Here is a 72,089-nt window from a genome sequence, read left to right on the forward strand (position 1 = left end):
TTTTCCTCAAATGTTTTTTAAATTTGCTATCTCTTACTCTAAGCTTAAGAACTCACGTTTTAGAATGCCGCAAAAGAGGAAGCATTAGCTCCACATAAACATAAACAGCTCGGCGTCATAGATCGCAGTTATGTAAATGTGGTCACACCCAAGGTGCAGGCAGAGAAATGGGTGACCACCAGAAAGGGCAGGCAGTCAGTGCAGGAATCCCTTATGGTTGTCCCCCTCTCGAACAGGTGTACCCCTTTGGATACTGTCGGGGGGATAGCCTATCAGCGGAAAACAGCAGCAGCCAGAGCAGTGGCACCACGGCTGGCTCTGATGTTCAGAAGGGAGGGTCAAAGCGCAGAAGCGTAATAGTAATAGGGGACTCTATAGTCAGGGGCACAGATAGGCGCTTCTGTGGACGTGAAAGAGACTCCAGGATGGTATGTTGCCTCCCTGGTGCCAGGGTCCAGGATGTCTCCGAAAGGGTAGATGGCATCCTGAAGGGGGAGGGCAAACAGGCAGAGGTCGTTGTACATATTGGTACTAACGACATAGGCAGGAAGTGGCATGAGGTCCTGCAGCAGGAGTTCAGGGAGCTAGGCAGAAAGTTAAAAGACAGGACCTCTAGGGTTGTAATCTCGGGATTACTCCCTGTGCCTCGTGCCAGTGAGGCTAGAAATGGGAAGATAGAGCAGCTAAACACGTGGCTAAACAGCTGGTGTAGGAGGGAGGGTTTCCGTTATCTGGACCACTGGGAGCTCTTCCGGGGCAGGTGTGACCTATATAGGAAGGACGCGTTGCATCTAAACTGGAGAGGCATAAATATCCTGGCCGCGAGGTTTGCTAGTGTCACACGGGAGGGTTTAAACTAGTATGGCAGGGGGGTGGGCACGGGAGCAATAGGTCAGATGTTGAGAGCATTGAGGAAAAGCTAGGGAATAGGGACAGTGGGGCTCTGAGGCAGAGCAGACAGGAAGAATTTGCTGAACACAGCGGGTCTGGTGGCCTGAAGTGCATATGTTTTAGTGCAAGAAGTATTACGGGTAAGGCAGATGAACTTAGAGCTTGGATTAGTACTTGGAACTATGATGCTGTTGCCATTACAGAGACCTGGTTGAGGGAAGGGCAGGATTTTCAGCTAAATGTTCCAGGATTTAGATGTTTCAGGCGGGATAGAGGGGGATGTAAAAGGGAAGGCGGAGTTGCGCTACTGGTTCGGGAGAATATCACAGCTGTTCTGCGGGAGGATACCTCAGAGGGCAGTGAGGCTATATGGGTAGAGATCAGGAATAAGAAGGGTGCAGTCACAATGTTGGGGGTTTAGTATAGGCCTCCAAACAGCCAGCGGGAGATAGAGGAGCAGATAGGTAGACAGATTTTGGAAAAGAGTAAAAACAACAGGGTGTGGTGATGGGAGACTTCAACTTCCCCAATGTTGACTGGGACTCACTTAGTGCCAGGGGCTTAGACGGGGCGGAGTTTGTAAGGAACATCCAGGAGGTCTTCTTAAAACAATATGTAGACAGCCCAACTAGGGAAGGGGCGGTACTGAACCTGGTATTGGGGAATGAGCCCGGCCAGGTGCTAGATGTTTCAGTAGGGGAGCATTTCGGGAACACTGCCCACAATTCAGTAAGTTTTAAAGTACTGGTGGACAAGGATAAGAGTGGTCCGAGGATGAATGCGCTAAATTGGGGGAAGGCTAATTATAACAATATTAGGCGGGAACTGAAGAACATGAATTGGGGGCGGATGTTTGAGGGCAAATAAACATCTGACATGTGGGAGACTTTCAAGTGGCAGTTGAAAGGAATTAAGGACCGGCATGTTCCTGTGAGGAAGAAGGATAAATACGGCAATTTTCTGGAACCTTGGATAACGAGAGATATTGTAGGCCTCGTCAAAAGAAAAAGGAGGCATTTGTCAGGGCTAAAAGGCTGGGAACAGACAAAGCCTGCGTGGAATATAAGGAAAGTAGGAAGGAACTTAAGCAAGGAGTCAGGAGGGCTAGAAGGGGTCACGGAAAGTCATTGGCAAATAGGGTTAAGGAAAATCCCAAGGCTTTTTACACGTACATAAAAAGCAAGAGGGTAGCCAGGGAAAGGGTTGACCCACTGAAGGATAGGCAAGGGAATCTATGTGTGGAGCCAGAGGAAATGGGCGAGGTACTAAATGAATACTTTGCATCAGTATTCACCAAAGAGAAGAAATTGGTAGATGTTGAGTCTGGAGAAGGGTGTGTAGATAGCCTGGGTCACATTCAGATCCAAGAAGACGAGGTGTTGGGTGTCTTAAAAAATATTAAGGTAGATAAGTCCCCAGGGCCTGATGGGATCTACCCCAGAATACTGAAGGAGGCTGGAGAGGAAATTGCTGAGGCCTTGACAGAAATCTTTGAATCCTCACTGTCTTCAGGGGATGTCCCGGAGGACTGGAGAATAGCCAATGCTGTTCCTCTGTTTAAGAAGGGTATCAAGGATAATCCCGGGAACTACAGGCCGGTGAGCCTTACTTCAGTGGTAGGGAAATTACTGGAGAGAATTCTTCGAGACAGGATCTACTCCCATTTGGAAGCAAATGGACGTATTAGTGAGAGGCAGCATGGTTTTGTGAAGGGGAGGTCGTGTCTCACTAACTTGATAGAGTTTTTCGAGGAGTTCACTAAGATGATTGATGCAGGTAGGGCAGTGGATGTTGTCAATATGGACTTCAGTAAGGCCTTTGACAAGGTCCCTCATGGTAGACTAGTACAAAAGGTGAAGTCACACGGGATCAGGGGTGATGTTTCCTCCACACAAGTTACAGGGAAGAGTGTCGCCAGCTCTTTCCCACACACAATCCGTACATTGTCACTGACAGAGCAAAGAGACACAGACAGGTCATCAGTTCCACAGTCTCAGGCAGCAGAAACAGTTCCAGAGACACATTTTCAACCCATCAATCAAACAGCAGGAGAGACAGACGCTGTGTCCATGTCACCCTAACACAGTACCACTGACAGGAGGCCCCATAAATCCCAGTGCAAATTCTCACCCATTCTCATCATCACTGTATCAGTTCCACAATGGAGCAGCTTAGTGAAATAATCAATATCAGAGAAAACTGACACATGGATTCCGGTCTAGAATTACACAATTAACCGTAATAATGTACTCTGAGAATAGAGTGAAATACCAGACACATCACTCACATCAGGGGTGGCTGTACTAATCCTCAGAGTGCGTCCTCACAAATACATTAGAAGCAAACACAAATATCAGGTGCCTTCTCAGATTGAGATATGCTGAAAGCGACAAAGATACAAACACTGATTCTCGTTTAAAACTCACCTAATTTATGAAAATAAAAGATGCAATATAATTTCGCTGACTATGAACTGAGCTGTAACTTGCAAACTATTGCAAAATCCTCACTCACTCTGTTCCGGATGGAAGATACTGCAGCAATTCCAGACTGTGGTCCATTTTACATTCATGTCAAAATTCTGACTCAGAATCAGACTGAGTGTGACAGATCAAATCAATCTGTACAACCTGAGTTAAACTTCCAGAGCAATCCAGTATCAGGTTGAAGGTTACATTATCTTTCACAATTGTGTTCTGATATTAAATGCTGGTCCAAAACTATCACACATTGTTTGCTTCAAGCCTCCCACAGCAATGGTTTCTTTCTGTGCTGGAAAATTACGTGGAATGAAGGCAAACTTATAAACTGTCCCAGAGATTGAAAGGTCACATCCTGAACCGCATCTTCACACTGAGTCACAGAGCCTGACAGGTACAGGATAATCCTCAAACACATGTTCAGACTAAGATCCATCATGCCACTGAGTCCTGGAGCTTGACAGATTCAGGATTATTCTCAAACGGTTGTTCAGAGTAAAATGCTGAAAGACACTGTACTCATTCATAAATAGCAACCACAAAAAGCAATCAGACTCAACAATTGTACCTCTGAGAGATTTAGAAATGGTTAAAAGACTCTCAGAGAGGAAACAATAGTGACATACAATCACACGTATACACACAGTGTACAGGCCCACACACATTATACACAGAGTTACACAGATACACAAACATACACACACAGGTATATACACGTGTACACACACAGTACACAGAGTTGTACACACCCGCAAACACAGGTATACAGACACAGGCACATAAACATTCACACATATTCTCAGATACACACATATATATAGAAACACGCATGTACACACAGACAGAGATATACACAGAGACAGGTACATTACAACAGAGAAATTAAAGTAATCCAGCTATAGTGAAGTAACAGTGATATAGTTCTAATACAGGATGGTGAGTGGCTGGAGGAGAGCCTCCAGGTCGCGGTGTCGCTATGTGTCGGCCGCCCTTGTAGTATATATAAATGATTTGGAGGAAAATGTAACTGGTCTGATTAGTAAGTTTGCAGACGACACAAAGTTTGGTGGAATTGCGGATAGCGATGAGGACTGTCAGAGGATACAGCAGGATTTAGATTGTTTGGAGACTTGGGCGGAGAGATGGCAGGTGGAGTTTAATCCGGACAAATGTGAGATAATGCATTTTGGAAGGTCTAATGCAGGTAGGGAATATACAGTGAATGGTAGAACCCTCAAGAGTATTGAAAGTCAAAGAGACCTAGGAGTACAGATCCACAGGTCATTGAAAGGGGCAACACAGGTGGAGAAGGTAGTCAAGAAGGCATACGGCATACTTGCCTTCATTGGCCGGGTATTGAGTATAAGAATTGGCAAGTCATGTTGCAGCTGTCTCGAACCTTAGTTAGGCCACACTTGGAGTATAGTGTTCAATTCTGGTCGCCACACTACCAGAAGGATGTGGAGGCTTTAGAGAGGGTGCAGAAGAGATTTACCAGAATGTTGCCTGGTATGGAGGGCATTAGCTACGAGGAGCGGTTGAATAAACTCGGTTTGTTCTCACTGGAACGAAGGAGGTTGAGGGGAGACCTGATAGAGGTATACAAAATTATGAGTGGCACAGACAGAGTGGATAGTCAGAGGCTTTTCCCCAGGGTAGAGGGACCAATTACTAGGGCGCATAGGTTTAAGGTGAGAGGGGCAAGGTTTAGAGTAGATGGACGAGGCAAGTTTTTTACGCAGAGGGTAGTGGGTGCCTGAAACTCGCTACCGGAGGAGGTGGTGGAAGCAGGGACGATAGTGACATTTAAGGGGCATCTTGACAAATACATGAATAGGATGGGAATAGAGGGATACGAACCCAGGAAGTGTAGAAGATTGTAGTTTAGTCGGGCAGCATGGTCGGCACGGGCTTGGAGGGCCGAAGGGCCTGTTCCTGTGCTGTACATTTCTTTGTTTTTTGTTCTTTGTTCAGACATGGGGAGAACGTGCAAACTCCGCACACAGTCACTCAATGCTGGAATTGAACCCGGATCCCTGGCTCTGTGATGCAGCAGTGCTAACCACTGTGCCTTGGTCCCACCCAAAAGCCGACTCCGCTGGGCAGCACGCTGGCGCAGTGGTTAGCACTGTGGTATCTTGCGCCGCGGTCCCAGGTTCGATCGCGGCTCTATGTGACTGTCCGTGTGAAGTTTGCACATTCTCCCCGTGACTGCGTGTGTTTCGCCCCCACAACCCAAAATAAATGTGTAAAGCTAGGTGGATTGTCGACGCTAATTTGCCCCTTAATTGGAAAAAATGAATTGAGTACTCTAAATTTATTTTAAAAAGGCGACTCTGGCTGATTTCGAACCAATAACGTCAGAACGTCTCAGCAGAACACGAAATACAAGTCCTACACTGTATCACTTGCTCCATCGAGCCACCAATCATATATTTTTTATTATTGTTTATTATGTAAATAATTTAGTTGCTAATTCATCTGGCCCCAGGAGTATCCATAACACAGTTTGTAAATTGAACTTTGATTGTGTCGTTTTTTTGACCCGATTAACCCACCTTTTTACCAATGTTTCTATTTACTATTTACTATTGTTGCCTAAACCTTCCACGGAAAACAAATTGAAACGGGAGAGATGAAGTTAGATGATGAGAATATTTTGTGAATTTTATTTGAGGACTGTCCCCTCATTTTCTGTCCTGACCTGCGATATCTAATTAAATAATTCACCACTGTGATGGCCAGGAGCTGAATCTGTGTCAATTGTTCAGACAGATGTAACTCTACGACCATCTCTTACCGGGCTCGGTCACACAGATTCATAGAATTTACAGAGCAGAAGGAGGCCATTCGGCCCATCGAGTCCGCACCGGCTCTTGGAAAGAGCAACCTACCCAAGGTCCACACCTCCACCCTATCCCCATAACCCAGCAACCCCACCCAACACTATGGGCAATTTTGGACACTAAGGGCAATTTAGCATGGTCAATCCACCTAACCTGCACATCTTTGGACTGTGGGAGGAAACCGGAGCACTCCGAGGAAACCCACGCACCCACGGGGAGAATGTGCAGACGCCGCACAGACAGTGACCCAAGCCGGAATCGAAACAGGGACCCTGGAGCTGTGAAGCAATTGTGCTAACCACTGTGCTACCGTGCTGCCCCCTCTGTATTTATCGAACGAATACACAAGCAATGAACCGGGATAATGGATTAAATCAGAGATTAGATTGTTTTGCAACAATATGGCTGGAATGGGAGTCTTACATTTTCCGATAGATCGGGATGAGCAGGTTCGCTCAGTCAGAAAGCAGATGTCTGGGGCTTTAATAGTGACTAATTGGTGTTTTACAATAATGTTAACCGCTAAAAGCCATGTTGGGCGGCACTGTACCACATTGATTTGCATTGTCCCTGCACAGTGCCAGGGACCTGGGCTCGATTCCTGGCTTGGGCCCCTGACTGTGCCGGGTCTGCACGTTCTCCCCGTGTCTGCGTGGGGTTCCTCTGGCTGCTTCGGTTTCCTCCCAAAAGATGTACTTGTTAGGCGAATTGGACATTCTGAATTCCTCTCAGTTATCCCGAACAGGCGCCGGAGTGTGACGACTAGGGGATTTTCACAGCATCATCACGTAATCGGGATTACGACACTGATAAAGATGATTATTATATTGATGTTTTTTCGCTGCAATTCAAACGGGTAATGAATACATCGTTGCCTTTTCGCACAACTCGCTTTCAGCCACTTTTCCTTTTTTTAAATTTAGAGTACCCAATTTTTAAAAAAATATATATTAAGGGGCAATTCAGCGTGTCCAATCCACCTACCCTGCAGCACTTTAGGTTGTGGGGACTAAACCCACGCAAAGACTGGGAGACTGTGCAAATTCCACGCAGACGGGATCCCAGAGCCGGGACCGAACTTGGCATCTCAAACGCCGTGAGGCAATAGAGCTAGCCCACTGCGACTGGGCTGCCGTCTTCTTTAGTACGAAGTCTTACAACACCAGGTTAAAGTCCAACAGGTTTGTTTCGATGTCACTAGCTTTCGGGGCGCTGCTCCTTCCTCAGGCTCCTTCCTCTTCTTTAGTGTCACAAGCATGCTTACATTAATACTGTTATAATGTTAGTGCGAATAACCACTAGTCGCCACACTCCGGCGCCTGTTCGGGTTCACTAAAGGACGATTCTGAATGTCCAATTCACCTAAAAGCACATATTTCTGGGCTTGTGGGTGGGAACCTGAGCACCCGGAGGAAACCCACGCAAACACGGAGAGAACGTGCAGACTCCGCACAGACAGTGACCCAGCGGCGAATCAAATCCGGGACCCTGGCGCTGTGAAGCAACAGGGCTAACCACTGTGCTCCTGCCGCGCATTGTTGTTTCTTACAAGCCCTTGGTCGCCAGTCTTTGTGAAATTAGCTGATCTACATGGTGTCAGGAGTGGGATGTACGGCACAAGGACTTCCCCACATGACTCACTTGTGTCTGACCACCACATTGGGTATAGTTGGGTGCAGTTCGTGCAGGAGTGGCGTATTTACTGTGGTGTCTCTGACAAGTCAATAAAGATACAAGTTGTCACATTACTAAACTTAGCGGGTTCTGATGGCAGCCAGAAGTTTGGGTGGTTTATTTTTCAAATGGAGGCGGAGGAAGTGGACCCCAGAAGTAATTGAAATAAAGCAAGAAAATATTTGCCTTCCGGTGAAGAATATAAAACTCAACAGACACGTGTTTCACTTGACAAACCAAAGAACAGATGAAAAAATACAATCATGTTTGGCAATCTCGAAAATTTTAGGGAGAAATGTGCATGTGAAACCTTTACCAATGAGTTGGGGATTGAATATTCTGCTGGGGCCACAGCCACCTGCTCCACAGGCCGCTGCCACGAGAGCAGGATTTAAAACTATTAAAAAAATAACAGCTGCATGTGAAATAACAATCAAAAAGCAACAACGATGATAAGCGGTGACATAAGCTTTCACCCCCGTGAACAAATAAACAGGTAATTCAGCTCATTCCTGAGGAGAAAGGAATTCCCTCCTCAGGATTTTATTAAATCGATTGAGACAAAGCATTTTGTTCTAGTTGGCAGCATCAATACTTTATCCGGGTGAAACATATATTGTGGATTAGTTCGGAGCCAAACAAAGTACAACGAGTAAAGAGAATTGAATGCACAAAATAACAAGGAAATACATTCTGAGAAAACCCCTGCAATGTTTGGAAGGAAAGGCGGAACTTTGAGCTGACGAGGAAAAACTTCAGCAAGGTGGACTGGATTTCGGTACAAAGCAACCGCGGCAAGACTTGAATTTGCAACCTTCTGACATCATCGAAGTCAGACGCCTTATCCATTCGGCCGCGCGGCCAACGGCTGCAACGCTTTTTCAGTTTTCATGATCCGCTGTCACCCAGATCGCAGAAAATACAAGGGAGAGCTCCAGCTGCCAAACTTGGTCATTTTCCATGTCGATAATATTCTTCACTCCGTGAGCCGTGAAGGGTTTTGAGGCATCATCCATAAATGTGGATGCTCACTGACATGTGTTACGATCCTCTGCCCGAGAACAAGTCAAAATTAAAACTGGATTAACTGTTATAAAGACCAATGAGTAAACGCTGGGAACTCCGAGCATCATCAGTGCATCAACCAGAAACACTCACAGAATGATTTAATACAATATGTTTCTCATGTAAACCTCAAGATACGAAAATTCACCTGAACAGCTCATGGTGAACTTGGAGATTTATTTCCAAATTTAAATCAGTGATTGAGAGGAACGATCAGATCTGTCAAATACTTATTAACTGTGTATTTAAAGTGATGCTGTTTCCGCTGTGCTGACCCTCTTCTCCTTCTCTATGTCACTGAATCACAGAATTATACATGCAGAAGAGGCTCTTTGGCACATCGAATCTACACCGACGCATGAAAAACACGTGACCTGGCGACCGAATCCAATTTCCCAGCACTTGGCCAATACCTTGAAGGTTATGACGTGCCAAGTGCTTATCCGGATACATTTACAACCTGCCTCTGTCACACTCCGAAGCAATGCATTCCAGTGCATGACAAAGGGAGGGCGCTGCTGTCCAAATAAGCATGGAGAATTACTGCAGTGTGTCCTGTAGATCAGACAGACTGTAGTAATATGTATGCACTTCTCTGTCTTGTTTTTATGGAGGGTGATTGGATTTTTTTCTCTTTGCTGTTCTGATGATCAAGGTGTATGAGGGAACAAGGGAAGGTAATTCGCAGCATGGCCTGAAATGGGCTGAGGAAAAAGGGTGCACGGTAACACAAGTGTCTTGCACTGTGGCTTCACAGCGCCAGGGTCCCAGGTTCGATTCCCCGCTGGGTCACTGTCTGTGCGGAGTCTGCACGTCCCCCCCCCCCCCCTGTCTGCGTTGGTTTCGTCCAGGTGCTCCGGTTTACACCCACAGTCCAAAGACATGCAGGTGAGATAGATTGTCCATGATAAATTGCCCTTCGTGTCCAAAAAGGTTAGGACGGGTTATTGGGTTCCGGGGATTGGGTGGGTGCAGAAACGATCAGCCGAGTGGCCTCCTGCGGCACTCTATGTTCCATGTAATTCTGAATATGGCCTGAAATGGGCTGAGAGCAAGGCGAAATCCTCGGCGGGTGTGCTTTTGAAGCACTTACTGCTCGTGTCAATTTGCGAATAAAAACGACTCTGGAGATTGCTTGTCGATTGAGGGCAGACTAATAAACATTTACCACAAGGAAAATCCAGGTGATCTGTTGCATAGCAGAAGATAGTTTCGATCCATTGACTTTTGGATCATGTGATCAGTCCGCTCCGCTGCGCTCTTCTGCTCAGGAGCAAGTTACTATTGTCGTTACTGCTATACGGTAGCCAGGCAGCAAAGACTGTTCTCATTGACAAGACATACCTGTTGCCGAAGCAGTGGCACCCATGTGAAACTCTAGTGAAAGCACGACTGGATTATACTTCGTGTGAGTGTAAATGATTCACTCTGTATCAGTCATTCTCTGGTTCAATATATCTGTGTAATATTCAGACTGTTTTTGCATTTCCCGCTGCTGTGTGAAGGTTGGATCACTTGCTAATTGTGTCGTTGAAACCGTGCATGTCCAAGCGATTTGTTCTGACTGCCAGATTCCGGACTGTAAATTAGTTTGGGATTAATTTTGTATTTATCAATCTCTCGTTTTGAATTTCCGATCTTTTAAATTCATTCATGCGATGTGGGCGCCGCTGGCTTGGCCAGAAATTACTGCCCATCACAAACTGCCGTGAAATGAGCGGCTTGGTAAGTCATCCGGAGGCAGGTAAGGGAAAACCACATTGCTGTGGGTCGGGAGGCACATGTACAGCCAGACCAGGTAAGATTTCTCTGCCTAAAGTTAACCAGTTGGGATTTCGGACAATCGGTTCATGGTCATCAGACTTTTAATTCCAGATGTTTTTATTGATTTCATATTTCACCATCTGCCGTGGCGGGATGTGTGTGTGTGTTTGTGTGTCAGTCCCTCATTATCAGTCTGTATGTGAGTGTGGATTAAACCCTTATATGCCCTCACAGACACTGTGATCTTCTTCTTGCGAATTTCAGAGAAATACTTAAACTACCTGAGACTCTGGTGGGCAGTTGGAGGGGCTGGTTTGAAGAAACTGCAGCAAGATGTGAGTCAGAAAGTGAAGAGTGGACTTGTCTGTGAGAAGACCACAGAAAAGCTGTGCCTGGAGTGTGTCCTGCAGACAATTAATGAGTAAAATACCTTATTGCTCAAATCAGAGGCTGAAGGATGAATAGAATGGGAAGCGATCAGGCAGTGGGACCTCGGTACTGCACCGCATTCCTCCCACAGTCCAACTATCTGCAGGTTTGGTGGATGGGCCATGTTTAATTGACTCTTATTTTCCAAACATTAGTTCGAGCTTTGGGGGTAGGGCATGGATAGGGCCGAGCTGTAGTGCTCCGTCAGGAAGGGAATCAAGGGTTAGGGGGTAAGGCAGCAAAGTGGAGTTGAGATGTTATCATCAGATCACTCAATCTCATTGATAGCACGGTAGTTAGCACTGTCGCGTCACAGGTCCAGAGTCCCAGGTACGATTCCGTGCTTGGGCCATTGTCTGCACATTCTCCTCGTGTCTGCGTGGGTTGCCTCCCACAGTGCAAAGACCTGCAGGTTGGATGGGGTTGCTGGGTTCCGGGTATACAGCGGCGGTGTTAGCTTTGGTGGGGTTCTCTTTCCAAGGGCCGGTGCAGACTCAATAGGCCGGATGTGCTCCTTATGCACGTGTCCTCCCATTGCACCAACCTGTCTGCGTGCTTTCAGAGTTCTACTGGAATTTCTTTCGATCTTTGCACAACGGCAATACGGCCCAAACTTTTACAGACAATAAAGTACTTTTAAAATGTAATCACTGTCAAAATTACTGAACTTTTGAACTGCCTGTTGGACAACTTCAGACATTCCCATGCGGGGAACTGTCTGTCAGAAACAGTCTGGAACGTTGACTGAACAGTTGCCCGCTGATGTATATGTCCAGTTGGCAATCTGTTTTGGGAGTGAGCAGCCTGACTCTGGTCAGCAGCTTTCAAAGATTTTATTTTTGTTCTGAATGGGTGTTCCGAGAAGGTGATGAGTTTTCTTCTGTGACGTCATTCTGATGGGATAGTGAAAAGTGACTGGAGCCACATTTACAGAAGGGGTTCGACTGGAATGTCTGTCGCTCTTTTCACCACAGGACGGCCCAAACATTTACAGACAATAAAGTACGTTTACAATGCACAGTAAAAAGTTTTACAACACCAGGTTAAAGTCCAATAGGTTTGTTTCAAATCACCAGCTTTCTGAGCACTGCTCCTTCCTCAGGTGCAGTCACTGACCAAATTACTGAACTTTTGAACTGCCTGTTGGACAACTTCAGACATTCCCAAATAGGGATGGGGATTTTGCTGCAGGCGTGGCTCTGTGGCGCAACGGAGAGCGCTTTGTCCTTTTCGTCATGATGAGACATTCGAAGGTTGTGGGTTCGAATCTCGACAGAGTCGGGTGTTAAGTAAAGTATGAATCAATTAGTAAAACGTTTATCAATGTTCGCAGAAAAGTGGAACTGCCGCCCGAAATTCATTCCACAACCGTGACGCCATTCACTTTTCACTTTCCCATCAGAATGACGTCACAGAAGAAAACTCATCACCTTCACAGAACAAGCAGAGTCAGGACCAAAATAAAATCTTTGAAAGCTGATGACCTGACAGATTGCAAACTGGGCACACACATCAGTTCAGTCAGGTTTCCAGACTGTTTCTGATAGACAGCTGCAAACAAGGATGTGAATCTTCACCATTCAATGCTAACACCAACACGTTTATCACAGCTGTAATGAACAGCTCATGACAGTGGAGGTTTATCACAGGCGCTATGTTAAACTGCATGTTGCTTCAGACAGGTTTCCGACTGGACACATGGAATGAGCGGCTGTGTGAACGTCAGTAGTTCAGGGGGAAATTTCTCACTTCCCAGACTGGAGTTCCGGTTCCATTCCCAGACATTTCTCTTTCTCTTTCTGAATCCATCCCTCTCCTCTTGCTCAGTTACACTTTCATTTCTCCGCCAATGGCGGCCACGATTCAAGTTGTCTCAGCATATAGATCTTCAATTCATTTTCGAAACATCTCCAAATACCTCTCCGCCGTCCAACTGAAAAGGGAAGGAATGCAATATGATTCAATAAACTATTGAACTCGATGTTGTGTCCCGAATTCTCTGGCGTACTGAGTTACAGACGACGTAACCTTCCTCGAGGTTACGTTGATCTCTATTGGAACACTGTAACAGATCAAGGACAGAAAGGTCAGAGTAGGAGCAATGGAGATTTGAAATGACAAGTGGGAGGAAGTTCGGAGTCAGGCTGACGGACTAAACTAAGATGTCTCCAAGCGGGCAGCCAGTCTGCGATTTGGTGTGCTGAAGTAGATGAGACCAAAATGTAGGAGCAAATACAGTGGATTAAACTGAAAAAGAACTAGTGTGTTACTGTTTCACTCGGGAAGAGTGTTTGGGGCCTTGGATATTGAGAAGGGAGGAGGTACAAAGACGGCGACGGCCGAGTGGGTAAGGTGTTCCACTCAAGGTCGCACCGAGTTTCCCTGTGCAGCTTCGAACCCCCCTCGCAGTGGCTCTGTTCCAGAATATGAACTCAGTTCCATAAACAAACCACTGACCACGGTTCTCCTTTTGCCTCTCATTGATAGTTTTCACCCAATTTGGCTGTTTGGGGAATGAAAGAAAAAAATTCTCCTGTATTAGAATTATCATTTTTTAAATAAACTAAATTAAATATCGAAAAGAATTATTGATAACTGATATTTAATCAATATTAATAAGGTGAGCCGCAACGTTTGGAAGGAAACCCCCATCCCATCAGGTGAGGGAATGTTGGGAATGGACCGGAGTGAAACATTCCCAGACCATGTCCAACATGTTTCTTCTCAGCATGAAAACTCCCCGCGGAAAGACTGAAACAGACTCTCATTTGATCACATCATGATTAATATCACTCACACCTTAACCATGAGGCCACTGGTGAAGTCATGATGACTTCGAATTTCTCCTAAAATGACAACTGAACCCACTGACTGGCAGAATTACATAAACACGATATTGCCGACGCACAACCACAGGCCGACTTGTCGAGTTGTGCAAACTGACATCACTGCTTCTGATCAGCTCCAGTACAAAGAGATAAATGTCACATTGTTCATTCACATTTCTGATTTATAATTGTGTGGGGAACATATGGGCGTTAGCCTTTGGGAGGCAATGATAATTTGCATGGAGTGAAATTCAACCACCGAGTAGATCGTTGGTCTCGGGGTGTGACTCTCGCGTCGAAGATTTCATTTCTCTACAGAGCGAGATGTCCCGGATTCAAATCCCGGGCAAGCTTCGCAAAGCACCATTTAACAAATCTGTGCGATCGAGATGGAGACATTGACTTAAATTGGGAGGCGTTTGGAGCTCCAGAGAAATTCTTTCAGAGATTATCTCACTACAGCGCACGTGAACAAAGAACAAAGAATTGTACAGCACAGGAACAGGCCCTTCGGCCCTCCAGGCCCGTGCCGACCATGCTGCCCGACCAAACTACAATCTTCTACAATTCCTGGGTCCGTATCCCTCTATTCCCATCCTATTCATGTATTTGTCAAGATGCCCCTTAAATGTCACTATCGTCCCTGCTTCCACCAGCTCCTCCGGTAGAGAGTTCCAGGCACCCACTACACTCTGCGTAAAAAACTTGCCTCGTACATCTACTCTAAACCTTGCCCCTCTCACCTTAAACCTATGCCCCCGAGTAATTGACCCCTCTACCCTGGGGAAAAGCCTCTGACTATCCACTCTGTCTATGCCCCTCATAATTTTGTAGACCTCTATCAGGTCTCCCCACAACCTCCTTCGTTCCAGTGAGAACGATCCGAGTTTATTCAACCGCTCCTCATAGCTAATGCCCTCCATACCAGGCAACATTCTGGTAAATCTCTTCTGCACCCTCTCTAAAGGCTCCACATCCTTCTAGTAGTGCGGCGACCAGAATTGAACACTATACCCCAAGTGTGGCCTAACTAAGGTTCTATACAGCTGCAACATGACTTGCCAATACTTATACTTAATGCCCCGGCCAATGAAGGCAAGCATGCCGTATGCCTTCTTGACTACCTTCTCCACCTGTGTTGCCCCTTTCAATGACCTGTGGGCCTGTACTCCTAGATCTCTTTGACTTTCAATACTCTTGAGGGTTCTACCATTCACTGTATATTCCCTACCTGCATTAGTCCTTCCAAAATGCATTACCTCACATTTGTCCGGATTAAACTTCACCTGCCATCTCTCCGCCCAAGTCTCCAAACAATCTAAATCCTGCTGTATCCTCCGACAGTCCTCATCGCTATCCGCAATTCCACCAACCTTTGTGTCGTCTGCAAACTTACTAATCAGACCAGTTACATTTTCCTCCAAATCATTTATATATACTACAAAGAGCAAAGGTCCCAGCACTGATCCCGGTGGAACACCACTGGTCACAGCCCTCCAATTAGAAAAGCATCCTTCCATTGCTACTCTCTGCCTGCTATGACCTAGCCAGTTCTGTATCCACCTTGCCAGCTCACCCCTGATCCCGTGTGACTTCACCTTTTGTACTAGTCTACCATGAGGGACCTTGTCAAAGGCCTTACTGAAGTCCATATAGACAACATCCACTGCCCTACCTGCATCAATCATCTTAGTGACCGCCTCGAAAAACTCTATCAAGTTAGTGAGACACGACCTCCCCTTCACAAAGCCATGCTGCCTCTCACTAATACGTCCATTTGCTTCCAAATAGGAGTAGATCCTGTCTCGAAGAAGTCTCTCCAGTAATTTCCCTACCACTGCAGTAAGGCTCACCGGCCTGTAGTTCCCTGGATTATCCTTGCTACCCTTCTTAAACAGAGGAACAACATTGGCTATTCTCCAGTCCTCCGAGACATCCCCTGAAGACAGTGAGGATCCAAAGATTTCTGTCAAGGCCTCATCAATTTCCTCTCCAGCCTCCTTCAGTATTCTGGGGTAGATCCCATCAGGCCCTGGGGACTTATCTACCTTAATACTTTTTAAGACGCCCAACACCTCGTCTTCTTGGATCTCAATGTGACCCAGGCTATCTACACACCCTTCTCCAGACTCAACATCTACCAATTTCTTCTCTTTGGTGAATACTGATGCAAAGTATTCATTTGGTACCTCGCCCATTTCCTCTGGCTCCACACATAGATTCCCTTCCCTATCCTTCAGTGGGCCAACCCTTTCCCTGGCTATCCTCTAGCTTTTTATGTACGTGTAAAAAGCCGTGGGATTTTCCTTAACCCTATTTGCCAATGACTTTTCGTGACCCCTTCTAGCCCTCCTGACTCCTTGCTTAAGTTCCTTCCTACTTTCCTTATATTCCACGCAGGCTTCATCTGTTCCCAGCCTTTTAGCCCAGACAAATGCCTCCTTTTTCTTTTTGACGAGGCCTACAATATCTCTCGTTATCCAAGGTTCCCGAAAATTGCCATATTTATCCTTCTTCCTCACAGGAACATGCCGGTCCTGAATTCCTTTCAACTGACACTTGAAAGCCTCCCACATGTCAGATGTTGATTTGCCCTCAAACATCCGCCCACACCCTATGTTCTTCAGTTCCCGCCTAATATTGTTTTAATTAGCCTTCCCCCAATTTAGCATATTCATCCTAGGACCACTCTTATCCTTGTCCACCAGTACTTTAAAACTTACTGAATTGTGGTCACTGTTACCGAAATACTCCCCTACTGAAACATCTACCACCTGGCCGGGCTCATTCCCCAATACCAGGTCCAGTACCGCCCCTTCCCTAGTTGGACTGTCTACATATTGTTTTAAGAAGCCTTCCTGGATGCTCCTTACAAGCACCGCCCCGTCTAAGCCCCTGGCACTAAGTGTGTCCCAGTCAATATTGGGGAAGTTGAAGTCTCCCATCACCACAACCCTGTTGTTTTTACTCTTTTCCAAAATCTGTCTACCTATCTGCTCCTCTATCTCCTGCTGGCTGTTGGGAGGCCTGTAGTAAACCCCCAACATTGTGACTGCACCTTCTTATTCCTGATCTCTACCCCGATAGCCTCACTGCCCTCTGAGGTGTCCTCCCGCAGTACAGCTGTGATATTCTCCCGAACCAGTAGCGCAACTCCGCCTTCCCTTTTACATCCCCCTCTATCCCGCCTGAAACATCTAAATCCTGGAACGTTTAGCTGTCAATCCTGCCCTTCCCTCAACCCGGTCTCCGTAATGGCAACAACATCATAGTTCCAAGTACTAATCCAAGCTCTAAGTTCATCTGCCTTACCTGTAATACTTCTTGCATTAAAACATATGCACTTCAGGCCACCAGACCCGCTGTGTTCAGCAACTTCTCCATGTCTGCTCTGCCTCAGAGCCCCACTGTCCCTATTCCCTAGTTCTCCCTCAATGCTCTCACCTTCTGACCTATTGCTCCCGTGCCCACCCACCTGCCATACTAGTTTAAACCCTCCCGTGTGACACTAGCAAACCTCGCGGCCAGGATAGTTATGCCTCTCCTGTTTAGATGCAACGCGTCCTTCTTATATAGGTCACACCTGCCCCGGAAGAGCTCCCAGTGGTCCAGATAACGGAAACCCTCCCTCCTACACCAGCTGTTTAGCCACGTGTTTAGCTGCTCTATCTTCCTATTTCTAGAGTCACTGGCATGTAATCCCGAGATTACAACCCTAGAGGTCCTGTCTTTTAACTTTCTGCCTAGCTCCCTGAACTCCTGCTGCAGGACCTCATGCCCCTTCCTGCCTATGTCGTTAGTACCAATATGTACAACGACCTCTGCCTGTTTGCCCTCCCCCTTCAAGATGCCCTCTACCCGTTCGGAGACATCCTGTACGTTGGCACCAGGGAGGCAACATACCATCCTGGAGTCTCTTTCACGTCCACAGAAGCGCCTATCTGTGCCCCTGACTATAGAGTCCCCTATTACTATTGCTCTTCTGCGCTTTGACCCTCCCTTCTGAACATCAGAGCCAGCCGTGGTGCCACTGCTCTGGCTGCTGCTGTTTTCCACTGATAGGCTATCCCCCCGACAGTATCCAAAGGGGTATACCTGTTCGAGAGGCGGACAACCAGAAGGGATTCCTGCACTGACTGCCTGCCCTTTCTGGTGGTCACCCATTTCTCTGCCTGCACCTTGGGTGTGACCACATTTACATAACTGCGATCTATGACGCTTTCCGCCACCTGCATGCTCCTAAGTGCATCCAATTGCTGCTCCAACCGAACCATGTGGTCTGTGAGGAGCTCCAGTTGGGTGCACTTTCTGCAGATGAAGCCATCCGGGACGCTGGAAGCCTCCCGGACCTGCCACATCTCACAGTCAGAGCACTGCACCCCTCTAACTGACATTGCATCATATAATAAAAATGAAAATTAAAAAAAAAACATTTTTTAATATATATATTTTTTAATTTCAAAGTTACTGTTAACTATCTGTTTCCTAGCAGTAGATTTCTAATAGAAAGGCGAAAGCTAAATATAGTACTCTCCGATCTCTGGCTTAGATACCCCTCTAAATTATAATTAAGTAATTATGTTTAATTAGTTACCAATGCTTAATTTTTTTTAATTTAGTGTAGATTCCCAACCAGCCACTCAGGCCACAGCTTTTCTGTGATGTCACTTCAGTCCCCCCTCCCCCCCCCCCCCCCCCGACACACACAATTTGAAAAAGGTATAAAAGTAAAATGTGTAAAAATCGCTTACTTACCTTCTTACCTTCTGAGTGTCTTAGATGTTCTCAGGTTCTCTCCCTGACAGAGACTGCTCTCCACCTCCGAACCTTGACCTGCACAATGCTAATAATATAATATAATAATAATATAATATGGCACTTACCTCACACCAATGGGTCTTATTATTAGGTTAGAGGAGGAGGGCGGGTGGGAGACGCTACTCGGGTTTCCTCTCCACCAGAATTTATTGGTTGGGGGCGGGGGGGGGGGGGGTGGAGGGGGGCTTCCCTGAAGTCCGCGGGTCGAAAAATATAAAACAGAAAAGAAGTGTTTTTAAAGGATAAACTTACCTCCCAGAAATCACTTGCGCACCACTCCCGCTGAAAGCGACTGGTCTGTTCCTGTGAAGGTAAGTGTTTTTAAAGGATAAACTTACCTCCCAGAAATCACTTGCGCACTGCTCCCGCTGAAATCGACTGGCCTGTTCCTGTGAAGGTAAGTGTTTTTAAAGGATAAACGTACCTCCCAGAAATCACTTGCGCACCGCTCCCGCTGAAATCGACTGGCCTGCTCCTGTGAAGGTAAGTGTTTTTAAAGGATAAACTTACCTCCCAGAAATCACTTGCGCACCGCTCCCGCTGAAATCGACTGGCCTGGTCCTGTGAAGGTAAGTGTTTTTAAAGGATAAACCTACCTCCCAGAAATCACTTGTGCACCGCTCCCGCTGAAATCGACTGGCCTGGTCCTGTGAAGGTAAGTGTTTTTAAAGGATAAACTTACCTCCCAGAAATCACTTGCGCACCGCTCCCGCTGCGGTGAACGAAACGAACACGAGATTGAAAGATTGTTTGACCGTGCCGTGTGTCTCTGAATTTATCGTACACCAAATAAAGCAACCTTAAATTCACAGAGAGCACCAGGGTGAGATTCACAGAATGATACAACACAGCCACACACAGCAACAGAGACTGCAGATAGAGAATTGATCCAATATTCACATGTCACACCAGAGACTGACAGTTAAAGATTTATTTACACCCAAACGCCGAAATGCACCCTCTCCTCCACACACAGACAATGCACAATGCCACTGAAAGCTTTGTGTTGATTCTGACATGCAGACATTTTAACGGACACTGGCAGACAACTGACACACACATACAATGCCCCAATCTCAGCTATTGTTATTGAGTGGATCAAATCATTATGTTGTTTCACAGTTTCGTTTAAAACGTCTGCATATCAGAATCATCACAAAGCTTTCAGTGACCTCCGGGGTCGGATGTGAGGCAAAGTTTGAAGGAATCAGTAACAGGTTGATCAATGTCCCCAGAGAGGTGAAACTGCCGCCCCGAACTTCCTTCTATAAAGGTGATTCCAGTCACTCCCCACTTTTCCATCAGAATAACGTCACAGAAGAAATCACATCACCTTCACAGAACAACCATTCAGCACGAAAGTAAAGTATCTGAACTACGCTGACCTGAATCAGTGTGCTCAAACGTGTGTTGTTGTTGAAAGAAAAAACGAGGAAGTGAATAGTTTTCTGGCTACCGCAGGGCAGTAATGTTGTAGCTCCTGGTTTAAGGAGCAGAATGCCGCAGCGGAAGCGTGCTGGGCCATTAGCCCGAGGTCGAGGAATCGAGGGTATTCTCTGCTATTTACTTTCTCCCACACACCAAAAGTAAACATAACGCACCTTCCTGTTTTTGCAGCAAATACCTATCAGGATCTTTCTTGCAGTCTCATCCCGACATTTGTCCCAGGATTGAAGGAGACAGCATGACACATTACAACATTGTACAGCTCACACATAGGGAACCACAGAGAAAATGCTGTAAAATCTCAACAGGCGTGACAGCATCTGTAGGGAGAGAAAAGAGCTAAAGTTTCGAGTCCAGAAGGCCTTTCTCAAAACTGGACTGGAAACGTTATCCAGCAGTACCCCACAGAGGGGCAATATAGATATATAACGATATCCATAATAACTCACAGGGGCCAATAAGGAAATAAAGCTTTATCGAGCAATGAATCACAATAGAAAACGAGTTCCCAACTTCCCCTCTCGGCCGGATGTGAACCATCCAACCAGCCAGACTATTTACAACAAGATAAGACGAATGTTCCCCGGAGCCCTGGGATCAATATTAATTCCTCAACCAGAGTCACTGAAGCAGATTATCGAGTCATTAACTGGGCTTTTGCCTGTGGGGACTTGCTGTGCGTTTATAAGCAGGAATCACCTGTCCTTGAGCCCAACGCTTTTACATTGAATATTAGAGATTGGATCTTCCTCCGGTTGAAAATCTTGCTGCAGAAATTTAACCTCGTGGAGGAAAAGTTACTATCAGGAGTGGGAATCGAACCCACGCCTGCAGAGGAGACTACAAAGCTTAGCGCAGCACCTTGGACCGCTCAGCCACCCTAACGCGTTGGCGTGGAAAAAAAGCTCCCTGCACAAATCGACTTAAATTGTATCTTGATCGTCATTTCATTTCAAACAAGATGTGCTTTGTCTATTTTCAAACCCCAGCCAGAGTCCTGTACCTGAGTGCTATCCCTCTCCAAGCCTCTGGGGGTTAAGGAGCTTCTCGTTGCTGCATTTATCCGTTTGCTCCAATCAAGGAGGACCGAATTCCCGATCTACCTGTTCCTCACACGAAGATATTGAGAGTCTAAGATCTGAGCGATCTGAAAACCTCATCACTATTCTTAGAATTCCCCTTATACCAGAAAAGGGTCAAGATATTCTAACAGGTGAACAGGGATTCTCACTCTCTGAATCCTGTGCAGACTTAGCTGGGTGTTATTCGGGTCAAACTAGTGTTTCAAGTCATCCGCCGGTATAACACATGTCTTCATAGAAGATTCTGTTTACTTTCCATTCAGTAGCTTCACTCACGGGTCCGGCTTTTCTAAGTGGAGTAAAGTAACTTTTCTAATAACCACTCTTTCACGTTCTCAATTTAAGTTCGTTTTAATTTCAAATTAAAAGATAAAATCACTGTTTTACAGAAAAGTAATAAGACCTTTTCTTTGGACCGTCCTGGTCAGTTGTTAGGCCTTCAGGACTGCCTTGACAATCTTTCTTCTTTAACATTTGGTTTTCTCCTGATGGAGTCGCTGTTCTGCTCGGTTTCCGTGTTCAGTCCTTTCCATGACCGAGGGCAGCTATGAGAGCTGACTCGCTGGATGCTGAATTATTACCATTCATAGAGCCCTTTGCGCAGCCTAACTTTCTACATGACCTTTATTGAAATGTAACTGCTGCTTGCCGACTGTAGCTAATGTAAGCTCCCAGTCTTATTTTGCTTGACAGGTAATACATTTGTTTGGCAGCTAATAAATTTATTTGTTGCTTGGTCAGCAATTTTTCTGATATCTGCCTCTAGTGATGTTTTTCTCAGTGTCAATACTGGATATGATCTCGTGTTCAACGAAGCAGTTCGCCTCTGCACTTTTACGGTTCAGCTGGTGTCGAAGCCCTCTGTAATTCTAACCTTATCTGTCTTGGACCTATACCCTATGGGCTGATTACTTTCTAAAAGGTTTTTAACGTCAAAAATGTGTAAATTATGTTATAAACGTGCCACCTCATGTGTTTTGCTGGAAAGCAGTTGTCTCATATTTAACTGGCGTCAGCAGGGTTTCACGCCTAACCTTTATCCCTCAATTTAAACCGAAGATCCTGGCTGTTCCTTTTTGAATTGTTCTATAAAATAATGCACTTCTAAAGACGTGTGAAGTACTGTTCCCTTTTATATAACTTAAACATTTAAATTGATTGAATGTCTTTTTAACTTGAAAAACAGGATGAGTTGGCTCTAGCTCTGTTCTTTAATGCCTGTGAAGCTATCTGTATTTCAAACAAGCTGCGGCTGTTAATCCTTTGTGGGACCTTTCGCTTTCTTTTAAAATCTCAGGCTTTTCCAGGCTTACTTTCATGGTTCAAATGACATATTATTCAACTTTTGCATTACACCCCCTCTTGGCATTTGAAATATGGCCCCATTCTTTTAATTCTTATCCCCCTACTCATTTTATACCATCGTATCCCATATCTGTGCTTTCAATATTCAATTTTCCTGTTTTCAAATCGTGTCCCAACCCCATCGTGTGATTTTATCCATCGCTTATACCACAGGTGACAGACAGGTCATTCTTTAATTATAATCACCGTGGACTATAGTGGCAGCTGTTCATAAAGGTAACCCAATAGCTATTTTTCGTGTGTTCCACTATCTCCAAAGCATTTTATCTCCTTGGGATAGCAGCACCGTACTAGCTGCCTCGTGTCCCTTAGGATCAGTAAGCCACTCAATACATCAGTAACCAAAAAGTTTGTTTACCTGTCACTGGCAGTCGAGTGTCCCATTCCTGTTGCATCCAAATTGCCTTATGTTCCTCATTGGTATCGTAAACGACTTTATCATGTATTAACCACTTACTCCCGTGCATCATCAATTTAAAAGGTGTCTTTGACCCCACTTCCAACCCTGATTTTCTCTCATGGGTAACTAAAATGTCCCTGAACCAAGTACGTCCGGAACCATTTGATATAGGTGCTATTGTAACTGACTGCCATGTCTCTTCAAGATCCCTTTCCTCCGTTATCATCTCTTGAAACACATGACGCGTATATTTGCCCTTATAACAGTCGCCACATAACCAACCAAAAATGGTTGACAACCCTGTTTCTATTGCAAGGAGCAATACATTTAATACATCCAACTGGTGAGGGTCCAACTCAATTGAGCCCACTTTCTTCACATCGAATCATCACTTTATCGTCTTCCATATAAACATTATTCCTCCCTGTTGTCAAGTACAAAGTTACAAAAGTAAGCCTTATCTTAACACTTTGCTATGCAACTAATCACACAAACAGTTTGTGTGTTACATCTTCACATATTTTTTAGCAATCACAATCTGTAAGACAAAATTTAATATCAACACATCGTTTCCTGGTCTTAACAGAGTGATTTTTAAGCCAGAACTTGTGCCCAAAAATGAGAGTATATAAATCACACATGCTATTAACAACATCAATATTCCCCGTGATATGATATGTGCTGGTACTTTGGTAAATTACCCACGAGATTACCCTTACTACACTTTAAGTGAACCCTTGTTTAACCCCTTTGTATTAAAACAGTCCCATTTTACAGAAAACTCACACCCTTTGTGGATGTTGAGTAAACTAAATTTGTTCAAACTGTTGAGCAGCTTTAGCTCCGTCATCATCAGACAGACTGAGATTCCCTGCTGGTTTTCGCTATTGTATGACAAGTTGTGCTCCTGTCTCAAGTTCTAATTAACTCTGTCAGATTCTGTGCTGTTGCGTTTAGTTCTAAGCATGTCAATTGTATCTGTAGATGTCACTTGTTCTTGAGAATAATTCATGCTTTTGACAGCATCCAATGCTATCCTAGTTCCAATTGTTCTATTGCCCAGCTATCTGCCGCCCATTGTAGTTTAGTGCTGTAAGGCTCCCTCTAACTAAAATCAACTACCAAAGTCCTGCATTTGTTCCTTGTCAGTTGGCATCTGTTATCTCAAGCCATGTCAAATTCTTTTTCATACATACATAACAATTCTTAATAAGATGCACGACATTTAAAAAAAAATAATTATCATAATGCCTCAAGGAAACTTCGTTTAAAACATTGGTTGTAAATTTCGCACTGCAACATCAAGCTCAAACAAACAAAAATGTCTTAATACTATTGTCTCGTAAACTGTGGGGGTTCCTCGTCAGTCGCTGCTGTCTATCGCGACCCTTAAAAAATCCATCATGTAGTACACGTCCCGTGGAGAACTCAGATCATCCATCAGCTGGTGTCCAGGCCACATGTCCAGTCAGAGAAGTGTGACCGAAGGTTTCACTGCTCAGTAATCATTTGATACTTCGGTTTATTCCCAACTCGAAAAGATTTCTTCCTGGCTTTGTCAGTTACGGTCCTCAAATATGTAACCAATTATATCATTTTTCTCTCTTTCCGTTGAGCAATTTTATTTCAACATTTGCAACATAGGTTTTGACATAATTTAAAATTTCCCAATTTCCACAGCAATGCGGCGGCAATTACCCCTCCCGCAATTGATACAAACAAGTACCAATTGTTTTGAACCAAGGTTAACGTAGTCCAAAACCATTTAAATGGACTTGCTATAATTTTAATTGCTGTTTTAAATGTTTCTTTAATTTTTAAGCCCACGTCTATCAAATCGTTTCCCAAATTACTCCTACTTGTGGTTTTGTTTTGCAACGCATTTCTTATCTTAACTTGCCCTTTCTCGGGGTCCCAGTTAGTATCATTAGTTTTCCCCGAATACTGTCTAAAAATCTTTAACCGATCTGATAATTTTAGTACGTATTCCAGGCTGCTTGCAAGTGCTCCCAACATTCTACTGAATATGTTGTTACTGACACTGTTGCTTGATTCTAACAGACTGTTGTTGAGCCTATCTCCTGGATGATTTGGAAATTAATGATTTCTTCCGTTATATTTAAACATTTGCTTATTCTTATTTTTATTATGTGTTTTATCTGACTGAAGCTGGTATCTATTTTTCCATATCCCATTACTTCACCTGATTCCCCTAATGCAATTAGAATACTAATATTCCGAAACTAATCACGGCAATCCCCATTAACATTGTTGCCCCCCATTTTAACCAATCTAGCTTACTCCTAATCCTAGCTTCTTCCATTCCTTCTTTAAACCCGATCCTTGTATCCCTCTTGATTGTAGTCCCTTTTCTCCTTCCAAACAAATGTGTCTGTATCATTCTATCTATCTGAAAAATCAAACGAACAGGCCAAGGTTGGAGAGGGCCCTATTTGTTCATTTGTATGTTCTATTCTTGTTTGGATACTCCAGAAGTGCCCGCTCCAGGACCTCCGGATGTCCTTTTTGTTTCTTTTTGGGTTTTTTGCTGGCTTGGTTTTTGCTCAATTATGTACATCATACAATTAAGGCCGGTTAAGCCTTCTCCTTCTATCATTGCACCCCTGAGTGAGATTCGAAGAATCTCAAACTCCTCCTCTTTTGCTCGCTCAGTGGTCCAATCTGGTTGAAACTTACCCTGATACATTTCGGATATTGCTACTGACTTAACTCCAATTTCTTTATTTCTGATTATGACAGGATTTTTATGAAAGGTAAGTTCTGAACATGACATTTTATCTTCATCATCTGTCCTATCAATGCTGCTAACAGGTTTTAATTCACTGTCATCCCACTCTACTTCATCACATAATACTAGTGAGTGCAGTAATTCACTGACACTCATAACTAAACATTCCTTTCCTCTAAAGCCTGTCCATTGTCTGGGGGTTTCAATTTATCCACAGAAACCCCTTCCCTGTATCGGGAAAGTTTTGGTTCATATTTTTTCCAAATCCATATCCCGGGTCAATCATTAATTTCGTACAACATTCCTTTTCTCCTTGTCCAACCGGTTTGGGGGTATGGTCTACCCTCTGGCACGGCACCATTGCGGTGATACAGTCTCTGAACACTGTTAGGCTAATTTTATGTCCCCGGGTCATCCCAACATCTTTTAAACTATATACTCCCTCACTAATTGGGATAATAAGTTTGTCACTTCTCCACAATCCTGCACATCATTTCAGAATTACATCATCGTTAGCCAGGTTTTCTCTGCAGTAATGACATTTTGTCACTTTCATACCATCCCATATACAATCCTTGCTGATTACGTTTCTTCTTTGCTGCCGAAAGGTTGCCTATGGATTATCATAATCCCTTGGTTATTATTTAGCTGGGTCAGATGTTTCATTTCTGATATAATTCTTTTTGCTCCAGACGCCATGCTTCTCTAATTCAACTATATGTTCACCCAAATTCTGAACGATCTTTTCTTTACCTTTTACCTAGTTTTAGTTGGTAGCTTCACCCAAACTGCCTCTGTGCTATCGATTGGTATTTAATATCCTAATTTTTCCTGCATCGAATTTTATTGAATATTTCCCTGCCATCAGATTCTCATTTCCTGATACTGAAAGTAATTCTCCTAATCTAACTTCTGGTCTAATATCTTTATTCCCTAAAGCTCCTTCTACCATGTATTTAACATTCTAAACATCATTTTTCCTGCTCCTGACTATCTTTTGAGTCTTCGGGCACGAGGAACCTGCTGGAGCTGTGCCGTGTCAATTTCAACGGGTTAGTTTCAAAGTACTTTCCTGCACAGAGCTCTGACTGAGTAAAACCTCTTTTTGTGTTTATGCTGTGACCAATTTAGTTCTGAACATACTGATTTACTACCTCATAATATTGGTCACATTTCTACCTGCCGTTTATAACTTCTAATTGATGTGAAACTCGGTTTTGCAAAATACAACATTTTAAAAACTTGAAACACCAAAGGGAAATTCACAAATCCTTATTAAACACACACACACTCATTTATCCACCGAGACCTTGGATGTCTATTCCATCGGGTTTTAGGCACTCTAACAAAAATGAGACCCCTCCGTTCTGATAAGCCTCCCTTATCAAGGAGTTTTTTTTGCCTCTTTTAATCTCTTCCACTCGCCCCGTTGCTTCACATCTCTTGACCGTGTTTCAGAGCAAGAGGATTACCCTAATTGCCATTTTCTGGATTCTAAATTTCTGTTCCTGGTTGTCCCTTTCAGGTGCACTCCGACATTCAGGATATGCACCCTATCTGGGACCGAGCCAGGGGTACTGAGGCACTGTCTTCTTGTTTTAGTTAAAGGTCGATTGATCTTGGTTTCTAAAGTTTTCTCGGCGTCCCTATTTCTCTAGGCTTTCCCTCATAATCTGCTTGACTCCAAGGAAGATTTATTTTTGTCCTCCTTCTACCAGTAATGGATGCAAGAATCCCAGTACTTTTACTAAGATGTCTTGCAGACTTTTACTCAGGGTCAGTATCTTCTAGTCTTCTGACGCTCGCACCCAACTAAGTTTTAGGTCCCCCCGATCCACAGAATATCCTTCCAAAAGTCAATCACACATGACTTTCCGCATTAAACTCGGCAGGTAAAGTTCGCCTCACACATATACTAGAAACTTCTAATATTCTAACAATTATTTGGGAACTAGAATCGTCTAATATTCCATTCCCTGTGTAGGTTAGAAACTTCTAATATTCAAACCTCCACCTGCTTAACTAGAAACTTCTAATATTCTAGCCTCGCTTTACCCAGAAACTTCTAACATTCTAGCCCTCCACGTTGCGCGACATGAAGTTAAAACCTCACCACTATTCTTAGAATTCCCCCTGTACCAGAAAAGGGTCAAGATATTCTCAATGATGAACAGGGATTCTCACTCCCTGACTCCTATGCAGACTTAGGTGGGCGCTATTCGGGTCAAACCAGTGTTTCATGTTATCCCACGGCATAACCCATGTCTTCAGAGAAGATTCTGTTTACTTTCCACTCAGGTGCTTCACTCACGGGTCCGGCTTTTCTAAGTAGAGTGAAGTAAACTTTCGAAAAACACTCTTTCAGGTTATCAATTTAAGTTCGTTTTAATTTCAAATTAAAAGATGTAATCACTGTTTTTACAGAAAAGTAATAAGATATTTTCTTTGCATCTTCCTGGTCAGTTGTTCGACCTTCAAGTCTGCCTTGACAATTATCTCCTGTAACTTTTGTTTTTTTCCTGATGGATTCGCTGTTCTGCTCGGCTTCCGTGTTCAGTCCTACCCATGACCGAGGGCAGCTATGAGAGCTGGCTGCTGAATTATTAGGTATTATATAGCCCTTTGCGCAGACTTAGTTTCTACATGGCATTTATTGAAATGTAGCTGTTGCTTGCTGACTGTAGCTAATGCAATCTCCCTGTCGTTGAACTAGCTTATTCTGCTTGACATGTAATACTTTTGTTTGGCAGGTAATACATGTATTTATTGCTTCGCCAGCAACTTTTCTGATATCTGTCTTTACTGATGTGTTTTCTCAGTCTCAATACTAAATATGAACTCGTGTTCAACGAAGCAGTTCGCCTCAGCACTTCTACTGGTCAGCTGGTGTCAACGGCAGGTCGCCCCCTATATTTCTAACCTTATCTGGCTTGGACCTATACCCTATGACCTGATTATTTGCTAAAAGATTTTTAACGTCAAAAATGTGTAAATTATGGTAGAAACGTACCACCTCATGTGTTTCTTAGCTGGAAAGCAGTTGTCTCATATTTAAGTGGCGTCAGCAAGGTTTCCCGCTTAACCTTCTCCCCCAATTTAAATCTAAGATCCTGGTTGTTCCTTTTTTAATTGTTCAGTAAAATAATGCACTTCTCAGGAAGTGTGAAATACTGTTCCCGTTTATATAACTTAAGATTTTAAATTGATTGAATGTCTTTTTAACTTTAAAACCAGTTTGATTTGTCCATATCTGTTTTCTTTAACGCCTGCGAAGCTATCTGTATTTTAAACAACCTGCGGCTGTTAACCCTTTGTGGGACCTTTCCATTTCATTTCAAATCTCAGTCTTTTCCAGGTTCACATTCATGGTTCAAATGATATATTTTTTCATTATAACCTGTTCCTCACACGAAGGTATTGAGAGACGAAGATCTGAGCGACGTGAAGTATCCAATTGGAGAGATGCATCCTGGCGACTGGAATCTCTCTCCACAGCTGCTTCCGGTGCTGCTTTCACAGCCGAAGAACCCCTCCAGTGTCCAAACAGGTGAAAGTTCATCCAGTAGAGGCGGCAGAAGGGAGTTCTCGGAGAAGTCAACTTAGTCACCTCGACTATACTGTGGGTAGCTGAAGAACAGGTGTCAAGGAGCAGATCATACTGAAAGGAAAATGTTGATACTAATAAAGAAAAAGGCAGATGTGCTGCTGGGAGATAGCGCCTTGTTTGCTTTTGGTGTGAGTGAGAATACAAATAGCAGACGATGGTTTTGTTCCAGCGACTGCTGGGCTATGGGCCCACCACGCTCCCGCTGCGCCAGTCCGCTCGTGGTTGAGCTATTCGCGGTCGGACATAAGGCAAAGTTTGAAGTATTCGGTAACAGCTTGATCAACGTTCCCAGGGAGGTGAAACTTCCGCCCCGAACTTCTTTCTGTAAAAGTGATGCCAGTCACTCCCCACTTTCCCATCAGAACAACGTCACAGAAGAAATCACATCACCTTCACAGAACAACCATGCAGCACGAAAGCAAAATATACATTCTTCCTCACGCCAAAAGTAAACATAACGCACGATCCTGTTTGCTTTGCAGCAAATTTCTATTGTAGTCAGAATCTCTATTGTAGTCTCATCCCGACATTAGTCCCAGGAATGAAGGAGACAGCATGACAAATTACAACATTGTAAATGTCACAAATAGGGAACCACAGAGAAAATGCTTTAAAATCTCAGCAAGTCTCCCAGCATCTGTAGGGGGAGAAAAGAGCTAATGTTTCGAGTCCAGGAGAACCTTTGTCAAAGCTGGACTGCAAACGTCATCCAGTAGTACCACACAGAGGGGCAATATAGAGATATAACGATATCCAGTAATACCTCACAGGGGGGCAAAACGTTAATAAAGCATTAACTAGAAATAAATCACAATAGATACCGTGTTCCCAACTTCCCGTCTCGGACGGATGTGAACAACCCAACCAGCCAGACCGATGTACAACAAAAGAAGATTAATTTTAGCCGGAGTCCTGTGATCCATTTGAATTCCTCAACCAGAGTCATTAAGCAGATTATCGAGTCGTTACATGGGCTACTGCCTGGAGGGTATTGCTGAGCGTATTTAAGCAGGAATCGCATGTCCTGAGACCAACACTTTTCCGTTGAATGGGAGGGATTGGATCTTCCTGAGGTTGAAATATTGCGGGGGAAATTTAACCTCGTGGAGGAAAAGTCAATATCAGGAATGGGATTCAAACCCACGCCTCCAGCAGAGACTGCGACCTCAACGCAGACCGCTCGGCCATCCTAATGCGTTGTCTTCGAAGCGAAGATCCGTGCACAAATCGACTTAAAGTCTATCTTCATCGTTATTTCATTTCAAACAAGATATGCTTTTCCTACTTTTGAACACCTGCCAGAGTCCTGTGTCTGAGTGCCATCCTTGTCCAAACCGCTGGAAGTTTAAGGAGCTTCCCATTGCTGTATTGATCAGTTTGCTGTCATCAACAAGGCCCGAATTCCCGCTCTACCTGTTCCTCACACGAAGGTATTGAAAGTCTAAGATCTTAGCGAATGAAGTATCTAATTGGAGAGTTGCGCTCTGGCGACTGCAATTCTCTCCACAGCTTCTTCCGGTTCTGCTTTCACAGACAATTAGCCGAAGAATCCCTCCAGTGCCCAATCAGGTGAACGTTAATCCAGTAGAGGCGGCAGAAGAGTGTGCTGGGAGAGGTCAACTTGGTCACCTCGACTGTACTGTGGTTAGCTGAAGAACAGGTGTCAAAGAGCGGATCAGACTGAAAGCAAAACTTTGATACTAATAAAAAAAATTGGCATCTGTGCTGCTGACAAGTAGCATCTTTTTCCGTTTGGTGTGAGTGAGAATACGAATAGCAAAGGATGGTTTCGATCCATCGACATCTGGGTTGTGAGCCCAGCACACTCCCGCGGTGCCATTCGGCTCGTAGCAAATAATTTTCGTGGTCGGACTTGAGGCAACGTTTGAGGAAATCTGTAATAACGTGATCAATGTCCCCAGAGAGGCGAAACTGCCGCCCCGAACTTCAGTTTATGAAGGTGATTCCAGTCACTCCCCACTTTCCCATCAGAACAACGTCCCAGAAGAAATCACATCACCATCACAGAACAACCATTCAGCACGAAAGTAAAGTATCTGAACTATGCTGACCAGAATCAGTGTGCTCAAACGTGTGTTCTTGTTGAAAGAAAAAAATGAGGAAGTGAATAGTTGTGTGGCTACCGCAGGGCAGTAATGTTGTAGCTCCTGGTTTAAGGAGCAGAGTGCCGCAGCGGAAGCGTGCTGGGCCATTAGCCCGAGGTCGAGGATATTCTCTGCTTTTAGCATTCTCCCTCACACCAAAAGTTAACAAAACACACGTTCCTATTTGCTTTGCAGAAAATAGCTATCAGAAACTTTCTTGCAGTCTCATCCCGACATTAGTCCCAAGAATGAAAGAGACAGCATGACACATTACAACATTGTAAAGCTCACACGTAGGGAACCACAGAGAAAATGCTTTAAAGTCTCAGCAGATCTGACAGCATCTGGAGAGAAAGAAATGAGCTGACGTTTCGTGTCCAGGTGACTCTTAGTCAAAGTTGCTCGGGAAACGTTATCCAGCAGTACCCCACAGAGGGGCAATATAGATATATAACGATATCCAGTAATAACTCACAGGGGGTCAATAAGGAAATAAAGCTTTATCGAGCAATGAATCACAATAGAAACCGAGTCCCCAACTTCCCCTCTTGGACGGATGTGAACAATCCAACCTGCCAGACTATTTACAAGAGAAGACGAATTTTACCCTTCTCTTGCGATCAATATTAATTCCTCAACCAGAGTCACTGAAGCAGATTATCGAGTCATGAACTGGGCTTCTGCCGGTGGGGTCTTGCTGTGCATATTTAAGCTGGAATCTCATGTCCAGAGAACAACGCTTTTCCATTGAAAGGGAGGTATTGGACCTTCCTGAGGATGAAAATCTTGATGGAGAAATTTAACCTCGTGGAGTAAAAGGCAATATCAGGAGTGGGATTCGAACCCACGCCTCCAGAAGAGACCGCTTGGGTACCCTGATGCGTTAAAACCGAAGCTAAGCTCCGTGCACAAATCGACTTAAAGTCTGTCTTCATCTTTATTTCATTTCAAACAAGATATGCTTTCCCTACTTTTGAACCACAGCCAGTGTCCTGTATCTGAGTGCCATTCTTGTCCAAACCGCTGATGGTTAAGGAGCTTCTCATTGCTGCATTGTTCAGTTTGCTCTAATCAACAAGGTCCGATATCCGCTCTACCTGTTCCTCAGTCGAAGGTATTGAAAGTCTAAGATCTGAGGACGTGAAGAATCCAATTGGAGAGTTGCATTCTGGCAACTGCAATATGTCTCTACAGCTGCTTCCGGTGCTGCTTTCACAGACAAGTAGCCGAAGAACCCCTTCAGTGTCCAATCAGGTGAACGTTCATCCAGTCGAGGCGGCAGAAGAGTGTTCTGGGAGAAGTCAACTTAATCACCTCGACTGTACTGTGGTGAGCTGAAGACCAGGTGTGAAAGAGCGGATCAGACTGAAAGCAAAACTTTGATACTAATAAAGAAAAAGGCCGATGTGCTGCTGACAAACAGCAACTTGTTTCCGTTTGCTGTGAGTGAGAATACGAATAGCAGAGAATGGTTTCGATCGATCGACCTCTGGGTTATGGGCACAGAACACTCCCGCTATGCTGCGCGGATCGTGGCTCATTCTTTCCGTGGTCGGTATTGAGGCAAAGTTTGAAGAAATCTCTAACAGTGTGATCAATATTCCCAGAGAGGCGAATCCACCGCCCCGAACTTCATTCTATGAAGATGATTCCAGTCACTCCACACTTTCCCATCAGAACAACGTCACAGAAGAAATCACATCACCTTCACAGAACAACCATTCCGCACGAAAGTAAAGTATCTGAACTATGCTAACCAGAATCAGTGAGCTCAAACGTGTGTTCTTGTTGAAAGAAAAAAATAAGGAAGTGAATAGTTGTGTGGTTACTGCAGGGCAGTAATGTTGTAGCTCCTGGTTTAAGGAGCAGAGTGCGCAGCGGAAGCGTGCTGGGTCATTAGCCCGAGGTCGAGGAATCGAGGGTAATCTCTGCTATTTACATTCTCCCTCACACCAAAAGTAAACATAACACACGTTCCTGTTTGCTTTGCAGAAAATAGCTATCAGAAACTTTCTTGCAGTCTCATCCCGGCATTAGTCCCAAGAATGAAAGAGACAGCATGACACATTACAACATTGTAAAGCTCACACATAGGGAACCACAGAGAAAATGCTTTAAAGTCTCAGCAGATCTGACAGCATCTGGAGGGAGAGAAATGAGCTAAGGTTTCGAGTCCAGGTGACCCTTAGTCAAAGCTGCTCGGGAAACGTTATCCAATCGTACCCCACAGAGGGGCAATTTAGATATATAACGGTATCCAGTAATAACTCACAGGGGGCCAATAAGGAAATAAAGCTTTATCGAGCAATGAATCACAATAGAAACCGAGTCCCCAACTTCCCCTCTTGGACGGATGTGAACAATCCAACCTGCCAGACTATTTACAAGAGAAGACGAATTTTACCCTTCTCTTGGGATCAATATGAATTCCTCAACCAGACTCACCGAAGCAGATTGTCGAGTCATGAGCTGGGCTTTTGCCGGTGAGGTCTTGCTGTGCGTATTTCAGCGGGAATCTCATGTCCTGAGACCAACGCTTTTCCATTGAAAGTGTGGTATTAGATCTTCCTGAGGTTGAAAATCGTGCTGGAGAAATTTAACCTCGTGGAGTAAAAGGCAGTATCACGAGTGGGATTCGAACCCACGCCTCCAGAAGAGACTGCGACTTGAACGCAGCGCCTTAGACCGCTCGACCATCCTGATGCGTTGACGCAAAAACTAAGATCCGTGCACAAATCGACTTAAAGTCTGTCTTCATCTTTATTACATTTCAAACAAGACATGCTTTCCCTACTTTTGAACCCCAGCCAGAGTCCTGTATCTGAGTGCCATCCTTGTCCAAACCGCTGGTGGTTAAGGAGCTTCTCATTGCTGCATTGATCAGTTTCCTCTAATCAGCAAGGTCCGATATACCGCTCTACCTGTTCCTCAGACGAAGGTTTTGAAAGTCTAAGATCTGAGGGCGTGAAGTATCTAATTGGAGAGTTGCATTCTGGCGACTGCAATCTCTCTCCACAGCTGCTTCCGGTGCTGCTCTCACAGACAAGTAGCCGAAGAACCCCTCCAGTGTCCAATCAGGTGAACGTTCATCCAGTTCAGGCGGCAGAAGAGTGTTCTGGGAGAAGTCAACTTAGTCACCTCGACTGTACTGTGGCTAGCTGAAGAACAGGTGTCAAAGAGTGGATAAGACTGAAAGCAAAACTTTGGTACCAATAAAGAAAAAGGCAGATGTGCTGCTGACAAATAGCAAATTGTTTCCGTTTGGTGTGATTGAGAGTACGAATAGCAGAGGATGGTTTCAATCCATCGACCTCTGGGTTATAGGCCCAGCACGCTTCCGCTGCGCCACTCTGCTCGGTGCTCCTTTTTTTAGTGGTCGGACTTGAGGCAAAGTTTGAGGAAGTCTGTAACAGCGTGATCAATGTTCCCAGAGAGATGAAACTGCTGCCCCGAACTTCATTTTATAAAGGTGATTCCAGTCACTCCCCACTTTCCCATCAGAACAACGTCACAGAAGAAATCACATCACCTTCCACAGAACAACCATTCCGCACGAAAGTCAATTATCTGAACTGTGCTGACCAGTATCAGTGTGCTCAAACGTCTGTTCTTGTTGAAAGAAAAAAATGAGGAAGTGAATAATTGTGTGGTTACTGCAGGGCAGTAATGTTGTAGCTCCTGGTTTAAGGAGCAGAGTACGCAGCGGAAGCGTGCAGGGCTCTTAGCCCGAGGTCGAGGAATCGAGGGTATTCTCTGCTATTTGCATTCTCCCTCACAACAAAAGTAAACATAACACGCGTTCCTGTTTGCTTTGCAGCAAATAGCTATCAGAAACTTTCTTGCAGTCTCATCCCGACATTAGTCCCAAGAATGAAAGAGACAGCATGACACATTACAACATTGTAAAGCTCACACATAGGGAATCACAGAGAAAATGCTTTAAAGTCTCAACAGATCTGACAGCATCTGGAGGGAGAGAAATGAGCTAAGGTTTCGAGTCCAGGTGACCCTTAGTCAAAGCTGCTCGGGAAACGTTATCCAGTCGTACCCCACAGAGGGGCAATATAGATATATAACGGTATCCAGTAATAACTCACAGGGGGCCAATAAGGAAATAAAGCTTTATCGAGCAATGAATCACAATAGAAACCGAGTCCCCAACTTCCCCTCTTGGACGGATGTGAACAATCCAACCTGCCAGACTATTTACAAGAGAAGACGAATTTTACCCTTCTCTTGGGATCAATATGAATTCCTCAACCAGACTCACCGAAGCAGATTGTCGAGTCATGAGCTGGGCTTTTGCCGGTGGGGTCTTGCTGTGCGTATTTAAGCAGGAATCTCATGTCCTGAGACCAACGCTTTTCCATTGAAAGGGAGGTATTAGATCTTCCTGAGGTTGAAAATCGTGCTGGAGAAATTTAACCTCGTGGAGTAAAAGGCAATATCAGGAGTGGGATTCGAACCCTCGCCTCCAGAAGAGACTGCGACCTGAACGCAGCGCCTTAGACCGCTCGGCCATCCTGATGCGTTGACGCAAAAACTAAGATCCGTGCACAAATCGACTTAAAGTCTTTCTTCATCTTTATTACATTTCAAACAAGACATGCTTTCTCTACTTTTGAACCCCAGCCAGAGTCCTGTATCTGAGTGCCATCCTTGTCCAAACCGCTGGTGGTTAAGGAGCTTCTCATTGCTGCATTGATCAGTTTCCTCTAATCAGCAAGGTCCGATATACCGCTCTATCTGTTCCTCAGACGAAGGTTTTGAAAGTCTAAGATCTGAGGGCGTGAAGTATCTAATTGGAGAGTTGCATTCTGGCGACTGCAATCTCTCTCCACAGCTGCTTCCGGTGCTGCTCTCACAGACAAGTCGCCGAAGAACCCCTCCAGTGTCCTATCAGGTGAACGTTCATCCAGTTGAGGCGGCAGAAGAGTGTTCTGGGAGAAGTCAACTTAATCACCTCGACTGTACTGTGGCTAGCTGAAGAACAGGTGTCAAAGAGTGGATAAGACTGAAAGCAAAACTTTGGTACCAATAAAGAAAAAGGCAGATGTGCTGCTGATAAATAGCAACTTTTTTCCGTTTGGTGTGATTGAGAGCACGAATAGCAGAGGATGGTTTCGATCCATCGACCTCTGGGTTATGGGCCCAGCACGCTACCGCTGCGCCACTCTGCTCGGTGCTTTTTTTTTTTTGTGGTCGGACTTGAGGCAAAGTTTGAGGAAGTCTGTAACAGCGTGATCAATGTTCCCAGAGAGATGAAACTGCTGCCCCGAACTTCATTTTATAAAGGTGATTCCAGTCACTCCCCACTTTCCCATCAGAACAACGTCACAGAAGAAATCACATCACCTTCCACAGAACAACCATTCCGCACGAAAGTTAATTATCTGAACTGTGCTGACCAGTATCAGTGTGCTCAAACGTCTGTTCTTGTTGAAAGAAAAATTGAGGAAGTGAATAATTGTGTGGTTACCGCAGGGCAGTAATGTTGTAGCTCCTGGTTTAAGGAGCAGAGTGCGCAGCGGAAGCGTGCAGGTCTATTAGCCCTTGGTCGAGGAATCGAGGGTATTCTCTGCTATTTGCATTCTCCCTCACAACAAAAGTAAACATAACACGCGTTCCTGTTTGCTTTGCAGAAAATAGCTATCAGAAACTTTCTTGCAGTCTCATCCCGACATTAGTCCCAAGAATGAAAGAGACAGCATGACACATTACAACATTGTAAAGCTCACACATAGGGAACCACAGAGAAAATGCTTTAAAGTCTCAGCAGATCTGACAGCATCTGGAGGGAGAGAAATGAGCTGACGTTTCGTGTCCAGGTGACCCTTAGTCAAAGCTGCTCGGGAAACGTTATCCAGTCGTACCCCACAGAGGGGCAATATAGATATATAACGGTATCCAGTAATAACTCACAGGGGGCCAATAAGGAAATAAAGCTTTATCGAGCAATGAATCACAATAGAAACCGAGTCCCCAACTTCCCCTCTTGGACGGATGTGAACAATCCAACCTGCCAGACTATTTACAAGAGAAGACGAATTTTACCCTTCTCTTGGGATCAATATGAATTCCTCAACCAGACTCACCGAAGCAGATTGTCGAGTCATGAGCTGGGCTTTTGACGGTGGGGTCTTGCTGTGCGTATTTAAGCGGGAATCTCGTGTACTGAGACCAACGCTTTTCCATTGAAAGGGAGGTATTGGATCTTCCTGAGGTTGAAAATCTTGCTGGAGAAATCTAACCTCGTGGAGTAAAAAACAATATCAGGAGTGGGATTCGAACCCACGCCTCCAGAAGAGACTGCGACCTGAACGCAGCGCCTTAGACCGCTCGGCCATCCTGATGCGTTGACGCAAAAACTAAGATCCGTGCACAAATCGACTTAAAGTCTGTCTTCATCTTTATTACATTTCAAACAAGACATGCTTTCCCTACTTTTGAACCCCAGCCAGAGTCCTGTATCTGAGTGCCATCCTTGTCCAAACCGCTGGTGGTTAAGGAGCTTCTCATTGCTGCATTGATCAGTTTCCTCTAATCAGCAAGGTCCGATATACCGCTCTACCTGTTCCTCAGACGAAGGTTTTGAAACTCTAAGATCTGAGGGCGTGAAGTATCTCATTGGAGAGTTGCATTCTGGCGACTGCAATCTCTCTCCACAGCTGCTTCCTGTGCTGCTCTCACAGACAAGTAGCCGAAGAACCCCTCCACTGTCCAATCAGGTGAACATTCATCCAGTAGAGGCGGCAGAAGAGTGTTCTGGGAGAAGTCAACTTAATCACCTCGACTGTACTGTGGCTCGCTGAAGAACAGGTGTCAAAGAGTGGATAAGACTGAAAGCAAAACTTTGGTACCAATAAAGACAAAGGCAGTTGTGCTGCTGACAAATAGCAACTTTTTTCCGTTTGGCGCGATTGAGAGTACGAATAGCAGAGGATGGTTTCGATCCATCGACCTCTGGGTTATGGGCCCAGCACGCTCCCGCTGCGCCACTCTGCTCGGTGCTCTTTTTTTTTTGTGGTCGGACTTGATGCAAAGTTTGAGGAAGTCTGTAACAGCGTGATCAATGTTCCCAGAGAGATGAAACTGCTGCCCCGAACTTCATTTTATAAAGGTGATTCCAGTCACTCCCCACTTTCCCATCAGAACAACGTCACAGAAGAAATCACATCACCTTCCACAGAACAACCATTCCGCACGAAATTTAATTATCTGAACTGTGCTGACCAGTATCAATGTGCTCAAACGTCTGTTCTTGTTGAAAGAAAAAAATGAGGAAGTGAATAATTGTGTGGTTACCGCAGGGCAGTAATGTTGTAGCTCCTGGTTTAAGGAGCAGAGTACGCAGCGGAAGCGTGCAGGGCTATTAGCCCTTGGTCGAGGAATCGAGGGTATTCTCTGCTATTTGCATTCTCCCTCACAACAAAAGTAAACATAACACGCGTTCCTGTTTGCTTTGCAGAAAATAGCTATCAGAAACTTTCTTGCAGTCTCATCCCGGCATTAGTCCCAAGAATGAAAGAGACAGCATGACACATTACAACATTGTAAAGCTCACACATAGGGAACCACAGAGAAAATGCTTTAAAGTCTCAGCAGATCTGACAGCATCTGGAGGGAGAGAAATGAGCTGACGTTTCGTGTCCAGGTGACCCTTAGTCAAAGCTGCTCGGGAAACGTTATCCGGTCGTACCCCACAGAGGGGCAATATAGATATATAACTGTATCCAGTAATAACTCACAGGGGGCCAATAAGGAAATAAAGCTTTATCGAGCAATGAATCACAATAGAAACCGAGTCCCCAACTTCCCCTCTTGGACGGATGTGAACAATCCAACCTGCCAGACTATTTACAAGAGAAGACGAATTTTACCCTTCTCTTGGGATCAATATGAATTCCTCAACCAGACTCACCGAAGCAGATTGTCGAGTCATGAGCTGGGCTTTTGCCCGTGGAGTCTTGCTGTGCGTATTTAAGCGGGAATCTCGTGTACTGAGACCAACGCTTTTCCATTGAAAGGGAGGTATTGGATCTTCCTGAGGTTGAAAATCTTGCTGGAGAAATTTAACCTCGTGGAGTAAAAGACAATATCAGGAGTGGAATTCGAAGCCACGCCTCCAGAAGAGACTGCGACCTGAACGCGGCGCCTTAGACCGCTCGGCCATCCTGACGCGTTGACACAAAAACTAAGATCCGTGCACAAATCGACTTAAAGTCTGTCTTCATCTTTATTACATTTCAAACAAGACATGCTTTCCCTACTTTTGAACCCCAGCCAGAGTCCTGTATCTGAGTGCCATCCTTGTCCAAACCGCTGGTGGTTAAGGAGCTTCTCATTGCTGCATTGATCAGTTTCATCTAATCAGCAAGGTCCGATATGCCGCTCTACCTGTTCCTCAGACGAAGGTTTTGAAAGTCTAAGATCTGAGGGCGTGAAGTATCTAATTGGAGAGTTGCATACTGGCGACTGCAATCTCTCTCCACAGCTGCTTCTGGTGCTGCTCTCACAGACAAGTAGGCGAAGAACCCCTCCAGTGTCCAATCAGGTGAACGTTTATCCAGTCGAGGCGGCAGAAGAGTGTTCTGGGAGAAGTCAACTTAATCACCTCGACTGTACTGTGGCTAGCTGAAGAACAGGCGTCAAAGAGTGGATAAGACTGAAAGCAAAACTTTGGTACCAATAAAGAAAAAGGCAGATGTGCTGCTGACAAATCGCAACTTTTATCCGTTTGGTGCGATTGAGAGTACGAATAGCAGAGGGTGGTTTCAATCCATCGACCTCTGAGTTATGGGCACAGCACGCTTCCGCTGCGCCACTCTGCTCGGTGCTCTTTATTTTTGTGGTCGGACTTGAGGCAAAGTTTGAGGAAGTCTGTAACAGCGTGATCAATGTTCCCAGAGAGATGAATTTGCCGCCCCGAACTTCATTTTATAAAGGTGATTCCAGTCACTCTCCACTTTCCCATCAGAACAACGTCACAGAAGAAATCACATCACCTTCCACAGAACAACCATTCCGCACGAAAGTAAATTATCTGAACTGTGCTGACCAGAATCAGTGTGCTCAAACGTGTGTTCTTGTTGAAAGAAAAAAATGAGGAAGTGAATAATTGTGTAATTGTGAAAAGGAGGTATTGGATCTTCCTGTTATAAAGAAGAAGGCAGGTGTGCTGCTGACAAATAGCGACTTGTTTCCGTTTGGTGTGAGTGAGAATATAAATAGGCTTGGAACTTGCTGGCGAGGCCGTCGCCGGTGATGATGACGTGGCGTGGACTCGCTGAACCAGGTTCAGGAGCTCGAGCACCGAGCAGGGACGCTCTATCAGGCCCGACGATTTCAAACCACAGTGTTGCCGTGTCGCCTTGTTGGATACCCCTAGTTGACAGGAACCACTGGCAGCTATGGCATTGCCATTGTCGTCAAGGAACTGGCAGGCCGGTGGAAGAATGCTTGGTCTGGCGCGCATGGTGTCGAGGCCGGATTTTGAGATGAGGTTCGCTGATGCGCCGGTGTGAAGTTTCAATCGGATGCAAGCCTTGTCTCATTTCATTTCATTTCGTTTTCATTTCATTAATTGTGTGGACAGCACACCACTCGTCGATCCACACTGAGGATCGAGAGGCGTTTCTCGTTGTGGTGGAAGGCAGCGCATGTGTAGTTATGATGCCCACCCGGTATGGGGACCTGACGCACTCAGCATCAGGGTCTGTTGGGCTGTCGGGATCGGAATCTGGCATGCCTTGTTGTATTGAGCGGACACTTCTGCGCCGCAGCTGGGATCGCTGGCTGCTGAGCGGTGGAGCAGATCTGCAAAGGGCTGCATAGTGGCCAAGCTTGCCACACTGTAGACACCGGCGTCCTTTTGCCCGACATTTCCGCTTTAAGTGGGTGGAGCCACAATTCGGAGATGTCATGACGCCGACGGCAGGGCATTTCGTGCGCCATCGTGCATGCGCAGTGCGATCGGTCGACGTACGCACCTGTGCAGTCATGTTTTCGGCCTCGTCGTCCACTCGGTCATGGCGCACATGCGCAGGGACCCGGGAAAAACGCACAAAGCGACCACTCTCCTCGATGCTCAGGCCGTGCATTTGAACAATGGCCTGCACCCGTTCCACCTCATGGGAGGCCAGTTTTGCAGTTTCTGCCGCCCTGATGTGGGAGTAACGATTCTTAGCATGCTCATGGATAACGCATGTCTCGATAGCAACTGAGAGGGTCAACTGTTTGACTTTCAGGAGCTGCTGCCGAAGGGAGTCGGAGTGGACACCGAAAACGATCTGATCCCGGATCATGGAATCTGCCATCGAGTCATAGTTACATGACTGCGCTAGGATGCGGAGATGGGTCACGCAGGACTGAAAAGTTTCATTCTTACCCTGAAGCCTCTAATGGAAAAAGTACCATTCAAAGCTCTCATTCACCTCAGTGTCGCAGTGGCTGTCAAACATCAGCAGGACTGTTTCAATTTTGTTTTGTCTTCGCCGGCAGCGAATGTAAGGGAGTTGTAGATGTGGATGGCGTGGTCCCCCACGGTGGAGAGAAATAATGTGATCTTCCTGGCATCCGATGCTGCTTCGAGGTCAGAGGCCTCGATCTGCAGGAGGAACTTTTGCTTGAAGATTTTCCAATTGGCGCCAAGGTTGCCGGAGATGCGGAGCTGCGGAGGAGGCTGGTGTTTTCCATTTCACCGGATGGCTGCTTCCTGGTCAATGCTGATTCACTCGAGATAGGTCCGTCAAGATCAGTATCACTCTGGTACCATGATGTGTTAGGCAGGTAGGCTCAATGTGGACTGCACTCGATGCAGGGAAGCTAAAAACAGACGTCGAACACTGGAGAAAATCCAACACTGTTTTATTCAACGATAGAACTGATACACATATTCAGCTGTGGGTCGACACTATACTGAACTGACTGGAGACCTTGTAGTAGCCTGATCAGACTTACTAGCTACCGCATGGTGTTTGCACTTGCTAGCTCGTGGACTCTGACTGTCTCAGTGGCTGGGTCCAGAGAGAGCGGGAAACCTAGTGCCCTCTGGCTTTATAGTGGTACTGTCCTGTTTGGTGATTGGCTGCACTGTGTTGTGCTTACTGGTCATCCTGTGTGTCCATCACTGACTGTCTGCATCTCATTATATACATGAGTGGATATTATGACAGACTCCAAATCCAATGGTCTTTTTCCACGGATATTCTATCCCTTCTCACAGACAGACTGGGAGACCCGTCATCGCATGAAAGCAATAACTTCCTGGAGTGATTCCAGGTTGGGTTTATATCGCATAAATTGTCAATGAATGTCTTGTTAAACGTAGTTCAGTTAGCGGAGTGGCTGTGGCTTGGTACTTGCAGTCAAATGGGGTTCCTCCGCACAGATTCGAAACCTACTCACACTGTAGGCAGCACGGTAGCACAGTGGCTATCACAGTTGTTTCACAGCTCCAGGGAGCTGTCTGTGCAGTGTCTGCGTAGGTTTCCTCCGGGTGCCTCCGGTATCTTTCGGAAGTTCGGTGCAGACTCAAGAGGTTGAATGTCCTGCAGGGATTCTCTGGATAACAAATTAGAATCGTCAGAACTCCGACATTGACGGGATGTTTAAGGCGTCTGACTGATCTTCCTCATGATGCGATCAAATGTTTGTATCTTTCAGTCTTTCCGCGGTGTTTTATTTACAATGTGTAGAAACATGTGAAACATGGTGTTGAAGTGTTTCCCATCAGTCCATTCAGAACAATCCTTCAGCTGATATGATGGAAATGTAATTTGCTGACAGAAACAACATTCCCAACACTTCACATCTGGCTGCACATCTGGACCAATGCACACAGACGACCTTCTTCCGTTAGTTATTGTGCACATTAAATATCCATGAGGTGGTTTGGTGAAGTCAGGTCATATGGCGAGTTGGCCGAGGGGTGATGGCGATGCGCTGCTAATCCATTGTGCTTTCCATCTGCGGGTCTGAATCCATTCTCGTCGATGATCCATTTCCTGCGTCTCCGCGTTGGGCCACTTATTGAGGGTGACCTGATGATTCATTCAGTGTCTCAGGAACTAGGATGGAGTTTAGATTCGGAGTTCAACAGGCCTGAGGAGTGAATCTTCTTGCACCAATCTCTATACCGATATTCCGAATCCTCTGTCTGATAATCGATTTAAATCACGACACCAGCTTTGGGCAGGAGTTGGCACCATGAAAACTTGCGGCTTCAGAAACTCCAAAACAAACGCCAGCTTCATCTGGGGCACTGCTGGCAGATTTTGTCTTTCCAGAACCGGCCGCCCAGCCGTGAAATCAACTTCATCAGATGACCTCATTACACTGTAAGACGGAGGAGCAGAAGTATGCCATTCGGCCAATCGTGTCTGCTCCACCATTCAAAGAGATTATGACTGATCTGATATAATCCTCAAACCCACTTTCCCGCCACATCCCCATAATCCTTGTTTTCTTTACTGATTAAATCTTGAACATATTAACTGACCCATCCTCGACAATCGTATTCGCTTAGAAACGATATTTCCACAGATACACTATCTCCTTAGAGAAGAAATTACTCATCATTTCTGGCTTAACTGGGCGGTCCCTTCCCCTGAGATTAATCCCTCAGGTCCCAGACTCTCCCACATGGAGAATCAAACTCTCAGCATCCCCCCTGTCAACCCCCCTGAAAAGCTATTAAATCAGTGATTTTGAATGCTAGGAATTATTCCCTGTCCCAAAGATTAGGTCAGGCCTCTGGATTCCCAATCCAGTGACATAATCTTTCATCCCTCTGAACAACAGTTGATTCGGCTCATTATTAAACATCTTGGGCCAGTGGGCCGATGAATGGCAGATGGAGTTTAATTTGGATAAATGTGAGGTGATGCATTTTGGTAGGTCAAATCAGTGATTGACCTACTCAGTTACTAGTAGGGAGTTGGGGAGAAATACAGAACCAACAGATCGAGGAGAACAGGTTCACACATCCTTGAAGGTGGTGTCGCAAGTGGAAAGGGTGGGGAAGAAGGCATTCAGCATGCTAGGTTTTAAGGTCAAAATATTGAATACAAGAGTTGTGATGTCTTGTTCAAGTTGTACAATACATGCTGGTAAGACCACAAGGAAAATACTGTGTTCAATTCTTGTCACCCTATTTCGGGAAGGATATTGTTGAACTAGAAAGGGTGCAGAAGTGATTTACAAGGATGCTACCAGGACTTGATGGTGTGAGTGAAAAGTAGAGGCTGGATAGGCTGGGACTTTTTTTTCCTGGAGCGTAGGAGGCTTATGGGTGATGTCATAGAGGTCTATGAAATAATGAAGAGCATAAATAAGGTAATGAGGAGCATCTGGAACGGGCTGCCAGAGACAGGGGCAAAGGCAGTTATCATTTTGTCTTTTAAAAATCAGTTAGACAGTTACATGGGCAGGGTGGGTGTAGATGGATATGGGCCAAATGCGGGCAAGTGGGACTAGCTTAGTGATAGAAACTGGGCGGCATTGACAAGCTGGGACGAAGGGCTGTTTCCATGCTGCCAACATCCAATACTCTTTGACTCTGTCTGTCTTCCTGATGATATTAGAATTTCCTCCACAGAATTGTATTGAACCGATTGATACATAATATTTTATTCTATATTTTATCCAAGTCAAACAGATTCATTAGGGGATAAATAAAATACTAAGATGAAAGCGAATTGAATGAACAATGTTCCAAAAAATTATATTCCAAAAAGAGCCCTGCAACGTTTGGCTGGAAAGGTGAAACTTTGAACGGAGGAAGGAAAACTCGGCTGACAGCAAGTTCCACCGGATTTCTATATCAAACGATCGCGGTGGGACTCGAGCCTCCAATCTTCTGGTAGCTTCATTATGTTCACCGAAATCAGACGCCTTAGCCATTAAGCCACGCGACCACCGCATGGGACATACGAGCCGATGTTTATCGCATGTGAATAAATACTGTGATTCTCTCTGTTTCCCTAGAAACCAGTACAATGCAGAAGGAGGCCATTCGGCCCATCGACTCTGCATGACCCTCCAATCCTGCACCCCACTCATGCTTTAATTTGGATCTAGACTGGGAAGTTCTGTGCTGTTCCATGTAAAGCAAAAATGAACTTCGAGGATATTTCCAATGCAACTGTTTTTCTTACGCAAACAATTGAATTCGTGAAATTGTGCGTTTCGGGAGCTGGGATTTTCGAGTCTCTCAAGGCTTCTCTCCAAATCCAATGGTCATTTTAAGGTAGATTCAACCGCTCCTCACATAAACACCGGGGCACCATTCATCGCAGGAATGCAAGAACTTCCTGGAGTGATTCCAGGCCGGTTTTATAATGTTTTGTATGTTTTATAATGTTTAATGAATGACCTATTGAACACAGCTGCGATGATCGAGTGGTTAAGGTGTTGGACTTTCCCCAGTAGGTTCGAGCCATGCTCCCAACGACTGTGACTGAAGAATTAATCGATTTTTAGCAAATGGTTTGACACAAAGTTCGTTGCTTAGCAAATTCGAATCTCCTCAGGAAGAGGGTTAATGGTAATTTGGACATCAGCCCGGCTAGTTCAGTCGGTGGAGCATGGGACTCCTAATCCCAGGGTCGTGGGTTCCAAACCCACGTTGGGCGCTTCCATATTGTAATCTGAGAGTGTTGAGCTGATCGGACTGATTTGATAACAGGAACACAAGGATATGTTCCTGAACTGGGACTCCAGAGGCCTGAACTGATCTTTCGTGACAAGATTTACTTAATCTGGAATTGAAATTTCGTCTCAGTAATGGCGCAGAAAGGTTCTGCTTCAGACGGATCATATTTCCACAACTGGGAACACATTTACACAACAGGGAATGATCTGACACAATCACAGTGAAGATCTGTCACCGGCACAGTCACGGTTCCAAGAGAGAGAACAGTTACACAGCAGAGAGCTCAGTTACACAGCAGACAGCAGAGAGCACAGTTACACAGCAGGAAAAACATTTAATTGCCTATCTTTGTGGAACAGAAAATGCCTTTTTCCTAAATAACCAGTTTTTCCATTTCAGTACCTTGCTGGTTTGCTCGGCACCTTTTCTGTGTGTCATTGTGTGTGTGTCCTGATAGTCTCTTCCTGCTTTACTGTGTGTCTTTCTCTGTCTGTTACAGCCGTGCTGATGTTCCGTGTTATTGTCCAGCCAAGGTGAGCTTCACAACACGTGGTTCTCGTTTAAGAGTAAAATAGTTATGTGGCTGCCGCAGAGCAGCAATTGCGAACACAGTGGGTCTAAAAAGCAGAGTGGCGCAGCGCAGCGTGTTGGGTCCATAACCCAGAGGTCGATGGATCGAAACCATCCTCTGCTATTTATATTCTCAGTCACCCCAAAATTAAACATGACTCTATCACCCTGCGGCACATCCGCCTTTTATTTTCAGTAGATTAGTATCAAAGTGTTGCATCCAGTGTGAACGGGACATTTTCCCCAGGAATGAAGCAGACAGCATTACATCACTGTGAAGCTCAAAGTAACAAAATAGGGAAGCTCTTCAATTGACTCTCTCTGAGGAAAACAGACAACATCTGCTGTGGTGTGTGAGTATTATTGGTGCCAATATCACATCTCCACTGACTGGAATGAGTTATGTTTTATTAACACAGTCATGTCATTTGGTAAAGATCAAACCGGGAGTTTTTTTAGTGTTTTCAAATCCTTTAACAGCGAGAAGGGGAAAAGTTTATATAATAACTTCCAGGAATACCCCACAGAGGGGCAATAAGCATATATAACAATATCCAATAATAAACTACTATAGAAACCGAGATCACACTTTCGCCACTCGGACGGACGTGAACAATCCAACCAGACTATTTAGAACAAGCGAAGATTCCTGCCTCCAGCTACCTCATTTTCTCCAGCTCTCTTCCTCAGCTCGAAACACACGAAATCACGCAAACGACTCCGATCAAATTATTATTGCGATGGCCGGGAATCGCACCCGGATCAACTGCTTGGAAGGCAGCGATGCTCACCAGTATCCCCCCATCACATACCGCCGAAGGTTGAGTCCTTTTGATGCTTTGCATTAGTTTGATAAATTGTTTCGTAAACGATGTCTTACTATGTTTATGTTATTTCACTCCAATTTGAAATGCTCCTGAAAGAAAGTGTCCGTGTCGCACTGCTCCCTGTCAGCCAGGAGATGGCACCAGTCCACAATAAATGTATTTATTTCTGATGTTCTGTGTGTCATTACATAGGACTCTTGCTCTGGCCTGAGACCTTACCTATTCCTTGTGGCCTGATGCTGCCGTTTGCACCCTGGTTAAGTAATCATAGAATGCCTCCAGTGCAGAAGTAGACCATTCAGCCCATCCAGTCTGCACCGACGCACGGAAAGATCACCCCAACACGGCCCAATCATCTCCGAACCGTTTGGATACATCAGGTGTCAGTCTCGTCTGGAGACCAGGGTTCAATCCCACTCCTGACATTGACATTGATTCTCAGCTGCGATAAAATGCCAGATGTCCCGGGTTCAAAAATCCGGGCGAGCCCGGATGGTGTCACTGACTGAAATCGGGAGGAGGTTTGATCTCCCGGGAAGTTATTGCAGCGAATATATCAGTGCAGAACACGTGAAGAAACGGACAGGGTATTTAAAGGTCGTTTGATCATGGTGTGGGATTCTGAATTTCTCCTCAAGTAAAAGCAGACGCACGCTTTTGAATCCGCGCAGCTGGCTGAATACAATGGTTATTTGTACCTGATAAACCTTTGATTTGATCAATGCGCTTTCGGGGTGAGGTGGCCGAGTGGTTAAGGGGACGGTCTGCTAATCCATTGTGCTCTGCATGCGTGGGTTCGAAACCCATCATTGTCGATTTTCCATCCTGCTTTCTCCCAGTGGGACTCATTTTTCCAAAGTTTCTGCAATCACCGATGTGACAATCCAGTCCAAGTTGTGAGGCCGGATTGCATCGAGTTAGAACATAGAACATAGAACGGTACAGGCCCTTCGGCCCACGATGTTGCACCGAAACGAAAGCCATCTAACCTACACTATGCCATTATCATCCATATGTTTATTCAATAAACATTTAAATGCCCTCAATGTTGGCGAATTCACTACTGTTGCAGGTAGGGCATTCCACGGCCTCACTACTCTTTGCGTAAAGAACCTACCTCTGAACTCTGTCCGATATCTATTACCCCTCAGTTTAAAGCTATGTCCCCTCGTGCAAGCCATTTCCATCCGCGGGAGAAGGCTCTCACTGTCCACCCTATCTAACCCCCTGATCATTTTGTATGCCTCTATTAAGTCTCCTCTTCTCTCCAACGAAAACAACATCAAGTCCATCAGCGTTTCCTCATAATATTTTCCCTCCATACCAGGCAACATCCTGGTAAATCTCCTCTGCGCCCGCTCCAAAGCCTCCACGTCCTTCCTATAATGCGGTGACCAGAACTGTACGCAATACTCCAAATGCGGCCGAACCAGAGTTCTGTACAGCTGCAACATGACCTCCCGACTCCGGAACTCAATCCCTCTACCAATAAAGGCCAACACTCCATAGGCCTTCTTCACAACCCTATCAACCTGGGTGGCAACTTTCAGGGATCTATGTACATGGACACCTAGATCCCTCTGCTCATCCACACTTTCAAGAACTTTACCATTAGCCAAATATTCCGCATTCCTGTTATTCCTGCCAAAGTGAATCACCTCACACTTCTCTACATTAAACTCCATTTGCCACCTTTCAGCCCAGCTCTGCAGCTTATCTATATCCCTCTGTAACCTGCTACATCCTTCCACACTATCGACAACACCACCGACTTTAGTATCGTCTGCAAATGTACTCACCCACCCTTCTGCGCCTTCCTCTAGGTCATTGATAAAAATGACAAACAGCAACGGCCCAAGAACAGATCCTTGTGGTACTCCACTTGTAACTGAACTCCATTCTGAACATTTCCCATCAACCACCACCCTCTGTCTTCTTTCAGCTAGCCAATTTCTGATCCACATCTCTAAATCACCCTCAATCCCCAGCCTCCGTATTTTCTGCAATAGCCTACCGTGGGGAACCTTATCAAACGCTTTGCTGAAATCCATATACACCAACATCAACTGCTCTACCCTCGTCTACCTGTTCAGTCACCTTCTCAAAGAACTCAATAAGGTTTGTGAGGCATGACCTACCCTTCACAAAGCCATGCTGACTATCCCTGATCATATTATTCCTATCTAGATGATTATAAATCTTGTCTCTTATAATCCCCTCCAAGACTTTACCCACTACAGACGTGAGGCTCACCGGTCTATAGTTGCCGGGGTTGTCTCTGCTCCCCTTTTTGAACAAAGGGACCACATTTGCTGTCCTCCAGTCCTCTGGCACTATTCCTGTAGCAAATGCTGGAATGGGTATTAAGGGCGCTGGTTACATCACTGCTAGAGTTTTCCATATCACTTGACATGTGCGACATGATTGACAAAATTTAACTACATCTTTATGTAGTCCAGGCCAATAAAAATGTTCCTGGATTTTAGCTTGAGTTTTCCCTTTTCCCAAATGACCTCCCACTGGTACCTCATGTGCAACTCGCAACACCTCTTTTGTATACCCTACCGGCAATACTACTTGATGAACTTCTGCCCACTTTTCTTCCGCCTGCATATGTACACGTCTCCATTTTCTCATTAGGACATCATTTTTACGGGAATAACACTCTGGTATACTCTCAGATTCCTCTTCCGTTTATGCTTTCTGATATATCCGTTTCATTTCTACATCTTTCCGTTGTAACTCCGCCAATTTTCCTGAACTAAAAATATCCGCCTCATCCTCCACCTGTTCTTGTTCTTTTTCAACCATCTGATCAAAAATCGTTTCGGATAATTGCACTTCAACTTCATCTTCACTCTTTGATTTCTCATCTTGTCTTAGCCTGTGACTTTGCGACCTTGTTACTACACAATCCGGAAAAATCCCAGGATCTTCGTCCTTCAACACTTCAGTTGTCTGATTTTCCACTGGTTTATCAACCACGGTAGGCATCACTCCCATCTGCGATGCAGCTATACATTATCCAAGATAAACTGTATTCCTGGACAAGATAGTTTATCTATTACTCCGACTAGCACTTCCCTTCATTGGACTTTCCAACCTTACCTTATATAATGGAACGCTACTCCTCTCACACTGAATTCCACATACCACCACCTTTTCTGGCAACATTCTTCCCAAACTACATAATTCCTCATCTCTTACAATTAAAGATTGACTAGCTACTGTATCTCTTAAAATTGTGACTTATTTACCTGCTCCTCCTGATACACAGGAGTAAACTTTACCCAGACAACTAAATTCTTTAAATACATCTGGCACCTTCTTAACAATTACTTCCTTAACAGGCTGTACAATTGTTTGCACCTCCTTCACTTCCCTTGGGCTTTCCTTTACCACTCTAACAAACCCCACCGTCTTATCCTGTTTTACCACATCAACCTTCTCAGTGCTTTTGTTCAACCATCAACACTGTGACTTTACATGGCCTAGTTTATCACAGTGAAAACATTTGAAACTTTTCAGTTCTTTTCCAACTTCCTGGATGTCTTTTTTAATCTGAGGTACTCTCTCTTTAGTGTCTGCCATCAGATCACCTTTACCTTTACCACTTGAGTATTTCTCATGTCCCCAGTTTCTATCCCTCACCGGCTGAAACTGATGTCGGAAACCAATCTTTGATTTATGAACAAATTCATAATCATCTGCCGTTTCCGCTGCTAATCTCGCAGTTTTAACCCCCTGTTCTTCCACATGAGTTCTCACTACATCAGGAATTGAATTTTTAAACTCCTTAAAACGTATTATTTCTCTGAGAGCTTCATACGTTTGATCTATTTTCAAAGCCCTTATACACCTATCAAAATTACTCTGTTTCAGCCTTTCAAACTCCATGTATGTTTGACCAAATTCTGTCCTTAAATTTCTAGACATTTGTCTGGAAGCTTCCGGCACTAGCTCATATGCACTCAAGATGGGTTTCTTCATCTCCTCATACGTTCCAGATACCTCCTCCGGGAGTGATGTAAACACTTCACTCGCTCTACCTACCAGCTTTGTTTGAATCAGTAACACCCACATGTCCTGTGGCCATTTCATTTGTTTCGCTACCTTCGCAAATGAAATGAAAAAGGCTTCCACTTCCTTCTCGTCAACGGTTGGTAATGCTTGGACATATTTAAATAGATTCCCACCAAGCCTTCGACTATGACGCTCTTTCTCACTATCCTCGTCGCTATCATCCAACTGTACGTTTCCCTTCACATCTGCCAATTTTTACAGATTGTCAAGTTTCATGGCCATTTTCTGAAGTTCAAACTCCCTATCTTTATCTTTTTCCCTGATCTGTATTTCCCTTTCCTTTTCTTTTTGTTCTGCTAGGGCTATTCTTGCTTTTCTTCTTTCTTCTCGCTCCCTTTCTTTTTCCTTTCACTCTCTTTCTCTTCCTTTTTCCTCTCTCTCACTCTCGTATTCAAGCCGCTTTAATTCGTTCTCATGTTCCATTTGTTTCATTAGCAACTGAATTTTTGCCATTTCCAATGAGTCAAACTCTATCTCAGGCAACTTTAAATGCTTAACCACCGTCATAACTACCTCATCTTTTCGCATTTTGTCAGGTAATGTTAACTGCAATGTTCTTGCCAAATCTAACAGTCTGTTTTTCGTTCCTGTCCGTAAAGTAGTACGTGTGACATTCTCCACATCCAAAAACTTCTGGGCCTCTGAAAGAGCCATGGTTCACAACACTCTCCCCACTTAAACTAAAATACCACAGCGGAAAAGCAACAATCCTTCACTGTCTTTAAGTTCACAAAAGCCAATCCAATAGATAGACTTTTATCCCGGATGAGCCCCCAATTGTTATGGGCGAGGCGTTTTCAGAACACCAAGATGTATTATGAAGTTCAACCAATCTCTCCCTTCAATGGATTTGTTGCTTTTCTTAGCATCTTAGCACATGGCTTTTTCCCTAGGTGTGGGATTACAATTATGGACACGTGGGTTTTTAAACACAAAAAACTGTTTATCCAATGAACTCAACTTAACATCTTAAATAAACATTGGATCTCTTAACACCCCTTACTTCAAAGATCACTCAGAAAATATTGCAATGGTAAATAATTCCTTAAAATGTGCCTTCAAACTTCCAAGCGACTTAACACCTTTAAACAGAATCACATCAGGCTAAAGGCTTTCCAATTATGAATTTAAATCTCCCAAATAATCCAGAGATCGTCCTTTATGTCAGAGGCCCAGATCCCTGCAAACACAGACGCTCCCAAGCTCTTTTCAAACTTGCAGCTCTCTGGAAACACACAGACACACACAAGCTGCTTTTAAACTGAAACTAAAAACCTACAAAATGGCTGACCTAAAGCCCAGCTCCAACCACTCTCTGACATCACTGTTTTCTTCAATGTACATTGATTAAATGTCCATGTCTTGAAGGTAAAGTCACATAACAGTACACTATGAAACCATGTGATTTATCTACCTTCTGTGTCTGATTCGTCATTGTTTGCGATACGACTTACCACAGTGGTATCATCCACAAACTGAAAGATTGAGTTGGAGGTAAATCCTGCCACACAGGATTTCCCTCCATATTCAGCGGGTCCGTTCATGACAAGACTGAAGAACGATCACTCGTCTATCCAATCAGTGAGGTTTGCCTCACTGTGAGACAAGATTAACAGAGAGAAAACCAGACGAATTAGTTTCAGATCACACGGCTATAATAGAACTGAATCATGAAAACCCCGCCTTCTCACAATTCCCGTTCCAGCCTCCCGGGACAGGCGCCGGAATGTGGCGAGTCGGGCTTTTCACATTAATTCATTGAAGCCGACTTGTGACAATAAGCGATTATTATTATTATTATTGCTCCTCGCCTGAGGTATGGTGATCCTCAGGTTAAACCACCACCAGTCAGATCTTACCCTCAAAGGGCCTATGGTGATCAGGGACTTAATTTACTTTAGGACTGGATCAATGTATGACATTTCCAGGATGTGACTTCCCTCAGATTGGCCAAATGATTGACAGCCGGGAAATTAACGACAATTGAGGAGTTACTGCTACCTGAGGCTTGGTTGGAATGTTGGTTTTAAAGATTCATCATGAAATGTAGAGAGAAAAAGTCGGGAAAGTGGACATGAGGATTATCATGAAATCATTAAAATGTAAAAGGAGGCCATTCTGCCAATCGACTCTGCAACGATATTCTGAAAGAGCCCCTGTGTCCCCGTCACATCCCTGTAACACTACCCACCTTTCTGAAGACTAAGGGGCAATTTAGCATGGACACTCCACCTACCCCGCACACATTTGGACTGTGCGAGGAAATCGCAGCACCCGGAGGAAACCCACACAGACACGGAGAGAAAGTGCAAACTCCACACAGTCAGTGATCAAAGGCTGGAATTGAACCGGATCGCGGGCGCTGTGAGGTCGCCACTGTGACAACGTGCCACCGTATGAGGTCATAACACGTCATATATCAGGTCAAGCATGATCTCATTGAAATACGGAGCATATTCGATGGGCTGAATGGCCTACTTCTGCTCCAACGTCTTATACCCTGATATTGTGTAAATGTGGACCGGGTCTTGTGTAAAACTCTTGTTCAACCAACACAGACACCGCGTGTCGACTGCATCTGATTATCTGGCGCAGAGAAGGTGAGTGTGGAACACGTGTCGTACCCATCAAACTCTGCTACTCACCTGACTGAGATTTGTTCTGTATCTGTAAATCACAGGTAGTGTTCGCGAGTGGGGGGAACACTCTGCACCTCAGTCTCTGGAACAGTTTGTGAGAGCAGGATTCCTTCATTATGAGTCAATATCTGGTACTGTATGTGAGGGCGGGATTCAGTTTCTATCAAACATTGGTACTGAATGTCACTGTGGAAATCTTTCTGTATCTATCAATCACAATTACTGTTTGGGAAAAGTGAGATTAATGCGTAACATCAGCACGGCTGTGACAGACAGAGAAAGACACACAGAAAAGCAGGAAGAGACTATCAGGCCACACACACAATGACACAGAAAAGGTGCCGAGATGGAGAAAAAGGTGATTTAGGAAAATGTGTTTTCTGCTGCACACAGAGAGGCCCTGCTTGTAAATGTATATCCTGCTGTGTAACTGTTCTCTCTGCTGTGTAACTGTGCTCTATGCTGTGTAACCGTGCTCTCTGCTGTGTAACTGTGCTCACTGCTGTGTAACTGTGCCTGCTGCTGTGTACCTGAGCTCTCCGCTGTGTAACTGAGCTCTCTGCTATGTAACTGAGCTCCCTGCTGTGTAACTGTGCTCTTTGCTGTGTAAACGTGCTCTCTGCTTTGTAACTGTGCTCTCTGCTGCGTAACTGTGCCTGCTGCTGTGTAACTGAGCTCTCCGCTGTGTAACTGAGCTCTCTGCTATGTAACTGAGCTCCCTGCTGTGTAACTGTGCTCTCTGCTGTGTAACTGTGCTCTCTGCTGTGTAACTGTGCTCTCTGCTGCGTAACTCTGCCTGCTGCTGTGTAACTAAGCTCTCTGCTGTGTAACTGTGCTCTCTGTTATGTAACTAAGCTACCTGCTGTATAACCGTGCTCGCTGTTATGTAACTGAGCTCTCTGCTATGTAACTGAGCTCTCTGCTGTGCAACCGTGCTCTCTGCTTTGTAACTGTGCTCACTGCTGTGTAACTGTGCCTGCTGCTGTGTAACTGAGCTCTCCGCTGTGTAACTGAGCTCTCTGCTGTGTAACTGAGCTCCCTGCTGTATAACTGTGCTCTCTACCGTTTAACCGTGCTCTCTGCTTTGTAACGGTGCTCTCTGCTGCGTAACTGTGCCTGCTGCTGTGTAACTGAGCTCTCCGCTGTGTAACTGAGCTCTCTGCTATGTAACTGAGCTCCCTGCTGTGCAACTGTGCTCTCTGCTGTGTAACTGTGCTCTCTGCTGTGTAACTGTGCTCTCTGCTGCGTAACTCTGCCTGCTGCTGTGTAACTAAGCTCTCTGCTGTGTAACTGAGCTATCTGCTGTGTAAACGTGCTCGCTGTTGTGTAACTGAGCTCTCTGCTATGTAACTGAGCTCTCTGCTGTGCAACCATGCTCTCTGCTTTGTAACTGTGCTCTCGGCTGTGTAACCGGGCTCTCTGCTGTGTAACCGTGCTCGCTGCTGTGTAACCGTGCTCTCTGCTGTGTAACTGTCCTCTCTGCTGTTACTGTGCTCTCTGCTTTGTAACTGTGCTCTCTGCTGTGTAACTGGGCTCTCTGCTGTGTAACTGAGCTCTCTGCTGTGTAACCTTGCTCTCTGCTGCGTAACTGTGCTCTCTGCTGTGTAACCGTGCTCTCTCCTATATAACTGACCTCTCTTCTGTGTAACTGTGCTCTCTGCTGTGTAACTGAGCTCTCTGCTGTGTAACAGTGCTCTCTGCTGTGTAACTGAGCTCTCTGCTGTGTAACTGAGCTCTCTGCTGTGTAACTGAGCTCTCTGCTGTGTAACTGAGCTGTCTGCTTTGTAACCGTGCTCGCTGCTGTGTAACTGTGCTCTCTGCTGTGTAACCTTGCTCTCTGCTGTGGAACCGTGCTCTCTGCTGTGTAACCGTGCTCTCTGCTTTGTAACTGTGCTCTCTGCTGTGTAACCGGGCTCTCTGCTGTGTAACTGAGCTCTCTGCTGTGTAACTGAGCTCTCAGCTGTGTAACTGAGCTCTCTGCTTTGTAACCGTGCTCTCTGCTGAGTAACTGAGCACTCTGCTGTGTAACTGAGCTCTCTGCTTTGTAACCGTGCTCTCTGCGGTGTAACTGAGCTCTCTGCTGTGTAACTGAGCTCTCTGCTGTGTAAACGTGCTCGCTGCTGTGTAACTGTGCTCTCTGCTGTGTAACTGAGCTCTCTGCTGTGTAACTGAGCTCTCTGCTGTGTAACCGTGCTCGCTGCTGTGTAACTGAGATCTCTGCTGTGTAACCTTGCTCTCTGCTGTGGAACCGTGCTCTCTGCTGTGTAACCGTGCTCTCTGCTTTGTAACTGTGCTCTCTGCTGTGTAACCGGGCTCTCTGCTGTGTAACTGAGCTCTCTGCTGTGTAACTGAGCTCTCTGCATTGTAACCGTGCTCTCTGCTGAGTAACTGAGCGCTCTGCTGTGTAACTGTGCTCTCTGCTGTGTAACCGTGCTCGCTGCTGTGTAACTGTGCTCTCTGCTGTGTAACCTTGCTCTCTTCTGTGTAACTGAGCTCTCTGCTGTGTAATTGTGCTCACTGCTGTGTAACTGTGCTCTCTGCTGTGTAACTGTGCTCTCTGCTGTGTAACTGTGCTCTCTGCTGTGTAAATGTGCTCTCTGCTGTGTAACCTTGATCTCTGCTGTGTAACTGTGCTCTCTGCTGTGTAACTGGGCTCTCTGCTGTGTAACCGTGCTGGCTGCTGTGTAAATGTGCTCTCTGTTGTGTAACCTTGCTCTCTGCTATGTAACTGCACACTCTGCTGTGTAACGGAGCTCTCTGCTGTGTAACTGTGCTCTCTGCTGTGTAACTGTGCTCTCTGTTGTGTAACTGAGCTTTCTGCTGTGTAACTGTGCTCTCTGCTGTGTAACTGTGCTCTCTGCTGTGTAACTGTGCTCTCTGCTGTGTAACTGTGCTCTCTGCTGTGTAACCGTGCTGGCTGCTGTGTAACTGTGCTCTCTGCTGTGTAACTGTGCTCCCTGCTGTATAACTGTGCTCTCTGCTGTGCACTGTGCTCTCTGCTGTGTAACCGTGCAGTCTGCTGTGTAACTCTGCGCTCTGCTGTGTAACAGATCTCTCTGCTGTGTAACTGAGGTCTCTGCTGTTTAACCGTGCTCCCTGCTGTGTAACCGTACTCTCTGCTGTGTAACTGTGCTCTCTGCTGTGTAACTGTGCTCTCTGCTGTGTAACTGAGCTCTCTGCTGTGTAACTGAGCTCCCTGCTGTGTAACTGTTCTCTCTGTCGTGGAACCGTGACTGCCGGTGACAGATCTTCACTGTGGTTGTGACAAATCATTACCTGTTGTGTAAATGTGTTCCCAGTTGTGGAAATATGATCCGTCTGAAGCAGAACCTTTCTCGGCCATTACTGAGACGAAATTTAATTTCCAGAGTTATTAAATGTTGTCACGAAAGGTGAGTTCAGGCCTCTGGATTCCCAGTCCAGCGACATAACCTTGTGTTCCTGTTATGAATACAATTCATTCAGCGTCAATATTTTCATGGAAGCGCCCACGACCCTAGGATTAAGGATCCCATGCTCCACCGACTGAGCGAGCCGGGCTGGTGCTGCACTATCTCTTAAACCTCTTCTGGAAGAGAGTTGCTGCGGTGCTCATTCGGAGTGTCAGTGCTGACTGGTTGGGCCGAATGGCCTACTTCTGAGCTGGATATTCTACGATTCTATGATACAAGGAGGTTGATGCGGTGGTGTCCTTCTGCCATACTGCCCACTCCTGACACCATGTAGAAATGCTGCTCTCTCAATGACTGGCGACCAAGGAGTTGTAATAAAAAATAACTGATTTAATAATTGAGCAGGTCCTCCTGGCTTGTGCTCTGACCGCGATCCGGGGAACTGCCGGAATCCCGACACGTGATCATGTTAGATGCGTCATCAGGTCATCATGTGACCATTCGGCCTGCACAGGTCTCCTTCTGTGCTGTAATTTCTAGATTTCATAATTTAAAATTTCTTCAGAATGGAAAGTGTGGTCCTGTTCCATTTGAATTTCTAATAGATTTCCAATCAGTGGAATTGTGCGTTTAGTGAGCTGAGGTTTTCGATTCTCTCAAGGCTTGTCTCCAAATCCAATGGCCATTTTCCACGAAGATTCAACCCCTCCTCACGTAAACCACGGGGCCCCGTTGATCGTTTGAATACAACAACTTCCTGGAGTGATTCCAGGCTGGTTTTAGAATGTATTCCATCGACCAAATTATTAATGAATGACTCACTGGACCCAGCTGCGATGGCCGAGTGGTTAAGGCGTTGGGATTGAAATCTATTGGGGTTTCCCCGCGCAGGTTCGAGCTCTGCTCGCAGCGACTGTGATTCGAGATGTTTGTTGAATTCCCCGCGCCAGCCGTTGAGTCGGGAATGAATCGGAATGTTTGTAAATGAACGGTTTGAACCTATATCGAGCTTAGTCAGATATTTAACATTTTTTGGGAAACTGAACGAAATATAAAGAAGCTCGCACTCAAAACAACAATCAATAAAGAATAACGTTTCCTGCAACGTTTGGAAGGAGAAGCAGCAACGGCAGCGAATGGAAACGTGGTTTGGTTTCATTCAGGTGAATGTATTTCTGGGAAAAAAGATCGTGGTAGAAATGGAACATATTTTATCTCTCTATCTGTTTCTTTGTTTCTTTCTCTCTCCCTCACTCACTGTTTTTGTGCTTCTCCGGGGACTGATTGGATACACAGTGAAACTCAGCCCCATCTCATCCCAACTCTTTTGGACGAATACGTCCTGGTGATGGACGGTCCTGAATCAGTGGAAGAATCGACAAACTATTCCATTCTTGGCTCTGTGAGAAGTTCCATTCCTGGTTGTGAGGTGGTTCTGGGATAAAGGGATCGAGAGAGAATGAGGTGACTGCAGTCTGACTCTTACTCTGAAAACCAGTTAGTGCGCCCTTGTACAAAGTGGATGTGTCTGAGAACAGGAGGAAAGCAGATCATGGGTCTGTGATTGATTTTATTGAGCCGGACCTTGAAAAGTGAAGCTGCCTGTCTGAGAACTGGTAAGGAATTACGGCTGACATTGAAACGGTTCATCTTGAATTAGTTACAGCAAATCGATTCTTTCAGAGGTGTTGGTGTATTGTTTTCAGAGACACTGTCATAGTTTCTGAAAATATGATTTCTGCTTGTTTTTGTTTTGTTCAGTAATTAGGGGAATCTATTTGGAGCGGGTGCAGTTGGTCAATATCTGTGCCTCTTGCTTGGCAGCTCCCGGGAAGCAGCAGCTCCATTCCTATCGGGATCTGTGGACACAATCAGGAGACCCAAACTATTGCGCACTGCTGCCATCTCCTGGCTGAAAGCAAGTTGTGCAACAAGGTAACGATGTATTCGTGACACGTTTCAATTGGAGCAAAATAACATTAACATGGTTAAATATTATCATTGTAGTAATCACATTTAAATCCCCAGATATCTGATTTCTGACTGAGCGACCCAGCTCATCCCGATCTATCGGAAAATGAAAGATTCCCATTACAGCCCTATTGGTTACAAGAATATCCAATCTCTGATTTCAAACATTCCCCCGCTTCATTGTTTGTGTATTCGTTCTGTAAATACCGAGGGGGTGACATTACCCGGGGACAGGTGGTGGTATAGTGGGGACTGTTCCAGCATTTGACCCAGCTTCAGTTCCTGGCCATCACAGTGGTGAATTATTTAATTAAATATCGCAGGTCAGGACGGAAAAGGAGGGGACACTCCTCATATAAAATTCACCAACTGTTCTCATCACCCATGGGTTTCTTATCTAATAACCAGCATCAATTTGTTTTGCGTGGAAACATGGTTTAAATAAACAACAATCTTCAACATTAATAACTAAGTTCTCAGTCTGAAACAAGAGTAAATAGGTGGGTTAAACGGGCCAGAATACGAGCCACGCAAAGTTCCGTATACAGAATGAGCTTAAAACACTCCTAGTGGCTGAATAAATAAATCACTAAGTAAGTTACATAATTAATACCAGTAAATAGTTATTACTGAAACAGGATGAAAAGAGCAGCACCAGGACACAAGGACAAGGTAAGGTCTCAGATCAGAGTAAGAGTCCTATGTAATGACACACAGAACATCAGAAATAAATTGCATAAATAAATTTATTGCGGACTGGTGCCATCTCCTGACTGAACGGGAGCCGTGTGACACGGACACTTTCATTCTGGGGCGTTTTAAATTGGAGTGAAATGCACGCAAACAACATGAATTTCTTTCTGCTCACTGTGCCCAGTTATAGTGATCTGTATTAAACAGCAGGAGCGGGACCCACAGTCTTCCCCTTCTTTTAAAAGAATTTAGAGTAACCAAATCATTTTTCCCAATTAAGTGGCAATTTAGCGTGGCCAATCCACCTGGTTTGCACATCTTTGGATTCTGGGGACGGAACCCACGCAAACACGGGAGAATGTGCAAACTCCTCACGGACAGTGACCCGGAGCTGGGATCGAATCTGGGACCTCGTCGCCGCGAGACAGTAGTGCTAACCACTGTACCACCGCGCTGCCCTCGCAGTTTTCACCTTCCCGGTGAGTCTGAATTTCAGTTTGGGGGTTTCAGAGAGAGTGGATGGTATTGTGCAAACTGAAGTCACTTTTCCTGTGAATGGAGCCGGTTAAAGAGCCCTGGCCGGCCTGAGAGTCCCCGAACCCTGGGTCAGTGGGATCCTGGAGACAAGGCAGATCCCAGAGAAAGGGAAATAGATTAGAGATAGAGGGCGGATAGGAAAAGCGAGGAAGGGTGAGAGGGGGGGAAAGGAGGTGAGTGACACAATGGGGGATATTGTGAGAGGAACAGATGGAGGGAACTGGAGGTAGGGAGGCAGCTGGAGGCAGGATTCCCCTTTATTTATCCTGATCATTACCACTTCAAATAATTCGAAAAGATTGTCATGCATGATGTGCCCTTCTTGAAGCCATGCTGAATCTGTTTCATTATGTTATATATTGCTAAATGTTCTGCTATTATATCCTTTATAATAAGAACATAAGAACTAGGAGCAGGAGTAGGCCATCTGGCCCCTCGAGCCTGCTCCACCATTCAATGAGATCATGGCTGATCTTTTGTGGACTCAGCTCCACTTTCCGGCCCGAACACCATAACCCTTAATCCCTTTATTCTGCAAAAATAATGTACTCTAACAGTTTCCACATGACAGATATTATGCTAACTAGCATTTAGTTATCTGTTTCTGTCTCCCTCCCTTTTCGAATAAGGGTGTTATGTTGGCAGTTTTCCATAAAGAACAGTACAGCACAGGGACAGGCTCTCCGGCACTCCAAGCCTGCGCTCATTGTGATGCCTGTCTGAAGTAAACACGCTGCGATTTTCCAGAATTTAAGGATTCATGGAAGATTTTCACCAGTGCATCCTTTTCATCGATGAGAAGTTGGTAAGAAGGTTCTGAATGTGCAGCCTGGTTTGCAATATTGGAAATACATCTTCCGGAAGCACACTCTTCACCACTGATACCACTCCAGTCAATCCCCACTGCACAATCTCCTCGGTCTTGGCGGTTTTCCAAAGGATTTGTTTGAACCCTCGCAAGGATCTAACAATCCACAGGAATGCCATATGACTCCAATTCTTTGAATCCCATCTATCAAAGCAATTTTGATAAAAGGAGGTAATGACACATTATAGACAACGACATGCTTCCTTCAATGTTAATCTCCTTAATGACATCAAATACAATTGGCCTGAAATCTCTATTGAATAAATAAACAGCAAATTCTGCAGTCAGTCCAGGAACAACCCGTGCCTTCATTCCACATATTGTTACTTTCATTTCCCTAATCCTACTTCTTTATCACAAAGGTTTCTTTAAACTCCCTTCAATAAAAGTGCTCACTGTCCTCATCGACCATTCGTAAATGTTTTCTTTTGTCTCAAACTTATGTCAAAGAGGAACGAGAACGACTGGCTGTAGGTAATGTTCACATGTCATGTGGACCAGATGTGATGCAGCTGAGGATGCTGAGTGATGTATTAGTGGACATTGTGAAGTTACTGGACAGAAACTTCCGAATTCTATTTGATTTTTTAATGGACAGCTACAATCCACTTGTTTATTCCAGGACACAACAATGAATAAAGTGAATCAGTGCTGAACAGTTTCTAACATCCCAATCCTCCAGCGTGTTCTTATTGACAAACCGGTCCTGGATTGAAGTTTTTTGCTTAAAGAATGAGACCACCGCCTCCTGGGAATACAGGAGCGATCCCTCGAGGACCTGAGCTGTAAATGTGAAATTCAGTGAAAGGATTTCACCCTCCGTACGGAATCTGATCACCACCTCAACCCCAACATTCAGCTTGAGTGGGCAGGCAAGACAATTTCCTTCCCCCAGCCCCCCACACAGACTGGGTAATATCCCAAACTCGTATCCTGCTATTATCACATTGCTCCACAACATCGCTCTCTTCCCAAATCTCCAGGAATCTCACCCCAAATCCTCAAACCTATTATTCTGTATTCAAACAACATTTTGTCCCCTGACTAAGTTCATCCTGGGAAGAGAGGTTTGGTATTCCGAGTTCCTCTGCAGATATCCGGTTTTTGTTTAATGACCAAAAGAGGCCTAAAACCTGAAAGAAAGCCTCTCTCACAGCCCTGTGAGCATGTCTCAAATAGACGGTGCAGTCAATACCTTCAGAGTAGATAACAATGGAGAGAACTGTGAGGAATTTCAGCGTCAACATTCGGTGGAAATAAAGGATTCAAAATAAAACATTATTTTAACTACTGAACAGATTCTCTGGGAGCAGGACTGAAGTCAAAGGGAAAAATCCAGCTGATTTCTAGTCGAAAGCATTTACCATTGGACTGAATTCAGTCCTTGTGTTAAAATGTCTGTAAATTATCCACTGGAAAGTGAAGGACAATTTAAACCTGCAATTCTGGAAGAAAGACAGATTTTGCGCTGTTGTATTCTTTGTGGAGAATTACAGAACAACGAGATCTAGGGGTACAAGTTCGGAGCGCCTTGTAGGTAAAGTCGCAGGTGGACAGGGTGGTGAAGAAGCCATTCAGCAGGCTCGGTTTTATTGGTCAGGATATTGAATATTGACGCTGTACAATACATTGGTAAGAGCACACACGAAATACTATGTTCAGTTCTAGTCACCCTATTATGGGAAGTATATTGGTAAACTGGAAAGAGTCCCGAAGAGAGTTACGAGGATGCTACCAGGACTTGGTCCCCTGGGTTATAAGGAGAGACTGGACAGGCTTGGATTTTTCCCCTGGAGCGTCGGAGGCTTCGAGGTGAACTGATAGAGGTATATAAAACAATGAGGAGCATAGATCAGGCAGATAGTCAACATATTTTCCCAAAGGTAGAGGAGCCTAAAGGGCATAGGTTTAAGGTGAGAGGGGAGAGATGCCAAAGAGACCAGAGAGGATTTGCTTTCACGCGGATGGTGGTGAGCATCCGAAATGGGCTGCCAGAGGCAGTGTAGAATCGGTACAATGTTTTCCTGTAAAATACAATGAGATATTTACCTGGGCAGGGTGGATATAGAGGGACATGGATCAAATATGGGCAAGTGGGACTAACATGGTGATAGAAACTGGGCACCATGGACAAGCTGGGCCGAAGGACCTGTTTCCATGCTGTAAACATCTATGACCCTGTGACTTTATGGAGGAAGTGTTCAATCACACAGATCAGGTCAAACGCAGTGACACTCTGCTGGGATTGATCTAAGCTACAGAGTGTGAGGATGTTTAGCTGAACAAACCGGAATGCTTGAAATATTTTACGGTTCCGTGGTATCACTGACAAGAGAAATAGTTAACATTTCAGATCCTGACCTTTCAATGGAACGACCTATTCCACCGTCCACAGAAGCTGCCGGATCAGCTGAATATTTGCAGCATTTTCTGTCTTTGTTCCAGATTTGCAGCATCCGCAGTATTTTCCTGTTGGCCCAAAGGACAATGAGTTGCCTTTCCTGCACTGAGGGTTATTGCAGGTCTCTCTGGCTGTGATTTTCACTGATTATCCATCTCTGGGACCTTTATTAATCAATAGGACTGCCGTTTGTGGAGGGTTTCTGAAATCCTGTCAGGGAGCTGGAGTTAAAATACACGGAGCCCTTACTCAATCTAAATGTAGGGCAGAACAGTCTCGAGGTGCTCAACGACCAGCCCAGTTTGTTTGTTCCTGTGAATACAACAGGATATAAACACAGACAGCTGCAAACACATGTTGCATTTCATTCATAAAGTCATCGAATCAGACAGCAGAGAAATGGCCCTTCAGCCCATCGCATCTGTGCCGGTCAATAACAACCACCGAACCATTCTCATCCCATTCCCCAGCACTTGGAACATCGCCTCGTGTACCCTGGAATCGCAATTGCCCATCTAAACACTTCTTAGATATTATGAGGGTCTCTGCTCCACCAGCCTTTCAGGCAGCGAGTTCCAAACTCCCGCCTCCCTCCAGGGAAAGAGGTTTTCTAACAAACGGTTTCACAAGAAAAGCCTCTGCAGTCAGGAGCTGAAAAGGGAGAGATGACCCCTCTGTCATCTTGTACTCTGTGCCGCTATTAATAAAGTCATGACACTGTTTGATTTATAAACGACTCTTACAGCCTGCCCTGTCAGCTTCAATGATTTGTACACATGTCCCGCTGTTCCTGCACTCTTTCTTGTAAATAGACACTTTATTTTATATTGTTCTCTTCTGTTCTTCCTACAAAAATAAATCACTTCATTCCTTGTCTGCTACATGTCCTCCCATTGCACCAACCTGGCTGTGTCCTTCCGGAGTTTTAGTAGAATTTCTGTCGCGCTTTTTTACAACCATAGGGCGGCCCAAAACATTTCCAGGCAATGAAGTACTTTTGAAATGTCGTCACTGTGCGAATTACTGAACTTTTGAAATGCCTGTTGGACAACTACAGAAATCCTCATATGGGGATGGGAAAGCGCTGCAGGTGTGGCTCTGTGGCGCAACGGATAGCGCGTTGGACTTCTAGTCGCTGACGTGATGAGACATTCAAAGGTTGTGGGTTCGAATCCCATCAGAGTCGGATTTTCGGTTTGAAGAAATCAGTAACAGGTTTATCAATGTTCCGAGATAAGTGTAACTGCCGTCCCGAACTTCCTTCTGAAAAGTGACTCCAGTCACTCTCCGCTTTCCCATCTGAGCACAAAATATTTGTAAGCTGCTGACCAGAGTCAGTCTGTTCCCTCCTCAGACAAATATACCCGCGGGCAGTTTGTTCCTCACAGGCAGCTCCAAACAAGGATGATGTGAATCGACACCACTGAATGCTCACACCAACACGTTTATCTCAGCTGTAATGAACAGCTCATGTTGCAGCTTTAGATCAGACAGTGGAGGATTATCACAGGCTCTGTCAGACTGCATGTTCCTTCAGACAGGTTTCCGACTGGACACATGGAATGAGCGGCCGTGTGAACATTAGTGGTTCAGGGGGAGATTTCTCACTTACCAGACTGGAGTTTCGATTCCAGACCTTTCTCTTTCCTTGTCCTCTTGCTCATTTGCACTTTTCATTGTTCCATCAATGGTGGCCGCGTCTTCAGCTGTCTGAGCCTTGAGCTCTACAATTCATTCTAGAAAAATCTCCAGCTGTCTCTCCGCCGTCCAAGTGCAAAATGAATGAATGCAATTAGAAGCAAAAGACAAACAAACGGACGGGCAAGACACACTCCAAACAAAATGGAGAGAGATTTTATAATCTAAAATTACTGAGCTCGATGTTGAGGACGGAATTCTGTGGGAGGCTACTTAAATGTTGAGGTGGTTTTACTCGAGTTTCCGTTAATCTATATTGGAACACGGATGACCAAGGACAGAAAGGTGAGAGTGGGCAGGTGGAGAATTGAAATGACAAGTGGCAGGAAACTCAGAGTCAGGATTGTGGATTGACAGAGATTTCTCAAAGCGGTCACAGACTGTTATTTGACCTGTTGAAGTCGATGAGACCAAATTGTGGCAGCAAATACAGGAGCTTAAACTGAAAAGCACAAGTGTCTCACTGGTTCACTTGGGATGAGTGTTTTGGGCCCTTGGATAATGAGGAGGCAGGAGGTAAAAAGGCAGGAGTTGCATCTCCTGCACTTGCAAAGAAAGGTGCAGATAGAAAGTGAGCGGATATTGGCGGTGGAGCAGCGGTCGCGGAGGGGATTGTCCCTTCAGTCTGGTGAATGGGGAGAGCAGGGGAGGGTGTTTTTGATGATGTCATAAATGGTCCCTGGAATACGGAGACTGACGGGATGCAAGGTGAGAACAAGCGGCACCAAATCAGTTCAGCTCGACTTACACAGGACACAACAATGTCAGTAACGGAAAGATCTTTTGGGATAAGAGCAAGAGTTTTGCAACATCGTTCACTTATATTTCCATTTCCCACCTTAGCCGCTTTTCCTACAAATGTTGGCAGCGGTTGGATTTCCACCCGCATCCTCGAAGAGACTGAAACCTAAACCCATCTCCTCAGACCGCTCGGCCTCGCTATCCTAAAGGTTCATTGTTTCTGATACTGATGACTGGTGATTGGCATCTTGCTGTTTATCAGCTGAGTCCAGGATTTCACATTGAGAGAGAAGGAAATGATCCAATCACAGAGCTGGAACGCTGCTTCCAGTTTTCTCCCCACAGATGATGTTTCATTTCTGAGCGTTTCCAGCATTTCCTGTGTTTATTATTTATGATGATCAACATTTGAAGTAATTTGCTTTGTGATTTGTGAACATTCTGAGCTGAGTTCAGGGGACTCGGTTTCCAAAATATTTTAAAAGTTATTTGACGGGATGTGGGTGTCGCTAAATCCGTCAACATTTATTGTCCAAAATTAATTACCCTTAAGAATTTGGCGGTGACGTGAATCTTGAGCCACTGCAAGTCCATGTGGTGTATGTACACACACAGTGCTGTTAGGGAGGGAGTTCCGGGATTGTGAGCCAGCCACAGAAAGGGTGATATGTTTCCCAGGATGGTATGTGTCTCGGAGTGGAACTTGCAGGTGGTCGCTGTTTCTCTGTATCTGCTCCCCTTGTGTTTCCAGGTGAGAGGTCCCGCGGGTTTGGATGGAGCCTCACGGAGGAAAAGTCAATATTAGGGGTGGGATTCGAACACACGCCTTCAGAAAAGTCTGCGACCTGAACACTCGGCCACACTGGGAAAAACATGGGTAACAGCAAATTCCTGCGGATGCTGGAATCTGAAACGAAAGAGAAAGTGCTGGAAAATGTCAGCAAGTCGAGCAGCATCTGTAGGGAGAGAAAAGAGTTAACGTTTCGAGACCAATGACTCGGCTTTGACAAAGGGTCATTGGACTCGAAAGGTTAGGTCTTTTCTCTCCCTACAGATGCTGCCGGACCTACTGAGATTTTCCAGCATTTTCTCTTCCGGCCACGCTGACACACTGATGTGATCGACCGGTGAAGTGGGGATTGGGCCAAGCCGACTCGATGAGCCTCCTCTTGCACTGGAGGGGCTATGTGATAACTTAAACATGGTGAAAGCGGCAGCGTCCGGACACAAGGACAAGGTAAGGTCTCAGGCCAGAGTAAGTGTCCTATGTGATGACACACAGAACATCAGAATTAAATTGGAGGAATACATTTATGGTGGACTCGTGCCATCTGGTGGCTGAACGGTAGCAGTGCGACACGGATACATTCATTCAGGAGCATTTTAAATTGGAGGGAAATAAGCTACGCAGAGATTTCGTCAGTGAGTGTTGGTGGTATAGTGGTGAGCATAGCTGCCTTCCAAGCAGTTGACCTGGGCTCGATTCCCGGCCATTGCAGTAGTAATTTGGAAGCGAACTTTTGCGCGACTTCGTGTGTTTCAAACCGAGAAAGAGAAACAGTTTCTAACTCAGAATGTCGGCGCAATTAGGGAGTGGAGTGAAATAAGTAACTTTCTCATCATTTTTAATATTGTTTCAATATGGACAGTGTTCCACTATTCACCCACAAGCCGTCAAACAACAGCTAAAAGCCGCAGCTTTTTCACTTCAGCCTCATGAAGTGGACCAAACAGAGACACAACAGACACGTTACAGACGAGGATGGGATTTGAAGCCACGTGTACAGAGCACAATGGATTATTGTGCATCACCCTAACCACGTGGTACAGCTGCTTTACTTCAGGGCCCTTTAATAACCCTCAATCTAACTTCCTTGAGTTTGTTTCGCACAGTTGCTGATGTACAGAACACAGTCAAAGTGTAAATAAATAAAAATAATCTCTGAGTTCATTTGCGCTTGCGGCGCAACGGGAGCGCGCCTGACTCCAGGTCAGAAGGTTGCGTTGAAATCACAATAGGCGCACGGAATTGTTCTGCAGCCGGTTGCAGGAATTTCTCTCTGTGTGGGAATGTTCTCGAAATGACTCCATTCAAAAGCACGATGCAGGTAATATATTTCATATTTACCCGCTTGAGCAAATTTCTCAAATATCAGGAGATTCAAAGTCGTCCTGTTGAAGCAGAATGACAGTGAGTTCAGTAAGAAATGTTTACAAACAACAGCAATTTCTTTCTGCTCACTACACAGTTATAGTGATCTGTGTTAAACAGCAGGAGCGGGAACCGCAGTCCGCAGTCTTCACCTTCACGGTGAGTCTGAATTTCCGTTTGGGGGTTTCAGAGAGAGTGGATGTCATTCCGGAAACTGAAGTCACTTTTCCTGTGAATGGAGCCGGATAAAGACCCCTGGCCGACCTGAGAGTCCCCGAGCCTCCATGAATCTTCACAGCTCACAGGGTGAAGGGCTTTTCCACTTTAAAAATGACCATGTCCGGCAGCTGGAGCTTTCCCTTGTATTTTCTGGGATCTGGGAAAGAGCGGATCATCAAAAAACAGAAATGAAACACAAATAATCGCAGTATTTTTTCACGTGGGCTAAACATCAGCTCAGATGCTACAGCCGGTGGCCGCGTGGCCTAATGGATAAGGCGTCTGACTTCGGTGGTTCTATTGATGATGTGGAGATGCCGGCGTTGGACTGGGGTGAGCACAGTAAGAAGTCTTACAACACCAGGTTAAAGTCGAACAGGTTTGTTTCGATGTCACTAGCTTTCGGAGCGCTGCTCCTTCCTCAGGTGAATGAAGAGGTATGTTCCAGAAACATACTATCATCTATTGATGATATCAGACGATTGCAGGTTCGAGTCCTTCCGCGGTCGTTTTATACAGAAATCCGGTGGAACTTGTGCTGACAATCCAGTTTTCCCTCCTCTCTCATCTTAGTCTTTCGTTTACCCCCGAATGAATCTACAATATCTGATTGATTTGGATAAAGAATTGAATAAAATATTATGTATCAATCGGTTCAATACAATGCTGTGGAGGGAATTCTAATGTCCTCAGGAAGATGGTTACAGCCATAGATGTTTCAGCATGCACACTGGCCCTTCGGCCCAGCTTGACCATGCCGCCCAGTTTCTATCACGAAGCTAGTCCCACTTGCCCGCATTTAGCCCACATCCCTCTATATCCACCCGGGGGGGGGGGGGTGTCTTGACAGGATAAATGCTGAGAAGCTGGTTCACCATGTGGGAGGGTCTAGGACCAGAAGGAATAATCTCAGAGTAACTGGCCGCCCATTTCAACCAGAAATGAGGAGTAGTTTCTTCTCTAGGAGTATAGAGCATCTGTAGAAATGTTTGTATGAACCGAATATGGCTGTAGAGGGTGAACCATAGAATCATAGACGTTTACAGCATGGAAACAGGCCCTTCGGCCCAACCAGTCCATGCCGCCCAGTTTTTACCATTAAGCTAGTCCCAGTTGCCCGCACTTGGCCCATAACCCTCTATACCCATCTTACCCATGTAACTATCTAAATGCTTTTTGAAAGACACAATTGTACCCGCCTCTACTACTACCTCTGGCAGCCCATTCCAGACACTCACTACCCTCTGAGTGAAGAAATTGCCCCTCTGGGCCCTTCTGAATCTCTCCCCTCTCACCTTAAACCTATGCCCTCTAGTTTTAGACTCCCCTACCTTTGGGAAAAGATGTTGACTATCTACCTTATCTATGCCCCTCATTATTTTATAGACCTCTATAAGATCACCCCTAAGCCTCCTACGCTCCAGGGAAAAAAGTCCCAGTCTATCCAGCCTCTCCTTTTAACTCAAACCATCAAGTCCCGGCAACATCCTAGTAAATCTTTTCTGCACTCTTTCTAGTTTAATAATATCCTTTCTATAATAGGGTGACCAGAACTGCACACAGTATTCCAAGTGTGGCCGTACCAATGTCTTGTACAACTTCAACAAGACGTCCCAACTCCTATATTCAATGTTCTGACCAATGAAACCAAGCATGCCGAATGCCTTCTTCACCACCCTGTCCACCTGCGACTCCACCTTCAAGGAGCTATGAACCTGTACTCCTAGATCTCTTTGTTCTATAACTCTCCCCAACGCCATACCATTAACTGAGTAGGTCCTGGCCTGATTCGATCTGCCAAAATGCATCACCTCACATTTATCTAAATTAAACTCCATTTGCCATTCGTCGGCCCACTGGCCTAATTGATCAAGATCCCGTTGCAATCCTAGATAACCTTCTTCACTATCCACTGTGCCACCAATCTTGGTGTCATCTGCAAACTTACTAACCATGCCTCCTAAATTCTCATCCAAATCATTAATATAAATCACAAATAACAGTGGACCCAGCACCGATCCCTGAGGCACACCACTGGTCACAGGCCTCCAGTTTGAAAAACAACCCTCTACAACCACTCTCTGCCTTCTGTCGTCCAGCCAATTTTGAATCCAATTGGCAACCTCACCCTGGATCCCGTGAGCTTTAACCTTCTGCAACAACCTACCATGCGGCACCTTGTCAAAGGCTTTGCTAAAGTCCATGTAGACAACGTCTACTGCACTGCCCTCATCTACCTTCTTGGTCACCCCCTCAAAAAACTCAATCAAATTTGTGAGACATGATTTTCCACGCTTAAAGCCATGCTGACTGCCCCGAATCAGTCCTTGCCTCTCTAAATGCTTGTAGATCCTGTCTCTCAGAATACCTTCTAGCAACTTACCTACTACAGATGTTAGGCTCACCGGTCTGTAGTTCCCAGGCTTTTCCCTGCTGCCCTTCTTAAACAAGAGCACAACATTCGCCACTCTCCAATCTTCAGGCACCTCACCTGTGGCTGCCGATGATTCAAATATCTCGGTTAGGGGACCCGCAATTTCCTCCCTAGCCTCCCACAACATCCTGGGATACATTTCATCAGGTCCCGGGGATTTATCTACCTTGATGCGCTTTAAGACTTCCAGCACCTCCTCCTCTGTAATATGCACACTTCTCAAGACATCACTATTTATTTCCCTTAGTTTCCTAACATCCATGCCTTTCTCTACCGTGAATACCGATGAGAAATATTCATTCAGGATCTCACCCAACTCTTGTGGCTCTACACATAGATGTCCTTGTTGATCCGAAAGAGGCCCGACTCTGTCCCGAGTTATTCTTTTCCCCTTTATGTATCTGTAGAATCTCTTTGGATTCTCCCTTGCATTATTTGCCAAAGCAATTTCATGTCCCCTTTTTGCCCTCCTGATTTCCCTCTTAACTCTATTTCGACAATCTCTATACTCTTCAAGGGATCTACTTGATCCCAGTTGCTTATGTACGTCATATGCCTCCTTCTTCTTTTTGACCAGAGTCTCAATATCTCGAGTCATCCAGGGTTCCCTACTTCGACCAGCCTTGCCCTTCACTCTAAAGGGAATGTGCTTACCCTGCACC

The 72,089-nt window shown here is 45.2% G+C and overlaps 8 non-coding genes across 8 annotated transcripts; 3 read left to right on the top strand and 5 right to left on the bottom strand.

Annotated features, from left to right (window-relative positions):
* Nucleotides 1-34,169: 34,169 nt before the first annotated feature.
* trnal-caa (transfer RNA leucine (anticodon CAA)) lies at nt 34,170-34,252 on the bottom strand. Its single transcript has one exon. It is a non-coding gene; the product is annotated as a tRNA-Leu (tRNA).
* Nucleotides 34,253-35,994: 1,742 nt separating this feature from the next.
* On the bottom strand, nt 35,995-36,077 carry trnal-cag (transfer RNA leucine (anticodon CAG)). The gene has a single exon. It is a non-coding gene; the product is annotated as a tRNA-Leu (tRNA).
* A 580-nt stretch (nt 36,078-36,657) lies between these two features.
* Nucleotides 36,658-36,729, bottom strand: trnam-cau (transfer RNA methionine (anticodon CAU)). The gene has a single exon. It is a non-coding gene; the product is annotated as a tRNA-Met (tRNA).
* Nucleotides 36,730-37,819: 1,090 nt separating this feature from the next.
* trnal-cag (transfer RNA leucine (anticodon CAG)) lies at nt 37,820-37,902 on the bottom strand. The gene has a single exon. It is a non-coding gene; the product is annotated as a tRNA-Leu (tRNA).
* A 580-nt stretch (nt 37,903-38,482) lies between these two features.
* trnam-cau (transfer RNA methionine (anticodon CAU)) lies at nt 38,483-38,554 on the bottom strand. Its single transcript has one exon. It is a non-coding gene; the product is annotated as a tRNA-Met (tRNA).
* A 7,555-nt stretch (nt 38,555-46,109) lies between these two features.
* On the top strand, nt 46,110-46,182 carry trnar-ccu (transfer RNA arginine (anticodon CCU)). Its single transcript has one exon. It is a non-coding gene; the product is annotated as a tRNA-Arg (tRNA).
* Nucleotides 46,183-58,543: 12,361 nt separating this feature from the next.
* trnas-uga (transfer RNA serine (anticodon UGA)) lies at nt 58,544-58,625 on the top strand. Its single transcript has one exon. It is a non-coding gene; the product is annotated as a tRNA-Ser (tRNA).
* A 6,652-nt stretch (nt 58,626-65,277) lies between these two features.
* trnar-ucu (transfer RNA arginine (anticodon UCU)) lies at nt 65,278-65,369 on the top strand. The gene is given in 2 exon segments: nt 65,278-65,314; nt 65,334-65,369. It is a non-coding gene; the product is annotated as a tRNA-Arg (tRNA).
* The last annotated feature ends 6,720 nt before the right edge of the window (nt 65,370-72,089 follow it).

Source organism: Scyliorhinus torazame, chromosome 24 (assembly GCF_047496885.1).
Source record: "Scyliorhinus torazame isolate Kashiwa2021f chromosome 24, sScyTor2.1, whole genome shotgun sequence".
NCBI lineage: Eukaryota > Metazoa > Chordata > Chondrichthyes > Carcharhiniformes > Scyliorhinidae > Scyliorhinus > Scyliorhinus torazame.